General features: G+C 43.5%; 2 protein-coding genes across 2 annotated transcripts; both read right to left on the reverse strand.

Annotated features, from left to right (window-relative positions):
* Nucleotides 1–7,438: 7,438 nt before the first annotated feature.
* Nucleotides 7,439–13,644, reverse strand: LOC106594384 (acyl-coenzyme A diphosphatase NUDT19-like). The gene is made up of 3 exons (XM_045689782.2): nt 12,732–13,644; nt 12,078–12,285; nt 7,439–8,266 (listed from the first exon to the last, which is right to left on the reverse strand). The coding sequence occupies exons 1-3, from the start codon at nt 13,524–13,526 to the stop codon at nt 8,052–8,054; spliced, it is 1,218 nt and encodes a 405-aa protein (XP_045545738.1). The 5' UTR covers nt 13,527–13,644; the 3' UTR covers nt 7,439–8,051.
* A 3,560-nt stretch (nt 13,645–17,204) lies between these two features.
* LOC106592435 (b(0,+)-type amino acid transporter 1) lies at nt 17,205–45,970 on the reverse strand. The gene is made up of 10 exons (XM_045689780.2): nt 45,778–45,970; nt 42,729–42,971; nt 42,079–42,204; nt 39,156–39,255; nt 38,796–38,840; nt 29,436–29,559; nt 29,161–29,264; nt 28,816–28,912; nt 17,918–18,037; nt 17,205–17,398 (listed from the first exon to the last, which is right to left on the reverse strand). Exons 1-10 carry the CDS (start codon nt 45,968–45,970, stop codon nt 17,216–17,218), a joined length of 1,335 nt encoding a protein of 444 aa, XP_045545736.2. The 3' UTR covers nt 17,205–17,215.
* Nucleotides 45,971–72,089: the final 26,119 nt, after the last annotated feature.

Below are 72,089 nucleotides of genomic sequence, written 5' to 3' on the forward strand. Positions count from 1 at the left end.
GTTCATTCTCCTAACCTGCTGCGTGAATTCTCCTAACCTGCTGCGTGAATTCTCCTAACCTGCTGCGCGAATTCTCCTAACCTGCTGCGTGAATTCTCCTAACCTGCTGCGTTCATTCTCCTAACCTGCTGCGTGAATTCTCCTAACCTGCTGCGTGAATTCTCCTAACCTGCTGCGTGAATTCTCCTAACCTGCTACGTTAATTCTCCTAACCTGCTGCGTTCATTCTCCTAACCTGCTGCGTTCATTCTCCTAACCTGCTGCGTTTATTCTCCTAACCTGCTGCGTTCATTCTCCTAACCTGCTACGTTCATTCTCCTACCCTGCTCCGAAAGGTCAAATCTGCCATAAACTGTACTCTATCTTGTCAAAACCCCTGTGGCTTCAAAATGTCGAAGTTTCTGCAGCAACACTCTGATATCTAACCCACTCCGATGCTGAGGTGGTCTGTCTGTTAAACAGCAACACTCTGATATTTAACCCACTCCGATGCTGAGGTGGTCTGTCTGTTAATAAACAGCAACACTCTGATATCTAACCCACTCCGATGCTGAGGTGGTCTGTCTGTTAATAAACAGCAACACTCTGATATCTAACCCACTCCGATGCTGAGGTGGTCTGTCTGTTAAACTCTCTCCACTCCATAACCTTGGCCAACTAAACTCTGATTGGTTGCATGCAGCCTGGCAACGGTGATGCTGACATAAGAAGCCAACCAGATGCAGGCAGTTACATGGTTTGGACCCGGTGCTATCCGAAATTTATTTTTGAAACTGTCGCAAAGTTAACTAAAAAGCAGCATTCCCCAGGAGAGGATGGCTCTCACTTCAGCAGTGATGAATTCATGAACTTCTTTGAGGAAAAGATCATGATCATTAGAAAGCAAATTACGGACTCCTCTTTAAATCTGCGTATTCCTCCAATGCTCCATTGTCCTGAGTCTGCACAACCCTGCCAGGACCTAGGATCAAGGGAGACACTAAAGTGTTTTAGTACTATATCTCTTGACACAATGATGAAAATAATCACGGCCTCTAAACCTTCAAGCTGCATACTGGACCCTATTCCAACTAAACTACTGAAAGAGCTGCTTTCTGTGCTTGGCCCTCCTATGTTGAACATAATAAACGGCTCTCTATCCACCGGATGTGTACCAAACTCACTAAAAGTGGCAGTAATAAAGCCTCTCTTGAAAAAGCCAAATCTTGACCCAGAAATTATAAAAAACTATCGGCCTATATCGAATCTTCCATTCCTGTCAAAAAATTTTGAAAAAGCTGTTGCGCAGCAACTCACTGCCTTCCTGAAGACAAACAATGTACACGAAACGCTTCAGTCTGGTTTTAGACCCCATCATAGCACTGAGACTGCACTTGTGAAGGTGGTAAATGACCTTTTAATGACGTCAGACCGAGGTTCTGCGTCTGTCCTCGTGCTCCTAGATCTTAGTGCTGCTTTTGATACCATCGATCACCACATGCTTTTGGAGAGATTGGAAACCCAAATTGGTCTACATGGACAAGTTCTGGCCTGGTTTAGGTCTTATCTGTCAGAAAGATATCAGTTTGTCTCTGTGAATGGTTTGTCCTCTGACAAATCATCTGTAAATTTCGGTGTTCCTCAAGGTTCCGTTTTAGGACCACTATTGTTTTCACTATATATTTTACCTCTTGGGGATGTCATTCAAAAATATAATGTTAAATTTCACTGCTATGCAGATGACACACAGCTGTACATTTCAATGAAACATGGTGAAGCCCCAAAATTGCCCTCGCTAGAAGCCTGTGTCTCAGACATAAGGAAGTGGATGGCTGCAAACTTTCTACTCTTAAACTCGGACAAAACAGAGATGCTTGTTCTAGGTCCCAAGAAACAAAGAGATCTTCTGTTGAATCTGACAATTAATCTGGATGGTTGTACAGTCGTCTCAAATAAAACTGTGAAGGACCTCGGCGTTACTCTGAACCCTGATCTCTCTTTTGAAGAACATATCAAGACTGTTTCAAGGACAGCTTTTTTCCATCTACGTAACATTGCAAAAGTCAAACTTTCTGTCCAAAAATGACGCAGAAAAATGTATCCATGCCTTTGTTACTTCTAAGTTGGACTACTGCAATGCTCTACTTTCCGGCTACCTGGATAAAGCACTAAATAAACTTCAGTTCGTGCTAAATACGGCTGCTAGAATCCTGATTAGAACCAAAAATTTTTATCATATTACTCCAGTGCTAGCCTCCCTACACTGGCTTCCTGTTAAGGCAAGGGCTGATTTCAAGGTTTTACTGCTAACCTACAAAGCATGACATGGGCTTGCTCCTACCTATCTTTCCGATTTGGTCCTGCCGTACATACCTACACGTACGCTACGGTCACAAGATGCGGGCCTCCTAATTGTTCCTAGAATTTCTAAGCAAACAGCTGGAGGCAGGGCTTTCTCCTATAGAGCTCCATTTTTATGGAATAGTCTGCCTACCCATGTGAGAGACACAGACTCAGTCTCAACCTTTAAGTCTTTACTGAAGACATATCTCTTCAGTAGGTCCTATGATTAAGTGTAGTCTGGCCCAGGGGTGTGAAGGTGAACGGAAAGGCTGGAGCAACAAAACGCCCTTGCTGTCTCTGCCTGGCCGGTTTCCCCTCTTTCCACTGGGATTCTCTGCCTCTACCCCTATTACGGTGGCTGAGTCACTGGCTTGCTGGTGTTCTTCCATGCCGTCCCTGGGAGGGGTGCGTCACTTGAGTGGGTTGAGTCACTGACGTGGTCTTCCTGTCTGGGTTGGCGCCCCGCCTTGGGCTGTGCCGTGGCGGAGATCTTTGTGGGCTATACTCGGCCTTGTCCCGGGATGGTATGTTGGTGGTTGGAGATATCCCTCCAGTGGTGTGGAGGCTGTGCTTTGGCAAAGTGGGTCGGGTTATATCCTACCTGTTTGGCCCTGCCCGGGGGTTTCATCGGATGGGGCCACAGTGTCTCCTGACCGCTCCTGTCTCAGCATCCAGTATTTATGCTGCAGTATGTGTCGGGGGGCTAGGGTCAGTCTGTCACATCTGGAGTATTTCTCTTGTCTTTTCCGGTGTCCTGTGTGAATTTAAATATGCTCTCTAATTCTCTCTTTCTTTCTTTCTCTCTCTCGGAGGACCTGAGCCCTAGGACAATGCCTCAGGACTACCTGGCTTGATGACTCCTTGCTGTCCCCAGTTCACCTGGCCGTGCTGCTGCTCCAGTTCCAACTGTTCTGCCTGCAGCTATGGAACCCTGACCTGTTCACCGGACGTGCTACCTGTCCCAGACCTGTTGTCCCAGACCTGCTGGAACCCTGACCTATTCACCGGACATGCTACCTGTCCCAGACCTGCTGTTTTCAACTCTCTAGAGACAGCAGGAGCGGTAGAGATACTCTCAAAGATCGGCTATGAAAAAGCCAACTGACACTTACTCTTGTGTTACTGACTTGTTGCACCCTCGACAACTACTACGATTATTATTATTTGACAATGCTGGTCATTTATGAACATTTGAACATCTAGGCCATGTGCTGTTATAATCTCCACCCGGCACAGCCAGAAGAGGACTGGCCACCCCTCATAGCCTGGTTCCTCTCTAGGTTTCTTCCTAGGTTTTGGCCTTTCTAGGGAGTTTTTCCTAGCCACCGTGCTTCTACACCTGCATTGCTTGCTGTTTGGGGTTTTAGGCTGGGTTTCTGTACAGCACTTTGTGATATCAGCTGATGTAAGAAGGGCTATATAAATACATTTGATTTGATTTGCTTAGACCAGTCTCCTCCAGCTGCAGGCAGGTACCTGGTTTGGACCAGGTGCTTAGACCAGTCTCCTCCAGCTGCAGACAGTTACCTGGTTTGGACCAGGTGCTTAGACCAGTCTCTTCCATCTGTAGACAGTTACCTCCCTAGACTAGACTACAACAATACAATACAATGATCCTCCCTAGACTAGTCTACAACAATACAATGATCCTCCCTAGACTAGTCTACGACAATACAATACAATGATCCTCCCGAGACTAGTCTACAACAATACAATGATCCTCCCTAGACTAGTCTACAACAATACAATGATCCTCCCTAGACTAGTCTACGACAATACAATACAATGATCCTCCCGAGACTAGTCTACAACAATACAATGATCCTCCCTAGACTAGTCTACAACAATACAATGATCCTCCCTAGACTAGTCTACAACAATACAATGATCCTCCCTAGACTAGTCTACAACAATACAATGATCCTCCTTAGACTAGTCTACAACAATACAATGATCCTCCCTAGACTAGTCTACAACAATACAATGATCCTCCCTAGACTAGTCTACAACAATACAATGATCCTCCCTAGACTAGTCTACAACAATACAATACAATGATCCTCTCTAGACTAGTCTACAACAATACAATGATCCTCCCTAGTCTACAACAATACAATGATCCTCCCTAGACTAGTCTACAACAATACAATGATCCTCCCTAGACTAGTCTACAACAATACAATACAATGATCCTCCCTAGACTAGTCTTCAACAATACAATGATCCTCCCTAGACAGGGTCTATTGACTGACAGGGTCTATTTACCTTAAATGACAGTCTAAACTAAGTAGGTGAGAGGTGGAGGGTGAACTCTCCCTGCCTGTCCACCTATTGAGATGTGTCTCTTGTTGTCATGACTACCTGGAACACCTATTGAGATGTGTCTCATTGTCATCACTACCTGGAACACCTATTGAGATGTGTCTCTTGTTGTCATGACTACCTGGAACACCTATTGAGATGTCTCTTGTTGTCATGACTACCTGGAACACCTATTGAGATGTCTCTTGTTGTCGTGACTACCTGGAACACCTATTGAGATGTGTCTCTTGTTGTCATGACTACCTTGGAACACCTATTGAGATGTGTCTCATTGTTGTCATGACTACCTGGAACACCTATTGAGATGTGTCTCATTGTTGTCATGACTACCTGGAACACCTATTGAGATGTCTCTTGTTGTCATGACTACCTGGAACACCTATTGAGATGTCTCTTGTTGTCATGACTACCTAACACCTATTGAGATGTGTCTCTTGTTGTCATGACTAGCTGGACCACCTATTGAGATGTGTCTCTTGTTGTCATGACTACCTGGTGGTCGTGCAGCTTGGGTCTCCATGATCCACAGTATTTCTGAATCAATTGGCTGATATATTTTAATTGTACAACTCAAATACTGAATTTTTTAGCTAGACATACTGAGTGACAAAACATTAAGAACACCTTCCTAATATAGTTACACCACCCCCTTTTTCCCTCAGAACAGCCTCAACGCGTCGGAAGGGCCTCAGCGCGTCTGGAAGGGCCTCAGCGCGTCTGGAAGGGCCTCCGCGCGTCGGGAAGGGCCTCGGCGCGTCTGGAAGGGCTTCGACGCGTCGGGCAGGAACTGGAATTGTGTCAAAAGCGTTCCACAGGGATGCTGGGCCATGTAATCTCCAATGCTTCCCACAGTTATGTCAAGTTGGCTGGATGTCCTTTGGGTGGTGGGCAATTCTTGATACACACAGGAAACTGTTGAGTGTGAAAAACCCAGCAGCTTTGCAGTTCTTGACACTGGCACAAACTTCAATACCCTGTTCAAAGGCATTAAATATTTTGTCTTGCCCTCTGAATGGCACACATACAGAATTCATGTCTCAATTGTCTCAAGGCTTGAAAATCCTTCTTTAACCTGTCTCCTCCCCTTCATCGACACTGATTGAAGTGGATTTAACCTCTTAGGGCTAGGGGGCAGTATTTACACAGCCGGATAAAAAACGTACCCGATTTAATCTGGTTACTACTCCTACCCAGTAACTAGAATATGCATATACTTATTAGATATGGATAGAAAACACGCTAAAGTTTCTAAAACTGCTTGAATGGTGTCTGTGAGTATAACAGAACTCATATGGCAGGCAAAAACCTGAGAGATTCCTTTACAGGAAGTGGCCTGTCTGACCATTTATTGGCTTTCTTTGACATCTCTTTCCAAAACAAAGGATCTCTGCGGTAACGTGACACTTCCCACGGCTCCCATAGGCTCTCAGAGCCCGGGAAAAAGCTGAATGTTGTCATTCCAGCCCCAGGCTGAAACACATTATCGCCTTTGTCAAGTGGCCGATCAGGGGACAGTGGGCTTAGGCGCGTGCACTGGTCGCCCCCGTCTTTCTTTTTTTCCCTCTATTTACCGAAATGCAGATTCCCGGTCGGAATGTTATCGCTTTTTTACGAGATAAATGGCATAAAAATTGATTTTAAACAGTGGTTGACATGCTTCGAAGTACGGTAATGGAATATTTAGAATTTTTTTGTCACGAATTGCGCCATGCTCGTAACCCTGATTTACCATTTCGGATAGTGTCTACAACGCACGAACAAAACGCCGCTATTTGGATATAACGATGGATTATTTGGGACCAAACCAACATTTGTTATTGAAGTAGAAGTCCTGGGAGTGCATTCTGACGAAGAACACCAAAGGTAATAACATTTTTGTTATAGTAAATCTGACTTTGGTGAAGGCTAAACTTGCTGGGTGTCTAAATAGCTAGCCCGTGATGGCTGGGCTATGTACTTAGAATATTGCAAAATGTGCTTTCACCAAAAAGCTATTTTAAAATCGGACATCGAGTGCATAGAGGAGTTCTGTATCTATAATTTTTAAAATAATTGTTATGCTTTTTGTGAACGTTTATCGTGAGTAATTTAGTAAATTGTTAGTAAATTCCCCGGAAGTTTGCTAGTTCTGAACGTCACATGCTAATGTAAAAAGCTGTTTTTTGATATAAATATGAACTTGATTGAACAAAACATGCATGTATTGTATAACATAATGTCCTATGGTTGTCATCTGATGAAGATCATCAAAGGTTAGTGCTGCATTTAGCTGTGGTTTGGGTTTATGTGACATTATATGCTAGCTTGAAAAATGGGTGTCTGATTATTTCTGGCTTGGTACTCTGCTGACATAATCTAATGTTTTGCTTTCGTTGTAAAGCCTTTTTGAAATCGGACAGTGTGGTTAGATTAACGAGAGTCTTGTCTTTAAATAGCTGTAAAATAGTCATATGTTTGAGAAATTGAAGTAATAGCATTTCTAAGGTATTTGAAAATCGCGCCACAGGATTCAACTGGCTGTTACGTAGGTGGGACGATTTGGTGCAACCTAGCCCAGAGAGGTTAACAGGTGACATCAATAAGGGATCATAGCTTCACCTGGACTTACCTGGTCAGTCTGTCATGGAAAGAGCAGGTGTTCTTAATGTTTTGTAGACTCAGTGTATAATGGTGTGATAGTTCTAAAGAATGTTTCATACAAAACCCCACTGATGAAATAAATCTGTACAATTATTTACAAAAATAATACATTGAGAAGTATCTGAAAACAAGATCAATTTCCATTGTCCCAGAATGTAATACATTTATTTATTTAATCTTTGTTTAATCTAGGCTAGTCAGTTAATACAGCCTGGAATCGAACCAGGGTCTGTAGTGACGCCTCTAACACTGAGATGAACTGCCTTAGGCCGCTGCGCCACTCGGGAACCCTTTGGCAGGTAGTAGTAGGGAAACCAGCAGTGAGACCTTAGCAGCAGGCCTGTACAGTACAATACATGGGTTGAGTCACAAATGGCACCCTATTCCCTATATAGTGCACTACTTTAGACCAGAGCCCTATGGAACCCTATTCCCTATGTAGTGCACTACTTTAGACCAGAGCTCTATGGCACCCTATTCCCTATATAGTGCACTACTTTAGACCAGAGCCCTATGGCATCCTATTCCCTATATATAGTGCACTACTTTAGACCAGAGCCCTATGGCATCCTATTCCCTATATATAGTGCACTACTTTAGACCAGAGCCCTATGGAACCCTATTCCCCATATATAGTGCACTACTTTAGACCAGAGCCCTATGGAACCCTGTTCCCTATGTAGTGCACTAATGTTGACCAGATATTTGTGTATCTCTGCTGAAAAGTAATTGTAAATAGGGTTTCCATTTGAGTGTCAACCCATCTCTCAGAGCTGACTGCTGGTTCTCAGGATGGACCGTGTGAAGGGCAGCAGGTGGTTGTATTTGGGTGTGATGGTGACGACGGCAGCAGCGGTGTAGGGGTCCAAGGCTACGATACGGTGCAGTGCTGAGCAGCCCTGATGTATCTCATCAAGGCTCTGGTCTGTGTTCAGGGTCACATCCATCTGACACGACCCTTCCTCTGGGTAGAGCTCGTCACCTGGTAAGAGGAGGAGACACACACACACACACACACACACACACACACACACACACACACACACACACACACACACACACTAAACAGTAAAACGATCATCCGGCAGTAAACGTATCAAATCAGATTGACTTCACATGAGAAGAAAACCACCTAAATTCATCGGGAGAATAATATAACAAACAAAAAAAACTATTAAAAAATCTAAAGATCTCCTTTTCTCTCAACTGAGGAAGCCGGCTTGCTGGTAGCCCAAATCACCCTCCATGAAGTCAAAAGAGCACGAAGCGACGTGAATAAAGGGCGCTGGGCGACGTGAATAAAGGGCGCGGGGCGACGTGAATAAAGGGCACTGCATAAAAATGTTATATCCTTGTACTGCTACTGCTATATCATCAAATTAATTATCTAAGTCTGTCTCAGAAATGGCTAATATATTTACTGTACGTTATCTGATGTTAGCAAGTTATGGAGTTCATGAACCTTATTTCAGAAGATATAAATATATATATTAATATTAATTAATATGGCCTATTTTTAGCCCTTTCAAGGGTACCTTACAAAGAAACAAAAAACAATGGCCTGAAACTCATATCTTCATTTCTTTTCAAACAAATGGACATATGGGCAATTCATTATACATCTCCTTATTTTAAAACGTTTTCTCGAAATAAGCTTTGTTGTACAATTAAAAAAGATCAAATACACCGCAAACAGTCATCAATAACATAATGAATTCAGAGTTTGTGATATTATATGGAGGCTGAATATATTCCTTCCACAACCATCAGAACCACTAATAATTTAATTTGTTTATTAAAATAGTTGTACCTGCTTTTTTCCCCCCAATTATCACTGATCTCTTTCAGGTTTGACTATAAAAATAAAAAAACACCCTTTTACTAAGACATTTAACCAGAACCATGAATAACGCACATTCACTAATAATGTAGCAGGTGTTATAGAACATAACACTGGTCTCATCAACAATCTCTCAGGCCCACGTGCTAGTGAGTAGCCAGCTAATCTTTTATAGTCCAAGTTTAGCCAACTTGGATCAAGGTGTTCCCTGTGGCTCAGTTGGTAGAGCATGGTGTTTGCAACGCCAGGGTTGTGGGTTCGATTCCCACGGGGGCCCGCACAAATAAATAAGTCAAATAAAAAAACGAATGAAATGTATGCATTCACTACTGTAAGGATAAGCGTGTCTGCTAAATGACTAAAATGTAAATGTAAGGTATAATTTCACAAGTTCTGAACTCAGCTAACAAGGCAAAACAGTTGAATTGTTATGAACACAGCACACTGTCCGTCTCCAACTGTTTTAACAGCACGTTAGCCTGTTCACATGTTGAATGTAAATGGCCTACCTTATTTTTCTAAGAATGAGAACGAGTTGTCATTTTATAAAACATAGACTAAACAGCTAGTATAACAATCTTTATTTGACTAAAATGCTGCTAGCGATACGTGGAACCGTAATGCGAGTGCGACAAACTGAGCATTCATTTCCTAGAATGAACGTTTATTGGTACATCCGTTTTAGTACGGGTTTGTAAAATTCACTCTGGCTATCTACTCCGTTTTCAGAGCGTTCTCGTCTGAGTGTGCCAGAGCCAGAATAACTGACGAATTTACGAACGCTCAACACCCGTTGAATATGGCCGGTGTCAGTAAACGTTGGCAAGAAAATCGTAATTAATTTGTTGCTAGCAGCACAGTTGCAGTCACCAACACTCTGGATAACATGAAAACAGCCTAACCAGCTGTGCTTGGGCCAGTAAAATGGTCAGAGTGGTGTGTTCTCTCATTTGTGTCTGGAAGATGCTAGCAAGCTAGCCGAAGATAGCCAGTTAGCATAGCCAGTTAGCATAGCCAGTTAGCATAGCCAGTTAGCATAGCCAGTTAGCATAGCCAGTTAGCATAGCCAGTTAGCTTGGGTGCTTGACTGCTGTGAGGTCAGAACGCTCGGATCAACCCTACTCCTCGGCCAGAGTGTCCAGTGTGCGCTCTGAACGCTCAGAGAGCAGAAGGCCCTGAATTCACGAATGGACAATCTGACAACGCTCTGAATTAACCTGTTGGGGCTAGGGGGCAGTATTTGCACGGCTGGATAAAAAAATGTACCCGATTTAATCTGGTTACTAATCCTACCCAGTAACTAGAATATGCATATACTTATTATATATGGATAGAAAACACCCTAAATTTTCTAAAACTGTTTGAATGGTGTCTGTGAGTATAACAGAACTCATTTGGCAGGCAAAACCCTGAGACATTTTCTGACAGGAAGTGGATACCTGATGTGTTGTATTACCTTTAAACCTATGCCATTGAAAAACACAGGGGCTGAGGAATATTTTGGCACTTCCTATTGCTTCCACTAGATGTCACCAGCCTTTACAAAGTGTTTTGAGTCTTCTGGAGGGAGATCTGACCGAACAAGAGCCATGGAACGATGATGGCCCATTAGACACCTGGCGCGCGAGTTCATGTTGGGTACCCTCGTTCCAATACGTTATAAAAGAGAATGCATTCGTCCACCTTGAATATTATTCATTTTCTGGTTAAAAAAGGCCCTAATGATTTATGCTATACAACGTTTGACATGTTTGAACGAACGTAAATATATTTTTTCCCCTCGTTCATGAAGTGAAGTCCGGCGGGCTTAGATCATGTGCTAACAAGACGGAGATTTTTGGACATAAATGATGAGCTTTTTTGAACAAAACTACATTCGTTATGGACCTGTGATACCTGGAAGTGACATCTGATGAAGAGAATCAAAGGTAATGGATTATTTACATAGTATTTTCGATTTTAGATCTCCCCAACATGACGGCTGGTCTGTATCGCAACGCGTATTTTTCTGGGCGCAGTGCTCAGATTATTGCAAAGTGTGATTTCCCAGTAAGGTTATTTTTAAATCTGGCAAGTTGATTGCATTCAAGAGATGTAAATCTATAATTCTTTAAATGACAATATAATATTTTACCAATGTTTTCTAATTTTAATTATTTAATTTGTGATGCTGACTTGACTGCCGGTTATTGGAGGGAAACAATTTCCTCAACATCAATGCCATAGTAAAACGCTGTTTTTGGATATAAATATGAACTTGATAGAACTAAAAATGCATGCATTGTCTAACATAATGTCCTAGGAGTGTCATCTGATGGAGATTGTAAAAGGTTAGTGCATCATTTTAGCTGGTTTTATGGTTTTGGTGACCCTGTCTTTGAATTGACAAAACATTACACACAACTCTTGTAAATGTACTGTCCTAACATACTCTAAATTTATGCTTTCGCCGTAAAACCTTTTTGAAATCGTAAAACGTGGTTAGATTAAGGAGATGTTTATCTTTCAAAGGGTGTAAAATAGTTGTATGTTTGAAAAATTTGAATTTTGACATTTATTTGGATTCAAATTTGCCGCTCTTGAAATGCACCTGCTGTTGATGGAGTGCACCACGGGTGGGACGCTTGCGTCCCACCTAGCCCATAGAGGTTAAGTAAATGTAAACCTGGGAGGAGTGATATGTAGTAATCAGACCCTTCATGTAGACCCTAACCTGGGAGGAGGGATATGTAGTAATCAGACCCTTCATGTAGACCCTAACCTGGGAGGAGTGATATGTAGTAATCAGACCCTTCATGTAGACCCTAACCTGGGAGGAGGGATATGTAGTAATCAGACCCTTCATGTAAACCCTAACCTGGGAGGAGGGATATGTAGTAATCAGACCCTTCATGTAGACCCTAACCTGGGAGGAGGGATATGTAGTAATCAGACCCTTCATGTAGACCCTAACCTGGGAGGAGTGATATGTAGCAGCTGTCTGACACCATGCGGACAGGGAGCCACTGTTCACAGCCCTCTGAAGCTCTCTGTCTGGAGAAGCTGTGGAGGTCCTGCAGGGAGGGGAACCGGCACATACGGCTGAGATCATAGAACTGTGGAGGGGCTATCCACATCTCTCTGGCCTGGTAGCTGTGGAGGATCTCTGAGGGGGTGGACCACTGAGAGAGGAGAGGGAGAGAGGGAGATGAGGAGAGAGGGAGAGAGAGGGGGGAGGGGGAGAGGGGAGGAGAGAGAGGGGGGGAGGGGGGAGAGGGGAGGAGAGAGAGGGGGGGGAGGGAGAGAGCGAGGAGGAGAGAGAGGGAGAGGGGAGGAGAGGGAGAGAGAGAGAGAGAGAGAGGAGGAGAGGAGGGAGAGGGGAGGAGAGAGAGGGAGAGGGGAGGAGAGAGAGAGAGAGAGAGGGGAGGGGAGAGAGGAGAGGGGAGGAGGGAGAGGGGAGGAGGGAGAGAGAGAGATGAAGAGGGGGTTTATGTTCAACTAAGATAAAATGATCAGTTTACAACAATATTATGAACTGATGAATACATCATGAATGAATACAGAGTCGCTTAACACTTTGAAACACCACAATAAAATACACTTTCACCTTACTAAGCTATGGTATCACCTTAAAGTGCACAATTTCCTTCTGGTCTTGTAGGGTGTGAGATGGTGTTTCCTGCAAGCAGCAGATGTAGAAGGCCGTGTCGTACCTCCTCTGTTTCCCGTACACACCAGTAGGGGTCAGCCAGTTACCCCATTCATGCAGAGCCCAGATGTTAGGTAGACACTCCAGCTCCCTACACATCCTGATGAAGTTACAGGGGTTCTCGTTTACCAACACTCTCCATTTAGCCAATTCACTCTTGTCACAGAGATCGGTTATTCTGGTTAATTCAGACTGACTGTATCTGTTGTTCTCGATGTTGTTATTCAGTAAAATACTCTCTTCCTCTTTTGACACGACTAGAAGTACACCTGACTCCTCAAACGTTTCCCTCACTGCACAGATTCTCAATGCGACGTCTCCTGGAACGGGAGAACCCAGTTTCTTTCTGTCCGTGGAGAAGATAGGAGGTCTCGTCTCCGGAGGCTGTTTCACAAATCCCAGTCCAAAATTCAGTGAGCTCCGAAAAGATTTAAAAAGATCAAGCCATTGACTTGAGAAATCTGACGGATCCACCATACCGCCGGGAAAGACATAAGCATTCGGCATGAAACCACTCGTACCGCTTCGTTTCAACAACAACACTTCATAGTCGAAGTCGAACCTGTCAGGCAAGTTGGGATGTCCACTGATCGCAGGTGTAGAGGTGCCTTTATCGACACACCTTGTCAAACTATCTACAGTGAGTTTATGTCTCGTACCAGCAGCTAGTATGACCGTCGCGGCTTCCTTCCAGTGTCTCAGAGCCGTATTCATCCTTTTATTCTCTCATTTCCAATCATGTTATTCTGAAACAAAAAGTCCACATCAGCAAATTGTCAAACGTTATTGTTTTGATGTGTCGTCATACGAGCAGGAAGGTCAAGGGCGTAGAAGAAGAACCGTGTTTCCGGTGTGTTGTGTTACTACGCCACCTACTGGATGTGGATGACTGATCTCACCATAGCCTCTATCAATGCAGTTCATGATGGTGATTAAACTGGGGGTGAAGGTTAAAGTTCAGGAAAGTGATTGATGTTTGTGGTTAGTAAACAGATACTGTCAACTTTTTATAACAGGACAAAAATGAATTGATTTGTGGGATTGAATTACAATTGAAGGGAAAGCCATTTTATTCACAAACACAACAACTCACTATCTACTTTTCAAGTCCAAGATGAGAAGGGGTTTTGAAATGTTGAATTCAGTAGTATAAAATCTACATTCAGTTTAGAGTGACATCACACAGCAGGCAGTATAAGATTACCCGTGTCCCCAGGTTCAACTGGCCGCTGGTGGACGAGATAGAAGACAACAAGGGACAAATATGTCTTTTAACTTGTCAAATAACTATTAAAACCATAGATAATATAGAAGTGCTTGAACAGCGCAAACATGAGGGATTTTAAACAATGTCGAGGACAAGTAAAAAATAATGACATCATTTTGGTCTATTATGTTCTCTCTAGTCATGTACAAGAACAGCATATTGTCAGCGTCTCAAATGGCGCCCCGTTCCCTAGGGCATAGGGTGTGATTTGAGACGCAGGCGTTGACCTCCTGTATCCAGTCAATTAGTTTGGGATCCAGACCGTGTAGACGGCTGCTGCCAACCTGCCAAGCAGAGCCGCTGTGTCATTATGATACACTACCTTCATTATCAGCTGCTGCCAACCTGCCAAGCAGAGCCTCTGTCTCATTATTACATTTACATTACATTTAAGTCATTTAGCAGACGCTCTTATCCAGAGCGACTTACAAAATGGTGCATTCACCTTATGATATCCAGTGGAACAACCACTTTACAATAGTGCATCTAAATCTTTTAATGGGGGGGGGGGGGGGTTAGAAGGATTACTTTATCCTATCCTAGGTATTCCTTAAAGAGGTGGGGTTTCAGGTGTCTCCGGAAGGTGGTGATTGACTCCGCTGTCCTGGCGTCGTGAGGGAGCTTGTTCCACCATTGGGGTGCCAGAGCAGCGAACAGTTTTGACTGGGCTGAGCGGGAACTGTGCTTCCTCAGAGGTAGGGGGGCCAGCAGGCCAGTGGTGGATGAACGCAGTGCCCTTGTTTGGGTGTAGGGCCTGATCAGAGCCTGAAGGTATGGAGGTGCCGTTCCCTTCACAGCTCCGTAGGCAATCACCATGGTCTTGTAGCGGATGCGAGCTTCAACTGGAAGCCAGTGGAGAGAGCGGAGGAGCGGGGTGACGTGAGAGAACTTGGGAAGGTTGAACACCAGACGGGCTGCGGCGTTCTGGATGAGTTGTAGGGGTTTAATGGCACAGGCAGGGAGCCCAGCCAACAGCGAGTTGCAGTAATCCAGACGGGAGATGACAAGTGCCTGGATTAGGACCTGCGCCGCTTCCTGTGTGAGGCAGGGTCGTACTCTGCGAATGTTGTAGAGCATGAACCTACAGGATCGGGTCACCGCCTTGATGTTAGTGGAGAACGACAGGGTGATACACTACCTTCATTATCAGCTGCTACCAACCTGCCAAGCAGAGCCTCTGTCTCATTATGATACACTACCTTCATTATCAGCTGCTGCCAACCTGCCAAGCAGAGCCTCTGTCTTCAATATATATTATGGCAGTGTCCTAAAAGCAAATATGTCCTCCTAAGCAGAGTTTAAACACAGAGGGGCATTATATAGACCATCTATATTGGCAATAGTCTCATGGGAGAGAAACAGACAGGATTCTAGCATTTTTCCAGCATTATGACACAGTACCTTCATTATGTGACAGTACAGAACATTATGAGACATTACCTTCATTATGAGACAGTACAGAACATTATGAGACATTACCTTCATTATGAGACAGTACAGAACATTATGAGACATTACTTTCATTATGAGACAGTACATTACCTTCATTATGAGAGAGTACAGAACCTTCATTATGTGACAGTATAGTACCTTCATTATGTGACAGTACAGTACCTTCATTATGAGACAGTACAGAACATTATGTGGCAGTACCTTCATTATGAGACAGTACCTTCATTATGTGACAGTACAGTACCTTCATTATGAGACAGTACCTTCATTATGAGACAGTACAGTACCTTCAATATCAGACAGTACATTTTCTTCATTATGAGACAGTACATTATCTTCATTATGAGACAGTACATTACCTTCATTATGAGACAGTACAGTACCTTCATTATGTGACAGTACAGTACCTTCATTATGGGGCATCATCTTCATTATGAGACAGTACCTTCATTATGAGGCATTACCGTCATTATGAGACAGTACCTTCATTATTATTATTATTATTATTAGGTCGCAGTTGTAAATGAGAACTTGTTCTCAACTTATTATTCTTATTATTCAACTTGCCTACCTGGTTAAATAAAGGTGAAATAAAATGTAAAAAAATTATACAAAATAATGAGACAGTACCTTCATTATGAGACAGTACAGTACCTTCATTATGAGACAGTACAGTACCTTCATTATGAGACAGTACCTTCATTATGAGACAGTACAGTACCTTCATTATGAGACAGTACCTTCATTATGACACAGTACAGTACCTTCATTATGAGACAGTACAGAACATTATGTGACAGTACCTTCATTATGAGACAGTCTGTGTTTTCTAAATCTGCGTCTGAAATGGCACCCTATTCCCTATGTAGTGCACTGCTTTTGACTAGGGCATATGGGGTAGTGCACCACAGGGAATAGGGTACCATTTGGGATGCACAAAAATACATTTGTCCACATCAGCCAGTTTAGGCTGTTTATTATCTTCCTCTATTTGTTTTTCTCAGGAGGAACGACCTCCATCAGCAGCTGGAGGTACATGGTGATTGATCCTGCAGGGGAGGTGAAAGGTTAAAGTTCAGATTGGACCAATCAGGCTAATTAAAGGTTAATAATACATAACTTTAATAAAAAAAAGGTTACTAAAGGGGACATCAACCCAATCACAGCATGATCTATAGGCTCTGTGACCTTCTGAGTTGAACTCCACAATGACTGGAATTATCTAAAGGGGAAGAACTCCAGTACCCCTCACTGAGGAATAAAACATTTTGATTCATAAAAATGACCCAAGTTGCAGAAGATAATAGTGTTTGCTTCCCAAAGGGCACCCTATCCCCTATATTATAGTGCACTACCTTTCACCAGGGCCCATAGGGTAGTGCACTACACAGGGAATAGGGGACTATTTGGGACACAGTCAGTGTTGTCTTCTAGTGCAATACACAGGGAATAGGGGACTATTGGGACACAGACAGTGTTGTCTTCTAGTGCACTACAAAGGGAATAGGGGGTCATTTGGGACACACACAGTGTTGTCTTCTAGTGCACTACACAGGGAATAGGGGGCCATTTTGGGATAAAGGCAGTGTTGTCTTCTAGTGCACTACAAAGGGAATAGGGGGCCCATTTTGGGATAAAGTCTCTCTCCAACCCTCAAGCGTCAACAACTCTGAGCAGTGGGTCGTTACTCACTCATGACCCTGCGTGTCCAGCTGAACTTGCGGTGTACGAAGGGGAAGTAGAGCAGCAGACCGCTGAGGATGAAGATGGTACAGTACAGATACTCCAGCTCTGGCTTGTCTATGATAGGTGCTAGGACCAGGTAGCAGGACACTATCACCACCAGCACTGCTATGGGCATGGGACACTGTTGGGGGACAACCAGGACATAACCACCTGTCAGTCTCACAGGAGGGATCTCGGACAGTATTGCTCTAAAAACAGGTTAAGGGAATCTAGGATTCAGAAAAACATCAAAGCGGTTACCACCCCATTTGTTGTGGTAACCAGCTGAGGGATGTGGCTGGAGAAATGTAACCACTCTAAAATGTATAGACAGAGCTATGGATGTTAGGACTGACCATCCATGAGTTCAACCTGATAGTTATAACTATGTTCTTCCAATAGCCAAGAGATGAGGGGCTGCAGGTAGCCTACTGGTTAGAGCTTTGGGCCAGTAACTGAAAGGTTGCTAGATAGAATCCCCGAGCTGACAAGGTAAAAAAAAATTCATTCTGCCCCTGAACAAGGCAGTTAACCCACTGTTCCTAGGCCGTCATTGAAAATAAGAATTTGTTCTTAACTGACTTGCCCAGTTAAATAAAAGGTTAAATACAAAAATTAATATACAGGACTTGGATGTATGACAATGTGAGTCTAGTCTTACCTTGACGGGCCTCTTGAGTTCCTTCCTGGTGAAGCGCATGACGATGAGAGCGAGAGCTGTGAGACCGTTGATCAGGGTGTTGATGTCTGCTGGGATAATGTAGAATACGGCCAGAATACCCTACAACCACCACAACAACAGGGTAAACTGAAGCAGCACATTTAAGGAACTTGACAAGAAAAAAAACGTTATTTCTTGGTATTTCATTACTTTAAACAGAACTTTCCCTAAAAGTACAAACATAGTTACATTTCATTTCTGGTAATATTCTAGCAATGTTCTCCGACTGGTCTGACATTGGAAATGTTCTCAAATAGTTCAGAGAACATTAAAAAACAACGTTCTTCTATGGGAATTTCAGTTTCCTACAGGTTTCAGTGAACAGTTGGAGCCAATTTCATCTTAAAATGTTTCCTGTGAATGAACTTAAAAAATGTATAACTTGATAGTTTGGATTACAGGATGTCAAGGTCATATTTTTCCATATTCTGTTCCAGTTAAAAGGCTGTTCAGATTCATTTAGATCTGTGGACCATACTTTTTTAATGCTCAGAATATGAGCTTTCCAAGAGTTGTTCATATATAAAGATCAGTCCTTTCAGGAGCCCAGGAAATGTATTTATAAATCCCATCATAGGATGGTTCGGTAGTTGTATTTCCCAAGGGACTCCAGAGGCCAGCATGGCTGACCTAAGATGTAAATACAGAAAAAAGGATTTGCCTGGTAATGTATATGTGTCTTTGAGCCTGGTAATGGGTCTTTCAGAGCTTGGAATGTTCTCAAAACATTACGGTCCACAATATCTCTAAGGGTCCAGATTGGCATCTCTAAGGGTCCAGATTGGCATCTCTAAGGGTACAGACTCTACATTTGGACCACCCTCCAGATCGCAAGGCATTATTGTGAAATATAGGAGTATGGGTATGCCATTTTGATTCCCAGTTACATTTTCCACCAAATAGATACTGCTTGAGCAATAATAGGACCAAAGCGTAGTGTACATTTACTGAGAGATGGTCTATCAGTGGAGACCACCTCTTCCAGGGCAATAGGAGACACCATATTACATTATTTAAGGGATATACAGTTGAAGTCGGAAGTTTACATACACTTAGGTTGGAGTCATTAAAACTAGTTTTTTAACCACTCCACAAATTTCTTGTTAAAACCTGTTTGGGAAAGGGGGCAGTATTTTCACATCCGGATGAATGAGGAGCCCAAAGTAAACGAGCCAATGTAAACTGAGATTTTTGGATATAAATATGAACTTTATTGAACAAAACATACATGTATTGTGTAACATGAAGTCCTATGAGTGCCATCTGATGAAGATCAAAGGTTAGTGATTAACGTTCTCTATTTCTGTTTTTTGTGACTCCTCTCTTTGGCTGGAAAATTGCTGTTTTTTTGTGACAAGGCGCTGTCCTAACAATCGTATGGTGTGCTTTCGCTGTAAAACCTTTTTGAAATCGGACACGGTGATTGGATTAACAAGAAGTTTATCTTTAAAATGGTGTATAATACTTGTATGCTTGAGGAATTTTAATTATGATATTTTTGTTATTTGAATTTGGCGCCCTGCACTTTCACTGGCTGTTGTCAATCCATTAAACGGGATTTGAGCCCTAAGATTAAACAGCTTGGAAAGTTCCAGAAAATGATGTCATGGCTTTAGAGGCTTCTGATAGGCTAATTGACATCATTTGAGTCAATTGGAGGTGTACCTGTGGATGTATTTCAAGGTCTACCTTCAAACTCAGTGCCTCTTTGCTTGACATCATGGGAAAATCAAAAGAAAATCAGCCAAGACCTAAAAAAAATAAAAATAATTGTAGACTTCCACAAGTCTGGTTCATCCTTGGAAGCAATTTCCAAACGCCTGAAGGTATCACGTTCATCTGGACAAACAATACTATGCAAGTATAAACACCATGGGACCACGCAGCCGTCATACCGCTCAGGAAGGAGACGAGTTCTGTTGAGATGAACGTACTTTGGTGCGAAAAGTGCAAATCAATCCCAGAACAACCGCAAAGGACCTTGTGAAGATGCTGGAGGAAACAGGTACAAAAGTATCTATATCCACAGTAAAAGGAGTCCTATATCAACATAACCTGAAAGGACGCTCAGCAAGGAAGAAGCCACTGCTCACAAACTGCCATATAAAAGCCAGACTACGGTTTGCAGCTGCACATGGGGACAAAGATCGTACTTTTTGGAGAAATGTCCTCTGGTCTGATGAAACAAAAATAGAACTGTTTGGCCATAATGACCATCGTTATGTATGGAGGAATAAAGGGGAGGCTTGCAAGCTGAAGAACATCATCCCAACCGTGACGCACGGGGGTGGCAGCATCATGTTGTGGGGGTGCTTTGCTGCAGGAGGGACTGGTGCACTTCACAAAATAGATGGCATCATGAGGGAGGAAAATTATGTGGATATATTGAAGCAAAATCTCAAGACATCATTCAGGAAGTTAAAGCTTGGGTCGCAAATGGGTCTTCCAAATGGACAATGACCCCAAGCATACTTCCAAAGTTGTGGCAGAGTGGCTTAACCTGTTAGGGCTAGGGGGCAGCATTTGCACGTCTGGATAAAAAAAATGTACCCGATTTAATCTGGTTACTAATCCTACCCAGTAACTAGAATATGCATATACTTATTATATATGGATAGAAAACACTCTAAAGTTTCTAAAACTGTTTGAATGGTGTCTGTGAGTATAACAGAACTCATTTGGCAGGCAAAACCCTGAGACATTTTCTGACAGGAAGTGGATACCTGATGTGTTGTATTGACTTTAAACCTATCCCATTGAAAAACACAGGGGCTGAGGAATATTTTGGCACTTCCTATTGCTTCCACTAGATGTCACCAGCCTTTACAAAGTGTTTTGAGCCTTCTGGAGGGAGATCTGACCGAACAAGAGCCATGGAACGATGATGTCCCATTAGACACCTGGCGCGCGAGTTCATGTTGGGTACCCTCGTTCCAATACGTTATAAAAAAGAGTATGCATTCGTCCACCTTGAATATTATTCATGTTCTGGTTAAAAAAGGCCCTAATGATTTATGCTATACAACGTTTGACATGTTTGAACGAACGTAAATATATTTTTTCCCCTCGTTCATGACGAGAAGTCCGGCTGGCTTAGATCATGTGCTAACAAGACGGAGATTTTTGGACATAAATGATGAGCTTTTTTGAACAAAACTACATTCGTTATGGACCTGTGATACCTGGAAGTGACATCTGATGAAGAGAATCAAAGGTAATGGATTATTTACATAGTATTTTCGATTTTAGATCTCCCCAACATGACGTCTAGTCTGTATCGCAACGCGTATTTTTCTGGGCGCAGTGCTCAGATTATTGCAAAGTGTGATTTCCCAGTAAGGTTATTTTTAAATCTGGCAAGTTGATTGCGTTCAAGAGATGTAAATCTATAATTCTTTAAATGACAATATAATATTTTACCAATGTTTTCTAATTTTAATTATTTAATTTGTGACGCTGACTTGACTGCCGGTTGTTGGAGGGAAACGATTTCCTCAACATCAATGCCATAGTAAAACGCTGTTTTTGGATATAAATATGAACTTGATAGAACTAAAAATGCATGCATTGTCTAACATAATGTCCTAGGAGTGTCATCTGATGGAGATTGTAAAAGGTTAGTGCATCATTTTAGCTGGTTTTATGGTTTTGGTGACCCTGTCTTTGACTTGACAAAACATTACACACAACTCTTGTAAATGTACTGTCCTAACATACTCTAAATTTATGCTTTCGCCGTAAAACCTTTTTGAAATCGTAAAACGTGGTTAGATTAAGGAGATGTTTATCTTTCAAATGGTGTAAAATAGTTGTATTTTTGAAAAATTTGAATTTTGACATTTATTTGGATTCAAATTTGCCGCTCTTGAAATGCACCTGCTGTTGATGGAGTGCACCACGGGTGGCACGCTAGCGTCCCACCTAGCCCATAGAGGTTAAGGACAACAAAGTCAAGGTATTGGAGTGGCCATCACAAAGCCCTGACCTCAATCCTATAGAACATTTGTGGGTAGAACTGAAAAAGTGTGTGCGAGCAAGGAGGCCTACAAACCTGACTCAGTTACACCAACTCTGTCAGGAAGAATGGGCCAAAATTCACCCAACTTATTGTGGGAAGCTTGTGGAAGGTTACCTGAAACGTTTGACCCAAACCTCTTACATCTAGACGTTCCGCTAGCGGAACACCTGCTCCAATATCCAATGATAAAGGTGGCGCGAATTACAAATTCCTCAAAAATGCAAAAACTTCAATTTTTCAAACATATGACTATTTCACAGCATTTTAAAGACAAGACTCTCCTTTATCTAACCACACTGTCCGATTTCAAAAAGGCTTTACAATGAAAGCAAAACATTAGATTATGTCAGCAGAGTACCCAGCCAGAAATAATCAGACACCCATTTTTCAAGCTAGCATATAATGTCACATAAATCCAAACCACAGCTAAATGCAGCACTAACCTTTGATGATCTTCATCAGATGACACCCCTAGGACATTATGTTATACAATACATGCATGTTTTGTTCAATCAAGTTCATATTTATATCAAAAACCAGCTTTTTACATTAGCATGTGACGTTCAGAACTAGCAAACTTCCGGTGAATTTACTAAATTACTCACGATAAACGTTCACAAAAAACATAATTATTTTAAGAATTATAGATACTGAACTCCTCTATGCACTCGCTATGTCCAATTTTAAAATAGCTTTTCGGTGAAAGCACATTTTGCAATATTCTGAGTAGATAGCCCGGCCATCACGGGCTAGCTATTTTGACACCCACCAAGTTTGGTACTCACCAAACTCAGATTTACTATAAGAAAAATTGGATTACCTTTGCTGTTCTTCGTCAGAATGCACTCCCAGGACTTCTAATTCAATAACAAATGTTGGTTTGGTTCCAAATAAGCAATAGTTATATCCAAATAGTGGCGTTTTGTTGTGCGTTCAAGACACTATCCGAAGGGTAACGAAGGGTGACGCGCCCGGCGCGTTTCGTAACCAAAAATTTCAAAATATTCCATTACCGTACTTCGAAGCATGTCAAACGCTGTTTAAAATCAATTTTTATGCGATTTTTCTCGTAAAAAAAGTGATAATATTCCGACCGGGAGTCGTTGTTTTCGTTCAAAGACTGAAAATGTAAACATGGAGTCGTCTCGTGCACCAGTCTCATTGTTCTCAGATCGACCACTTACCAAATGCGCTACTGTTTTTCAGCCATGGCCTGCAAAGTCATCATTCAACGTTCTGGCGCCTTCTGAGAGCCTATGGGAGCGTTAGAAAATGTCACGTTACAGCAGAGATCCCCTGTTTTGGATAGAGATGATCAAGAAGGCCAAGAAATGGTCAGAGAGGGCGCTTCCTGTTTGGAATCTTCTCAGGTTTTGGCCTGCCAAATGAGTTCTGTTATACTCACAGACACCATTCAAACAGTTTTAGAAACTTTGGAGTGTTTTCTATCCAAAGCTAATAATTATATGCATATTCTAGTTTCTGGGCAGGAGTAATAATCAGATTAAATCGGGTACGTTTTTTATCCGGCCGTGAAAATACTGCCCCCTATCCATAACAAGTTAAGGGACCACCTCTTCCAGGACAATAGGAGACATCATATTACATTGTTTAAGGGATATATCACTGGAGACCACCTCTTCCAGGGCAATAGGAGACACCATATTACATTGTTTAAGGGACCACCTCTTCCAGGACAATAGGAGACACCATATTTCTCTCTATTATCATCCAGGGGTGGAAGAATAATGTCTAAAGTTTGGTACGGATAGTCCCTCTTTGCAAGTTTTTTTTTTCCATGTGTATTTTTTCGTAATTTACCAATTTTTTCCCCCCAATTTCGTGATATTACGATTTTGTCTCATCGCTGCAACTCCCCAATGGGCTCGGGAGAGGCGAAGGTCGAGTCATGACCCGCCAAACTGCGCTTGCATCTGGACCAAAGCGGGTTTGGTAAAAAACAACATTCCTCAGAACCTCCATCTATTATATATCTTACATGGTTCCTCTGAAACTAAAAGCAGACTTTTTCTACACGAGAAGATCCGGACAACAAAATCTTAATGAAATCGCCTGTAGAACCCGCACCGTGTGAGCTACAAAATAATATGTCACCAGTATCGTCTGTCTGGCTGCCAGATGGCGATGCGTGATTGGCGATGCGTGATTCATCACTCTAGAGAACTCATTTCCACTGCTCCAGAGTCCAATGGCGGTGAGCTTTACACCCCTCCACCCGATGCTTGGCATTGCGTATGGTGATCTAAGGCTTGTGTGCGGCTGCTCGGCCATGGAAACCCATTTCATTAAGCTTTCAGAAATACACTTATGGTGCTGACGTTGCTTCCAGGGGCAGTTTGTAACTCAGTAGTGGAGTGTTGCAATTGAGGATAGATGATTTTTACTCACAATGCGCTTCAGCACTCGGTGGTCCCGTTCTGTTAGCTTGTGTGGCCTACTACTTCGCGGCTGAGACATTGTTGCTCCTAGACATTTCCACTTCACAATAACAGCACTTACAGTTGACCGGGGCAGCTCTAGCAGGGCAGAAATTAGACAAACTGACCTGTTGGAAAAGTGGCATCCTATGACGGTGTCAGGTTGAAAGTCCCTGAGCTCTTCAGTAAGGCCATTCTACTGCCAATGTTTGTCTATGGAGATTTCATGGCTGTGTGCTGGATTGTATACACCTGTCAGCAACGGGTGTGGCAAAAACCCAAAATGTGCACCCCTTGGGATCCCGAGGACCGAGTTTGGGAATCTCTGCCTTAATATGACATTTAGTATTGACAAGTTTTAGGAAATAAGTCTGTTGATTCATAGTCATTTGCAAAAGAAAGCCACGAAAAGGCCTGTATGCATGCAATGGACAGTAATGTATAAAGTGATGGGTCAGGTCATAGGTTAGGCCACTGTGGGGCAGTAATGTATAAAGTGATGGGTCAGGTTACAGGTTAGGCCACTGGGGGGCAGTAATGTATAAAGTGATGGGTCAGGTTACAGGCACATTATTCTTTTTTAAATTCTGCAAGCTCTGTCAAGTTGGTTGTTGATCATTGCTATAATATATAATATGCCATTCAGCAGACACTTTTATTCCAAGCGACTTAGTCATTCATGCAGACATTTTAATGTGTGTTGTCCTGGGAATTAAACCTATTATCTTGGCATTACAAGCACCATGCTCTACCAACCGAGGTACAGAGATTTTCAACACGATTTAAGTCAAAACTAACTTTGCCACTCAGGAACATTCAAAGTCTTCTTGTTAACAAACTCTTAAGGGTCCGCCCCTTTTTAATTATTATTTTTTTTAAACTTTTGTCTATAATTACATACCCAAATCTAACTGCCTGTAACTCAGGCCTAGAAGCAAGGATATGCATATTCTTGGTACCATTTGAAAGGAAACACTTGAAAGTTTATGGAAATGTGAAAGGAATGTAGGAGAATATAACACAATAGATCTGGTAAAAGATAATACAAAGAAAAAAATACCCGTTCTTTTGTATTTTTTTGTACCATCATCTTTGGAATGCAAGAGAAAGGCCATCATGTATTATTCCAGCCCAGCTGCAATTTAGATTTTGGCCACTAGATGGCAGCAGTGTATGTGCAAAGTCTTAGACTGATCAAATGAACCGTTGCATTTCTGTTCAAAAGTTGTCCTGGGAAATTCTCTTGTTACTTACAACCTCATGCTAATTGTATTAGCCTACGTTAGCTCAACCGTCCCGTGGAAGGGTAACCGATCCCGAAGAAGTTAACATGATGCAGCCACCACCATGCTTGAAAATATAAAGAGTGGTGCTCAGTCATGTTATGTTTTCGATTTGCCCCAAACATAACGCTTTGTATTCAGGACATAAAGTTCAGTTCTTAGCCACATTTTTGGGAGTTTTACTTTAGTGCCTTATTGCAAACAGGATGCATGTTTAGGATTATTTTTTCTGTACAGGCTTCCTTGTTTTCAATGTAATTTAGGTTAGTATTGTAGAGTAACTGAAATGTTGTTGTTAAACTCTAACTGTTTTAAAGTCACCATTGGCCTCCTTGTGAAATCCTTGAGCGGTTTCATTCCTCTCCGGCAACTGAGTTAGGAAGGACGCCTGTATCTTTGTAGTGACTGTGTGTATTGATACACCATCCAAAGTGTAATTAATAACTTCACCATGCTCAAAGGGATGTCAATGTCTGCTTTTTTACCCATCTACCAATAGGGGTCCTTCTTTGCGAGGCATTGCAAAACCTCCCAGGGCTTTGTGGGTGAATCTGTGTTTGAAATTCACTGCTCGACTGAGGGACCTAACATACATGAAATTTGGGGTGTTACAATTGGCAATTGCCATCGGAAAATTGCCATATGATTGGCCCGGAGATGGACCGCTTTCGGTGGTATTTACAATCGTGTGTATGATTCGTGCTATGCCAATATGTTCCCATGTTATTTTGTCCAAATTAGGGGGGGTTTTCCCTTACATACAATACACCCAGTATGTGGATGATGATGTAGTCATTAAAAAAATCATGTTAACTGAAACACGACCCTGCCAACCCGCACTGCTTCTTGCCACACTGCTCGCTTAACCCGGAAGCCAAGGTGTCGGAGGAAACACTGTCCAGCTGGCGACTGAAGTCAGCTTGAAGGTGCCCGGCCCGCCACAAGGAGTCGCTAGAGCGCGATGGGAGAAGGATAATCCCGGCCTGCCAAACCCTCCCATAACCCGGTCGATGCTGGGCCAATTGTGCGCCGCCTCATGGGACTTCCGGTGACGGCCAGCTGTAACACAGCCTGGGATCGAACCCAGGTCTGTAGTAACGCCTCAAGCACTGCTATGCAGTGCCTGAAACAGCTGAGAGCTCGGGAGGCCGCTCTCAGTGTTAATAAATCTTCCTAGGAAAACTTTCAGGGCACCATAATAAAACATTCTCAGAACCTCCCTGGAACCAGAGTAAAACATTCTCAGAACCTCCCTTCAACCTAAAAATGTACGTTCCCAGAACAGGTATAATTTTCACCTCCGTTCTCAGAACCTTGAAAAACATTCAGTTTTACTTGTCAAGAAATGCACGGCTTCGTTCCCAGAATAAATGGGGAAACCAAAAACATATGTTCTGACAACTTCCAAGGAACCAAAATGCTAGCTGGGGTGGATCTGAAAACGAACAAACTAAGCTGAATTTCACATACAAATCTTTAAACTAATAGAAATAAAAACTAATCTAAAAACATAAAACTATAATATCCTTATTAACACACACAGGACTCAACATTCAGTCATGTCATGGTCATATTGGGCTATTAGAGTAGACTGAGTTGAGTTGGAGTGCGATGAGCTGGGTAGAGTTGAGTTGGAGTGCAATGAGCTGGGTAGAGTTGAGTTGGAGTGCAATGAGCTGGGTAGAGTTGAGTTGGAGTGCAATGAGCTGAGTAGAGTTGAGTTGGAGTGCAATGAGCTGGGTAGAGTTGAGGTGAGGAGATCAACATAGAGACATCATGTAATAAAGTGGCTTGTGAGTATTCACCCCCATTGGCATTTTTCAATTTATTTTTGCCTTACAACCTGGAATTAAAATCAATATTTGTGGGGTTTGTATCATTTGATTTACACAACATGCCCACCACTTTGAAGATGCAAAATATTTATTTTTGTGAAACAAACAAGAAATAAGACAAAAAAAACTGAAAACTTGTGTGCATAACTTTTCACCCCCCCCCCCAAAGTCAATACTTTATAGAGCCACCTTTTGCAGGAATTACAGCTGCAAGTCTCTTGGGGTATGTCTCTATAAGCTTGGCACATCTAGCCACTGGGATTTTTGACCATTCTTCAAAGGCAAAACTTCTCCAGCTCCTTCAAGTTGGATGGGTTCTGGCAGTGTACAGCAATCTTTAAGCCATACCAAAGATTCTCAATTGGATTGAGGTCTGGCCTTTGACTAGGACATTCCAAGACATTTAAATGTTTCCCCTTAAAACACTCAAGTATTGCTTTAGCAGTATGCTTTGGGTCATTGTCCTGTTGGAAGGTGAACCTTCATCCCAGTCTCAAATCTCTGAAAGACTGAAAAAGGATTCCCTCAAGAATTTCCCTGTATTTAGCGCCATGCATCATTCCTTCAATTCTGTTGCCTCTCTGATTAATGCCCTCCTTGCCTGGTCTGTGAGTTTTGGTGAGCGGCCCTCTCTTGGCTGGTTGGTTGTGGTGCCATATTCTTTCCATTTTTTAATAATGGATTTAATGGTGCTCTGTGGGATGTTCAAGTTTAGGATATTTTTTTATAACCCAACCCTGATCTGTACTTCTCCACAACTTTATCCCTTACCTGTTTGGAGAGCTCCTTGGTCTTCATGGTGCCCCTTGCTTGGTGGTGCCCCTTGCTTAGTGGTGTTGCAGACTCCATGGCCTTTCAGAACAGGTATATATATATATATATATATATATATATATATATATATATATATATATATATACACACACACTGAGATCTTGTGACACTAAGATTGCACACAGGTGGACTTTATTTAACTAATTATGTGACTTCTGAAGGTAACTGGTTGCACCAGATCTTATTTAGGGGCTTCATAGTAAAGAGGGTGAATACATATGCACACACCAGTTATCTGTTTTTAATTTTTTTAATTTTTTGAAAGAAGTTATTTAATTTCACTTCACCAAACTGGAATATTTTGTGTTTATGTCCATTACATGAAATACAAATAAAAATCCATTTAAATTACAGGTCGTAATGCAACAAAATAGGAAAAAAACACCAAGTGGGATGAATACTTTTGCAAGGCACTGTATCTCTGACTTACATTGAAGATGATGGCAGGGGAAGGAGTGTAACGCTTCAGACTGATATAGGACAAGATCTTTACCATGTGACCCTCTCTTCCTGCCACATAGGTCAACCTGAGGTGGGATAGAGCACAAACATGTTAGTTTAACATAATATTGGCAATATGTTGAACCTGAATTTTGTTTGCTTTCTTTTCACCATTTTTAACCTCTGCTTGTGCTCTGTTATTTTAGAAAAGCAGATTAGATCTGTTAAACAATTTGTGACAACTGCTGATATAAAAAGGGCTTTATAAAATACATTTGCTTGATTCAATTTTATTAGCAAAAACAAAAATGTCTTCCTGAAGTTGTCCATTTACCTGCCGGCAGTGAAGCAGCTCCCATTGGCCGCTCCGAAAGTGGAGAAGACGACAAACACAGGGACTACCCACGACAGGGGGTACAGCACTCTGTCACCAAAAGTCTAAGGGTCACAAACAAGTCCCTCCCAGGAGATGGGGAGAAAATAAATAAAATGTAATTGTTTGTTGTTGAAAAGAATGCATCTTGTTCTTGCTAAGGGAGATATGATATGAGCCAAACCAATGGCTTCCTCTGTCTCCGTCCCTCTCTGTCTCCATGATGACCCTCTTACCACAGCGACAGCGGGAGACTGCAGTAGTTCTGTAGGGGTCATGGCGCTGAAGTAGGCAATGTTGACCAGCACATAGCACACAGACACCAAGGGAATACCAATGATAATGGCCAGGGGAAGGTTTCTGTTAGAGAGAGAGAGTGTTAGTGTGAGAGAGAGACTACAACCAACACATAGTACACAGTGTCATGACGTTGCCCTCTGGGTTTTCTATGCACCATCCCCCGACCTCTATACTTCTGACACAAGGCTGTGTGAAGGCGGTCGTAAATTCCAAATGTAATGTCCTGCCTCATGGCCCCAGTATAAAGAGACAGAGTGGTTTCATGGAGAGAAGAAAGGATTCTTCCACCTCACAGAATTGGAGAACCAAACGACATTTATGTTCCGGAGAAGGTATAAAAGATCGGTGAAGAATCCAGCTACGAACTGGTCCACGTGGTACAATTTTGTGAGGCTCATTAGAGACAATATGGCCATATTACCATACTAAGGTTTATATACTAGCCTCAGCGATGTGACTTACATCTAATGTTTGTATAAAATGATTTAACCTGTTAGGGCTAGGGGGCAGCATTGACACGGCTGGATAAAAAACATACCCGATTTAATCTGGTTACCACTCCTACTCAGTAACTAGAATATGCATATACTTATTACATATGGATAGAAAACACCCTAAATTTTCTAAAACTGTTTGAATGGTGTCTGTGAGTATAACAGAACTCAAATGGCAGGTCAAAACCTGAGAGATTCCTTTACAGGAAGTGGCCTGTCTGACCATTTGTTGAACTTGTTTTCCATCTCTATCATTTACTAAGGATCTCTGCTCTAACGTGACACTTCCCACGTCTTCCATAGGCTCTCAGAGCCCGGGAAAAAACAGAATGTCGTCATTCCAGCCCCAGGCTGAAACACATTATCGCCTTTCTCAAGTGGCCCATCAAGAGACACTAGCTTATGCGCGTGACCCCGACCGCCCCCGCCTTTGGGATTTTTTCCTCTGTTTGCCGAAAAGGAGATTCCCTGTCGGAATATTATCACTTTTCTACGAGAAAAATGACGTAAAAATTGATTTTAAACAGCGGTTGACATGCTTCGACGTACGGTAATGGAATACTTTGAATTTTATTGTCAGGAATTGCGCCAAGCACGCGACACTTCTTTACTATTTCGGATAGTGTCTGGAACGCACGAACAAAACGCCGCTATTCGGATATAACGATGGATTATTTTGGACCAAACCAACATTTGTTATTGAAGTAGCTGTCCTGGGTGTGTATTCTGACGAAGACAACAAAAGGTAATGACATTTTTATAATAGTAAATATGATTATGGTGAGTGCTAAACTTGCCGGGTGTCTAAATAGCGAGCCCGTGATGCCTGGGCTATGTACTTAGAATATTGCAAAATGTGCTTTCACCAAAAAGCTATTTTAAAATCGGACATATCGAGTGCATAGAGGAGGTCTGTATCTATAATTCTTAAAATAATTGTTATGCTTTTTGTGAACGTTTATCGTGAGTAATTTAGTAAAATGTTAGCGAATTCCCCGGAAGTTTGCGGGGGGTATGCTAGTTCTGAACGTCACATGCTAATGTAAAAAGCTGGTTTTTGATATAAATATGAACTTGATTGAACAAAACATGCATGTATTGTATAACATAATGTCCTAGGGTTGTCATCTGATGAAGATCATCAAAGGTGAGTGCTGCATTTAGCTGTCTTCTGGGTTTTGGTGACATTATATGCTGGCTTGAAAAATGGGTGTCTGATTATTTCTGGCTTGGTACTCTGCTGACATAATCTAATGTTTTGCTTTCGTTGTAAAGCCTTTTTGAAATCGGACAGTGTGGTTAGATTAACGAGAGTCTTATCTTTAAATGGCTGTAAAATAGTCATATGTTTGAGAAATTGAAGTAATAGGATTTTTAAGGTTTTGAAAATCGCGCCACAGGCTGGCAGTGGCTGTTACGTAGGTGGGACGAATTCGTCCCGCCGGTCCCATAGAGGTTAACCTCTCTAGGGTAGGGGGCAGTATTTGCACGGCCGGATAAAAAACGTACCCGATTTAATCTGGTTATTACTACTGCCCAGAAACTAGAATATGCATATAATTGTTTAGGATAGAAAACACACTAAAGTTTCTAAAACTGTTTGAATGGTATCTGTGAGTATAACAGAACTCATATGGCAGGCAAAAACCTGAGAAGATTCCTTACAGGAAGTGCCCTCTGACCATTTCTTGGCCTTCTACACTCTCTTTATTGAAAACTGAGGATCTCTGCTGTAACGTGACACTTCCTACGGCTCCCATAGGCTCTCAGAGGGCGCCAGAACATTGAGTGATGACTTTGCAGGTCATGGCTGAAAAACAGTAGCGCATTTGGATAGTGGTCGATCTGAGAACAATGAGACTGGGGGCGCGTGCAGGAGACGACTCCATGTTTTTATTTTTTCGTCTTTGAACGAAAACAGGGTTTCCCGGTCAGAATATTGTCGCTTTTTTACGAGAAAAATCGCATAAAAATTGATTTTAAAAAGCGGCTGACATGCTTTGAAGTACGGTAATGGAATATTTCAATTTTTTTTGTCACGAAACACGTCGGGCGCGTCACCCTTCGGATAGTGTCTTGAACGCACGAACAAAACGCCGCTATTTGGATATAACAATGGATTATTTGGGACCAAACCAACATTTCTTATTGAAGTAGAAGGCCTGGGAGTGCATTCTGACGAAGAACAGCAAAGGTAATAACATTTTTCTTATAGTAAATCTGACTTTGGTGAGTGCTAAACTTGCTGGGTGTCTAAATAGCTAGCCCTGTGATGCCGGGCTATGTACTTAGAATATTGCAAAATGTGCTTTCACCGAAAAGCTATTTTAAAATCGGACATCGAGTGCATAGAGGAGTTCTGTATCTATAATTTTTAAAATAATTGTTATGTTTTTTGTGAACGTTTATCGTGAGTAATTTACTAAATTCACCGGCAGTGTTCGGTGGGAATGCTAGTCACATGCTAGTCACATGCTAATGTAAAAAGCTGGTTTTTGATATAAATATGAACTTGATTGAACAATACATGCATGTATTGTATAACATAATGTCCTAGGGTTGTCATCTGATGAAGATCAAAGGTTAGTGCTGCATTTAGCTGTGGTTTGGATTGTGACATTATATGCTAGCTTGAAAAATGGGTGTCTGATTATTTCTGGCTGGGTACTCTGCTGACATAATCTAATGTTTTGCTTTCGCTGTGAAGCCTTTTTGAAATCGGACAGTGTGGTTAGATAAAGGAGAGTCTTGTCTTTAAAATGGTGTAAAATAGTCATATGTTTGAAAAATTGAAGTTTTTGCATTTGAGGTATTTGAATATCGCGCCACGGGATTACACTGGCTGTTGAGTAGGTGGGACGCAAGCGTCCCACCTAGCCCAGAGAGGTTAACTCAGTCATCGGCACGCCCCCAGGGACACAGACAGGACAAGGCGTCATGTGACAGCCTTTTCTATGTTCAGTATAAAACCCCCACCCAGAATTACTTTCTTTAGACCAGCTTATCTCAGAAGAGAGAGCCAAGGTTTGACCATGCATTCCTCGACTGAACTTTAACCATACCACGTGGTTAAACTTTTAGACTATCGATACCGACAGAATAATAACAAGTCTTTGATATTAATTGCTAGTCTGCAGCTAGAAATTCGGTATCATTGAACGCGAAACTGACGAAACATACATTCTATAACGACATGAACGAATGTCGTTTTGAAAGATCCATTCTAACCGAGAGAAAGAGAACGCGGACATAAACTCTCCAACAGGACAAAAACTCTCCAACAAGGATCCCGATGACACACTGAGCGTGTGGCTCAGTTGGTAGAGCATGGTGTTGGCAATGCCAGGGTTGTGGGTTCAATTCCCACGGGGGACCAGTACTGTATGAAATGTATGCACTCACTACTGTAAGTCGCTCTGGATAAGAGCGTCTGCTAAATTACTAAAATGTAAATGTAAAAAAATGTAAATATATATTGATTGCAATTGTTCCCGAATGAGTGAGCGTTCATGTGCAAAGGCTTAGCATGTTAATATTTATCAACTCTGTTGTGCCTTCTCCGCTGCCCCCAACCCCCTTGTTTGTTTAACAAGTCGCCATGCCGGTTTAGCCCACTAGGGAACATTCCTCCACCATTTCTTTGTAACGATAACCACTGTTTGTATGCTTTCTGTGAATTACTTAGTTTAGTAAATAAATGATTTTAAGACAATTGATGTATGGATGACTTAGTGAAGACTGGGTTCGTGCAGATAACAATTTACGACGTTTGGAATGAGACTGGACGCGAGGTAAAATACACCATTTAAACCAGAAGATAATCGGTCAGATACTATAATATATAATGTTATAATATAGGAAAGTTATATTAGGAAAATTATAACTTTGTAATCTGAATATTTTCCTTGGTGCCCCGATCTTCTAGTTAACCTCTATGGGCTAGGTGGGACGCTTGCGTAACAGCCACTGCCAGCCTGTGGCGCGATTTTCAAAACCTTAAAAATCCTATTACTTCAATTTCTCAAACATATGACTATTTTACAGCCATTTAAAGACAAGACTCTCGTTAATCTAACCACACTGTCCGATTTCAAAAAGGCTTTACAACGAAAGCAAAACATTAGATTATGTCAGCAGAGTACCAAGCCAGAAATAATCAGACACCCATTTTTCAAGCCAGCATATAATGTCACCAAAACCCAGAAGACAGCTAAATGCAGCACTCACCTTTGATGATCTTCATCAGATGACAACCCTAGGACATTATGTTATACAATACATGCATGTTTTGTTCAATCAAGTTCATATTTATATCAAAAACCAGCTTTTTACATTAGCATGTGACGTTCAGAACTAGCATACCCCCCGCAAACTTCCGGGGAATTCGCTAACATTTTACTAAATTACTCACGATAAACGTTCACAAAAAGCATAACAATTATTTTAAGAATTATAGATACAGACCTCCTCTATGCACTCGATATGTCCGATTTTAAAATAGCTTTTTGGTGAAAGCACATTTTGCAATATTCTAAGTACATAGCCCAGGCATCACGGGCTCGCTATTTAGACACCCGGCAAGTTTATCACTCACCATAATCATATTTACTATTATAAAAGTTTGATTACCTTTTGTTGTCTTCGTCAGAATGCACACCCAGGACTGCTACTTCAATAACAAATGTTGGTTTGGTCCAAAATAATCCATCGTTATATCCGAATAGCGGCGTTTTGTTCGTGCGTTCCAGACACTATCCGAAATAGTAAAGAAGTGTCGCGCGCATGGCGCAATTCGTGACAATAAAATTCTAAATATTCCATTACCGTACTTCGAAGCATGTCAACCGCTGTTTAAAATCAATTTTTACGACATTTTTCTCGTAGAAAAGCGATAATATTCCGACAGGGAATCTCCTTTTCGGCAAACAGAGGAAAAAATCCCAAAGGCGGGGGCGGTCGGGGTCACGCGCATAAGCCCAGTGTCTCTTGATGGGCCACTTGAGAAAGGCGATAATGTGTTTCAGCCTGGGGCTGGAATGACGACATTCTGTTTTTTCCCGGGCTCTGAGCGCCTATGGACGACGTGGGAAGTGTCACGTTAGAGCAGAGATCCTTAGTAAATGATAGAGATGGAAAAGAAGTTCAAGAAATGGTCAGACAGGCCACTTCCTGTAAAGGAATCTCTCAGGTTTTGACCTGCCATTTGAGTTCTGTTATACTCACAGACACCATTCAAACAGTTTTAGAAAATTTAGGGTGTTTTCTATCCATATGTAATAAGTATATGCATATTCTAGTTACTGGGTAGGAGTGGTAACCAGATTAAATCGGGTATGTTTTTTATCCAGCCGTGTCAATACTGCCCCCTAGCCCTAACAGGTTAATTACAGTTAAACGACTAATCAGTTTAATCGCGTAATAATAATTCATTACAGGGAGTTATTTGATAAACATGTCTTCAGTTTAATGGTGCCCAAAGACACAACAGACACCAAGGGAATACCAATGATAATGGCCAGGGGAAGGTTTCTGTTAGAGAGAGATAGAGAGAGAGTTAGTGTGAGATAGAGACTACAACCAGCACATAGCACACAGACACCAGTGTTAGAGGATCATGTAGCACACAGATGGAGACAGAGACAGAGAGTTGAGAAATCTCGTTGTCGTCCTACCAGTAAAGGCAGTGGCGCGTATTCATGGCGCGTGAATGCCAAGAGAAGCCAGGCTTCCCCGAAAATCAGACCAATAAAACAAATACAATTATTAAACAATGTATCTTTTGTCTCTGTTTTCATAGATCTAACCACTTGAGAATTAAAGGAAAATGATCTCATCTGAGAAATCAAATTAGCGAGGGAAACAGAGCCCCTCTGTCTCAGTATGTGTAGCAGATGTATCTGATGCTGTCTGGCCAAAATGAGTATGACATGTTGCCGCCGCAGCATATGATTTTACTTCACCTTTATTTAACCAGGTCGGCTAGTTGAGAACAAGTTCTCATTTGCAACTGCGACCCGGCCAAGATAAAGCATAGCGATTCAACACATACAACAACACAGAGTTACACATGGAATAAACAAAACATAGTCAATAATACAGTAGAAAAAAATAAAACAAAAAGTCTATATACAGTGAGTGCAAATGAGGTAAGATAAGGGATTAAAGGCAATAAATAGGCCATGGTGGCGAAGTAATTACAATATAGCAATTAAAGACTGGAATGGTAGATGTGCAGAAGATGAATGTGCAAGTAGAGATACTGGGGTGCAAAGGAGCAAGATAAATAAATAAATACAGTTTGGGGATGAGGTAGATACATGGGCTGTTTACAGATGGGCTATGTACAGGTGCAGTGATCTGTGAGCTGCTCTGACAGCTGGTGCTTAAAGCTAGTGAGGGAGATATGAGTCTCCAGACTCATGACTGATTGACAGACGCCAGCGAGCATTTGACCTCACTTGATATTTAAAAAAAATTAAAATAATTAGCCAATCAGGATTGAGATGAGCTCAACTGTGGACAGTTCTGGTGCAGCAAAACCACCCCACAAGGGAAGCCACTTTGGATTTGGCTTCACACCAATCAAATCACATCCTAGGCAAAAACGTCATCATTGTCAGAAAGAACTTGTCTGTTTCTGGTCTGCTTGTGTTGATGCAGTAGCTAGCTAGCTAAATTGGCCCTTCCTATAAGCCATGGACACGGAGATTTGGACTTGTGGTTTTTCCTTAATTCTCTGTACAGGCCAATGATTATAACAGCGATTCTGATCTAGCCATAAATTCACACGTTGTGCCACTGGCCTGAGACGATTGATGTTCAATATGTAGCCTAGATATAGTAGGCTCACGTTAACTAGCTAAATAACTTAGCTGGTTCATTGTTGCCCAGCGAGGAAGCTAGTCTAGTATGTATTTTAGCCAGGTAACCACAAAAACTAAAAGGGTGTACTTCTCTCTGACAGAGTCGTAGACCATGTTGTGAACATGAAAGAGAGGAGGATGGTACTGGTGTTCAACTACCGTAAATTCCGGACTATAAGCCGCAACTTTTTTCCCACGCTTTGAACCCCGCGGCTTAATATATGGATTTTTCACGCTTTCAAAAAAAAAAAAAAAAAAAAAAAAAAAAAACACATTCTGTGACGTGCTCAGTTTTTTGGCGGCATGAAGCTTTCATTAGACCAATGAAATTGCCGAACGGGTTAAGGTCAAACAACTTTTTTGTTTATTGTTTAGATTAAATCGAGCGCTCTCAAACTTCCCATCATTCAGATTACGGTAGTCATTTTGTCACCCTCATCATGGCAAAGACACGGAGAAATGCATATGATGCAGCTTTCAAGTTGAAGGCGATTGATCTTGCTGTTGGAAAAGGAAATAGAGCTGCTGCACGGGAGCTTGGTCTTAATGAGTTAATGATAAGATGTTGGAAACAGCAGCGTGAGGAATTGACTCAGTGCAAAAAGACAACTAAAGCTTACTGCAAATTATTTATTTTTTGTTACAAGCCGTGTTTCGTTAAAGCCTATTTATTTTTGTTACAAGCCGTGTTTCATTAAAGCCTGTGTAAAGTTAATTTGTTTCAATGTACCGGTAGGCACCTGCGGCTTATAGACATGTGCGGCTAATTTATGTTCAAAATAATACATTTTTTTTAATTCAGTGGGTGCGGCTTATATTCAGGTGCGCTTAATAGTCCGGAAATTACGGTAGTCTACAAATAGGGTGAGTCAACACACACACACACACACACACCCATCAGTACCATGGACAGCCACATGATATTTATCTATGTTGATTGGACTAAGTTGTTTATGTTCTGGTTAGGTTTGTTAGACTAAGCTGATTATAGCCCAGGTGATTTGATGATGTTTAAATGGTACAGGAATAGTGCAGGCAGTGCTCCTGTTGTCTTTGTGTTGACTTGCTGTAACTCTGTGGTTCCTAAAATCACTAGTTTAGTAAACTGTTCGGAAACATTAACTTGCTTGAACGTGCTGAAGGTCATGTAACTGTTTGTTACGTGAAATATTTGCTTTAATTGTGGACTTGTGGTTCATACGAAATGTATTCCTCCACTGTGTGACTTGTCTTTTTGTTGTCACGGGCCTTACTGTATATCACGGCGGTGTATAAACTAATGGGTTATAGAGCAAACAACGCAATTATCACACAGGTTGTAATATGGCTTTTTAACTGGATTGGCTTCCTCAGTGACACTACCCACGCGCGCACGGCTTCCTCAGTGACACTACCCACGCGCGCACGGCTTCCTCAGTGACACTACCCACGCGCGCACGGCTTCCTCAGTGACACTACCCACGCGCGCACGGCTTCCTCAGTGACACTACCCACGCGCGCACGGCTTCCTCAGTGACACTACCCACGCGCGCACGGCTTCCTCAGTGACACTACCCACGCGCGCACGGCTTCCTCAGTGATATTACCCACGCTTGGCTTCCTCAGTGATATTACCCACGCTTGGCTTCCTCAGTGATATTACCCACGCTTGGCTTCCTCAGTGATATTACCCACGCTTGGCTTCCTCAGTGATATTACCCACGCTTGGCTTCCTCAGTGATATTACCCACGCACTGCTACTAGTGAGCAGTATATGAGGCACTCACTGCACTGGTAGCCACTTTGGACAGGATGAATGACAGTGGAAATCCAGGCTCAGTAAGGCTGCGTCCCAAATGGCACCCTGTTCCTTACATAGTGCACTACGGTTGACCAGGGCCCATCAGGGAAGAGGGCGCCATTTTGGACGCACCCTAAAAATCGTTGTATGGACACTCACCTGTATGGGTTTTCCAGCTCCTCTGTTATAAAGTTCAGCTGATTCCTGAGAGACAACACGTGTTTACAGAACCACGTTTAAACAGGTTTTATTGAGGAAGTGATAAGAACAGAGAGATAGGATGCATCCCCAATGGTACCTGATCCCCTACTTAGTGGACTACTTTAGACTAGAAAGCCACGGGCCCCCCCCGACCAGAGCGCCACGGGCCCCCCCCGACCAGAGCGCCACGGCCCCCCCCCCGACCAGAGCGCTACGGGCCACCCTGACTAGAGCGCTATTGGCCCCCCTGACTAGAGCACAAAAGTAGTGACCTATATAGGAAGTAGGGTGCCATTTGGGATGCAGGTGTAGTCTTACCACCCATCGTAGGCCCAGAGCCCGTTGTAAAACGCCAGTCCAATGGATCCAAAGGAGGTTGAGGCTCCTTCAAATGGGTTGGACAGATTCTCAGTGTTTCCTGGACACAAACGTGACAGTATATACATTTTAATATTCATACTTCTGACCAGGGCCCATAGGGTGTACCCAAAAGTACTACGGTATAGAGTGATATTTGAAACTTCCGCATGATAATACAGGGTGGGTACTGGAATAAATGGCAAAGATTTCATCTCAAATGGTACCCTATTCTATACAGAAGTGCCCTACTTTTGACCAGGATCCATAGGGCTCTGGGGGATCCGTTGGGCTCTGGGGGATCTACAGGGCTCTGTAGTGCTCTGATGGCTCTGGAGGATCCATTCTGCTCTGGGGGACCTATATAGGGCTCTGGGGAATGTATAGGGCTTTGAGGGCCTCTGAGGGATCCTTAGGGCTCCTTAGGGCTCTATTGTACAATCCATGTGTGCATAGCTTTTACAGACTTACCCATTAAGACTCACAGCTTTAATTGATGCCAAAGTTGATTCTAAAATGTATTGACTCAGGGGAGAGAATACTGATGGAAATTAGACAATGTGTGTCTTTTTTTAGATTTTCAATAAATTTGCAAAAATGTCTAAAAACATGTTGTTTTCACGTTGTCATTATGGGTTAGTGTGTAGATGTGAAACATTTTTTTAAATCAATTTTGAATTTAGGCTGTAACAAGAAAACGTGGAATAAGTCAAGGGGTTTGAATACTTTCTGAAGGCACTGTATGAACAGAGGATTATACACATGTAATGTTTTAGTTTTTATAAAGTAGCACTTCTATATTTAACCTGGTGGAACCAGTCTTCTGTCTACAGACCAGTAGCCCGGTGGGACCGGTCTCCTGTCTACAGACCAGTAGCCCTGTGGGACCGGTCTCCTGTCTACAGACCAGTAGCCCGGTGGGACCGGTCTCCTGTCTACAGACCAGTAGCCCGGTGGGACCGGTCTCCTGTCTACAGACCAGTAGCCCGGTGGGACCGGTTTCCTGTCTACAGACCAGTAGCCCGGTGGGACCGGTTTCCTGTCTACAGACCAGTAGCCTGTTCTATAGTGTTCTACCCTATTCCCTATTTAGTGGTCTACACTATTCGCTATATAGTGTTCTACTTTTGATGCAGGCCATAGGGCTCTGGTCTAAAGTAGTGCTCTATGTATGGAATGAGGTGCCATAGGGCTCTGGTCTAAAGTAGTGCCTTATACAGGGAATTGGGTGCCATTGGGCTCTGGTCTAAAGTAGTGCACTATATAGGGAATAGGGAGCCATAGGGCTCTGGTCTAAAGAAGTGTAAAGTCGTGGCCAAAGGTTTTGAGAATGACACAAATATTAATTTTTACAAATTTGGCAATTTTCATATACTCCAGAATGTTATGAAGAGTGATCAGATGAAGTCCGTCTTTACCATGCAAATTAACTGAATCCCCAAAAAACATTTCCATTGCATTTCAGCCCTGCCACAAAAGGACCAGCTGACATCATGTCAGCGATTCTCTTATTAACACAGGTGTGAGTGTTGATGAGGAAAAGGCTGGAGATCACTCTGTCATGCTGATTGAGTTTGAAAAACAGCCTGGAAGCTTCAAAAGGAGAGTGGTGCTTGGAATCATTGTTCATCCTCTGTCATCCATGGTTGCCTGCAAGGAAACACGTGCCGTCATCAATGCTTTGCACAAAAAGGGCTTCACGGGCAAGGATATTGCTGCCAGTAAGATTGCACCTAAATCAACCATTTATCGGATCATCAAGAACTTCAAGGAGAGCGGTTCAATTGTTGTGAAGAAGGCTTCAGGGCACCCAAAAAAGTCCAGCAAGCGCCAGGACCGTCTCCTAAAGTTGATTCAGCTGCGGGATCGGGGCACCACCAGTATAGAGCTTGCTCAGGAATGGCAGCAGGCAGGTGTGAGTGCATCTGCACGCACAGTGAGGCGAAGACTGAGGATGGCCTGGTGTCAAGAAGGGCGGCAAAGAAACCACTTCTCTCCAGGAAAAACATCAGGGACAGACTGATATTCTGCAAAAGGTACAGGGATTGGACTGCTGAGGACTGGGGTAAAGTCATTTTCTCTGATGAATCCCCTTTCCGATTGTTTGGGGCATCCGGAAAAAAGCTTGTCCGGAGAAGACTAGGTGAGCGCTACCATCAGTCCTGTGTCATGCCAACAGTAAAGCATCCTGAGACCATTCATGTGTGGGGTTGCTTCTCAGCCAAGGGAGTGGGCTCACTCATAATTTTGCCAAAGAACACAGCCATGAATAATGAATGGCACCAACACATCCTCCGAGAGCAACTTCTCCCAACCATCCAGGAATAGTTTGGTGACGAACAATGCCTTTTCCAGCATGATGGAGCACCTAACACAAAAGTGATAACTAAGTGGCTCGGGGAACAAAACATCAATATTTTTGGTCCATTGCCAGGAAACTCCCCAGACCTTAATCCCATTGAGAACTTGTGGTCAATCCTCAAGAGGCGGGTGGACAAACAAAAACCCACAAATTCTGACAAACTCCAAGCATTTATTATGCAAGAATGGGCTGCCATCAGTCAGGATGTGGCCCAGAAGTTAATTGACAGCATGCCAGGGCGGATTGCAGAGGTCTTGAAAAAAGAAGTGTCAACACTGCAAATATTGACTCTTTGCATCAACTTCATGTAATTGTCAATAAAAGCCTTTGACACTTATGAAATGCTTGTAATTATACTTCAGTATTCCATAGTAACATCTGACAAAAATATCTAAAGACACTGAAGCAGCAAACTTTGTGAAAATTAATATTTATGTCATTCTCACATCTTTTGGCCACGACTATACTATAAAGGGAATAGGGTGCCATTTGGCAGACAGACAGAATGTGTAAAGTACCAACCTTGTGCCAAGAGGACGATTCCTGCCACTACGATGACCAGGATGATGAGAAGCTTGGCTGCAGTGAAGAAGTTCTGGACATAGCTGGCTAGCTTCACACTGAGACAGTTCACCAACACTATCAGAACTGAAGAAGGAGGAATGTATTATTAATCCATACGAGACAGAATTTGGTCTTCCGCTGTAGTCAACCCCTCCGATACGCACACACGCACGAGGCTGGAACAATGAGCAGCTACTAGTGTACTGCTAGTGTAGTGCCTGGTGAGCAGTTCAGGGGTTAAGAGCCTTGCTCAACTGAAGAACAACAGTTGATTGTATCTAGGATACTAGAGGAGCAGGAGGCGGGAGCAGGAGGCGGGAGGAAGAGAAGGAGGAGGAGAAAAGGGGAAGAGGAGAACACAAGCAGGAAGAGGACGGTGGAGGTCAAGTCTTTAAATTAATCTTTACTCGATCCCAGGCATCCTCTCTTCTCAAAAGGTATTGGAGAAGGTCAGAGGGGAGGGACCTTGGATCTTCTTCTCCAATATGATTGGATGCAAGGAAAGACAATTTAGAAAGAGCCATGGTTTTAATTCAGTCCATTCAGGAAGTGCATGCCAATTGTTTTCTACTAGGATTTTTCATAATTCTAGAAGTATTCACACTCACGTATGCACGCTGCAGCCAGGCACTTGGTGACCACAATGGGAGGAGTGCATCCTGGGTAGAACGGCGTGGAGGCGTACTCTGCAAAGCTTAGGGCGATGATGGCAAAGGAGGAGGGCTTTAGGACCATGATGGTGCTCCATGAGTAGAGGTAGGCAATCACTGACCCAAAGGCTTCCATTAAGTACGGGTATTCCCCTCCAGACTTAGTGATCATGGTGCCCAGCTCCGCGTAGCACAGCGCCCCTGCAGGCAGACAGACAGGCTCAGAGACAGACAGTTGACACTAGTTCTACTGCTGCTTCAGGGGATTTCCTTTCAATTTGTCCAATTAAGACCAAGACAACCAGGTAAGTTCCTAACGAATCAATTAAGACCTAGACAACCAGGTGAGTTCCTAACTAGTCAATTAAGCTCTAGACAACCAGGTGAGTTCCTAACTAGTCAATTAAGACCTAGACAACCAGGTGAGTTCCTAACTAGTCAATTAAGACCTAGACAACCAGGTGAGTTCCTAACTAGTCAATTAAGACCAAGAAAATTGACCAGTTAGAAACTCACCTGGTTGTCTAGGTCTTAATTGATTAGTTAAGATCTCACCTGGTAGTCTAGGTCTTAATTGATTCATTAGGAACTTACCTGGTTGTCTAGATCTTAATTGATCAATCAAATGTTATTAGTCGCATGCGCTGAATACAACAGGTGTAGACCTTACAGTGAAATCCTTACTTACAAGCCCCTCACCGACAGTGCAGTTTAAAAAAATATGGATAAGAATAAGAGATAAAAGCAACAAGTAATTAAAGAGGAGCAGTAAAAAAATAACAATATATACCGGGGGGTGCTGGTACAGAGTCAATGTGCCGGGGCACCGGTTAGTTGAGGTAGTATGTACATGTTATTAAAGTGACTATGCATAGATGCCAACAGAGAGTTGCAGTAGAGTGGAAAGGGGGGGGGGGGGGGCAATGCAAATAGTCTGGGTAGCCATTTGACTAGATGTTCAGGATTCTTATGGCTTGGGGGTAAAAGCTGTTTAGAAGCCTCTTGACCTGATCAACTGCAGCCCCGTAGATGAGAATGGGGGCGTGCTCGGTCCTCTTTTTCCTGTAGTCCACAATCATCTCCATCTCCTTGATCACGTTGAGGGAGAGGTTGTTGTCCTGGCACCACACGGCCAGGTCTCTGACCTCCTCCCTATAGGCTGTCTCGTTGTTGTAGGTGATCAGGCCTACCACTGTTGTGTCATCGGAAAATTTAATGATGGTGTTGGAGTTGTGCCTGGCCATGCAGTCATGAGTGAACAGGGACTACAGGAAGAACTGAGCACGCACCCCTGAGGCACCCTTGTGTTGAGGATCTCAGCTGTGCTTCCCTTTGTAGTCTGTAATGGTCTGCAGGCCCTGCCACATCAGACGAACATCAGACTCGATCTTAGTCCTGTATTGACGGTTTGATGGTTCGTTGGAGGGTTTCTTATAAGCTTCCGGGTTAGAGTCCCGCTCCTTGAAAGCGGCAGCTCTAGCCTTTAGCTCAGTGCGGATGCTGCCTATAATTCTTGGTTTCTGGTATGTACGTACTGTCACTGTGGGGATGACGTCATCAATGTACTTATTGATGAAGCTAATTGCACATTTAACATGTTGATAGAAATTAGTTAAAATCTGTTTAAGTTTCCCTGCATTAAAGTCCCTGGGTACTAGGAGCACCGCCTCTGGGTGAGCATTTTCTTGTTTACTTATGGCAGAATACAGATCATTCAATGCTGTCTTGGTGCCAGCCTCTGACTGTGGTGGTATGTAAACAGCTACAAAGAATATAGACTTAAACTCTCTCGGTAGGTAATGTAGTCTGCAGCTTATCATGAGAAACTCTACCTCAGGTGAGCAATGGCTGGAGACTTCCTTAGATATCGTGCACCAGCTGTCGTTTGCAAAAATGCATAGTCCGCCGCCCCTTGTCTTACCAGACGCCGCTGTTTTATCCTGCCGGGTACATCGTATAACCAGCCAGCTGTATGTTGATATTATTGTCGTTCAGCCACGACTCCGTGAAGCATAAGATGTTACAGTTTTTAATGTCCCGTTGGTAGTTTAATCTTCCCAATAACTCGTCTATTTTATTGTCCAAAGATTGCATGTTTGCGAGCAGAATTGAGGGAAGTGGGGGTTTATTCGATCGCCTCCTACTCCTCAGAAGGCAGCCCACCCTCCGGCCTCTCTTTCTCCGCCTCCTCTTCACGCAGATCACCGGGGTCGGGGCCTGTTCCCGAGGGAGCCGTATATCCTCCGCCTCGTCAGATTCGTGAAAGAAGAAAAAGGATTCTGCCAGTCCGTGGTGAGTAATCTCAGTCCTGATGTCCAGAAGTTATTTTCGGTCATAAGAGACAGTAGCGGCAACATTATGTACAAAAATAAGTTACAAACAACGCAGATAAACAAACAAAAAAAGCTATCGGTTTGGGGCACGTAAAACATCTGCCTTCCGTTCCGGCGCCATTTTTGGCGCAGAGAAAGAGTGAAAACCCGTAGACACTGCGGTCTGGGAATTGGGTATAACAGCCCTGCACTAGTGACAGACGTTAACCAGTAGCTGGTCAGAAATTTGTTTCTGGATGCTGAGATTAGCTGACCCAGACTGGGAGAGGAATTCCCTCCTAGCCTCTTAATAAATCAGCAGGGTTCATGTTAGGTACATCTATGTCCATGTTCCTGTTTACTGGTGTGGGGGGATTGAACACACTGACACAATCCTTCTCACAGTCAGTATGCCTCCCAAATGGAACCCTATTCCCTTTATAGTGCACTACATTAGACCAGAGCCCTATGGGGTAGTAGGACCAGGCCCATAGGATTAGGGTGCCATCTGGGATGCATCTCCAGCCCTTCTCACACGGGGCCCTTCTCACACGTCGCCCTTCTCACACGGGACCTCAGCACTTTGGTCACTCCTGATTTAGGAGATTCCTATCATTCTTTCCCACCACTAGTGTCTGGTTAGAGATTACCCAGGACAGGTCAGGTAATGTCTGTCTGTCTGTCTGTGTCCTCACCCAGTGTAGCCAGCACCCCGCAGGCGGCCCAGACACACAGACATGGTCCTACGGCTCCCGTTTCCAGCAGCACTGCCTTAGGGGAGATGAAGATGCCGGAGCCGATCATTGTTCCTACGATCAGACAAATCCCACTCAAAAGGCCCACCTGCAGAGAGAGACAGGAAGTGGTTGTGAATGTTTTACCACTCATCCACGTCTCTTAATGTGAATGTTTTACCACTCATCCACGTCTCTTAATGTGAACGTTTTGTTTTGACATGTAATACCCCTGTCTACGTTAAGGTTATGTAGTCTGTTTATTTCCATTATTGCATTTTGTATTATTGTTTTAATCAATGAGTGACTGGCCTGTTTATAAACACAGCGTAGTGTGAGTTAGTGAGTAGTTAACCCAATGAGTGACTGGCCTATGATAATGTTTATAAAACACAGTGTAGTGTGTGTGTGTGTGAGTGAGTAGTTAACTCAATGAGTCGGCGTAATTTAGGACTTTTAACCCCTTTTAAACATGGTGTGTTTCTTCTGCGTCCGTAGATACCAACCATTTGTCTGTGTGGTTAACGGGGAAGGAGCTAGAGCGGGGTTTGTAAGACAAGCACAGATCCCCAAAGGGCTAAGGGGTCTTATTTTTTTACAGAATCATCTGTAGAGTCAAAATGACACACACAAGCGACAAAAAAGGGGAAAATGTGACAATTAATCTACATAATCACTGGAAAATTCAATAGTTCTATTAAGAGGTACCGACCCTGGGTTCCTGAGAGCCTCACGGTGTAAACTACACAATGAAGCAGTAGTTCTATTGAGAGGTACCGACCCTGGTTTCCTGAGAGCCTCACGGTGTGAACTACAGAATGAAGCAGTAGTTCTATTGAGCTGTACCGACCCATAAACAGCTTCCTAACATTCCTCAGTCAGTCAGCTACTGGTGCCAGAGTCACTCAGTAACCCTGTGCTCTGTTTTTTTGGTAAAGAACCCAGATTGCTGTTCTGAGAGGAATAATTTTGACGGCGAGAGCCAGTGAGACTTATGAAATGGCACCCTATTTTCTATACAGGGATAAGGGTATCGTTTGGGACATACTGGGATCAGTGAGTTCAGTGAGTGTGGAACAGACTACAGCAGGGTTAATACAGGGGGGGGGGGGGGGGGGGGGGGGAATAGAGTTTGATACCGGCTGACACTGTAGTAAAAGCTTTCTGCTCTGGGCGGGCGGGCTGGCGTATTACATTAATGATCGTGAGAGCCACTGGAGATCCTATTCTCTCTCTCTCTCTGACACACACATTAAAGGGGTAACCACATAAAAAATAAATTACAATGTTGAAGCTCATTTACTGCATTTCTATACAATTTAAAAAATCTCAAAAAATGCTATTTGGAGAACAGCAAAACAAGCCAAAATGCCCCCCAGCCATCATCACCTTGACTGCTGTAGGTTCATCACCTCAGTCCATCTACAAAACACACAGCCTGTTAGTTATACAATAACCCCCAGCCATTATTACCTCAGTCCATCTATAAACACACAGCCTGTTAGTTATACAATAACCCCCAGCCATTATTACCTCAGTCCATCTATAAACACACAGCCTGTTAGTTATACAATAACCCCCAGCCATTATGGCTGCTGTAGGTTCATTCACATAGCCTATTAGTTATATACAGTGCATTCGGAAAGTGTTCAGACCCCTTTGACTTTTGACATTTTGTTAGGTTACATCCTTATTTTAAAAATGGATTAAATAAAAAAAACAATTTCCTCATCAATCTGTCGTAGTCACTTCCTTACACTGGTCAACACAGCTGGTAATCAGTGGTGTTTATACTTTAGTTTGAAAAACCTAAAAAGATGGACATGTGATATTATAAAAACAAAAAAACAGGACATCGTGCTCTCTTGATCTTTGCTAGACGTTGCTTGAGCAGGAAGTGATGTCACTGTGTTGCTCTTCAAATATAACCCCCCCCGATAAATTCACAGCAACACCTCTGCACAGACGCCGTGTATATTTTTAAAGACGTGGGCTTTTTCTCTACCGTGTTAAATGTCACTAAAGCCTGGTTTACAAACCACTGTGGGACTCTGGGGGGAAAAAAACTGTCTCTAAACAACTTGACTTTATTTATTTTGTTCTCCGTCATGTCTTGGGAAAAAAACATTTAGATTTTGTTTGTCGTTCAGGGATATTAAAACAAGTGTGTGACTGTGGTCCAGATTGATCTAGTCTGGTTTATTATTATCTGATGTGGTAAAGGTCCCAGAATGATCTAGTCTGGTTTATTATTATTATTATTATTATTATTATTATTATTATTATTATTATTATTATTATTATTATTATTATTATTGTGGAAAAGGTCCCAGACTGATCTAGTCTGGTTATTATTATCTGATGTGGTAAAGGTCCCAGATACAGTGGTTGCATTTTAATGTAGGTCTATAGGGAAGATGGGTCCTGGTGAGATGTTCATATTGAAACATAAGCATAATTCTTTCCCCCCTAACTTGTTTGATGAGATTAGTACAGATTCTCCCAGGGGACACCACATGGGGCCCGACCCCAAGTTTGGGAACCACTGTACTAACCTCTCGCTCTGTCTCCCTCAGCCTCCCCACTGTACTAACCTCTCTACTTCCTCTCTCGGTCTCCTCTTTTCCTCCTACATTAATGTCTCCCTCAGCCTCCACAATGTTCTAACCTCTCTCTCCTCTGCTTCCTTCTATATTAGTCTCCCTCAGCCTCCCCACTGAGCACCACATCACTGTCTGTCTCAGTAGACTACTTTATGTATAGTCATTGATTTAAAGTACTTAAGTAGTACTTTAAAGTATTTTTAATTCAGTGTTTTTTTTGGGGGTATCTGTAATTTTTGACTACTTTTACTTCACTACATTCCTAAAGGAAATAATGTACTTTTTACTCCGCACATTTTCCCTGACACCCAAAAGTACTCGTTACATTTTGAATGCTTAGCAGGACAGGAAAATGGTCAAATTCACACACTTATCAGGAGAACATCCCTGGTCATCCCTACTGCCTCTGATCTGGAGGACTCACTAAACAGAGAACATCCCTGGTCATCCCTACTGCCTCTGATCTGGCGGACTCACTAAACACAAATATTTAGTTTGTAAATAATGTCTGAGTGTTGGCGTGTGCCCCTGGCTATCCGCATAAAAAATATATATTACAACAACAAAAAATGATGCACTCTCATTTGTAAAAGTTTCATATATAAAATATGGAATTATTTATACTTTGACTTTTGATCCTTAAGTATATTTTAGCAGTTACATTTACTTTTGATACTTAAGTACATTTAAAACTAAATACTTTTAGACTTTTATTCAAGTAGTATTTTACTGTGGTGACTTTTACTTGAGCCATTATGTATGGAAGTTATCTTTACTTTGTATGACATTCGGGTACTTTTTAGTAACGTATGTTTTTGCTGCTGCTGAGGTAGACTCTGTTTAACGTTAGCTTCTTCCTTCATCCTTCTAGCTGGCTCTGTAATACCGGCCAGAACCCTTCAACGTTACTGCACTAGAAGTCTCTGCCGGCAGCAAGCCACCTGACTGACTGACATATCTGAAGGAGGCTATTTACCAGTTATGCAGCATCCTCCGAGAGTCGCTCGGCATTACACACACACACACAGGGAGAGAGAGAGAGACAGACAGCCTAACACACATACTGTCCTCTACATTACTCACATCCTTCTGTAGCACGGTAGCCTTCACGTCCTCCTAAGCAGGCTTGGAGTGGGAGGCAGACATATTGGAGGTTGGGCCGGGGGCGGGGCCTCCATTAAACATGTCCTTCCTCTTCCTCACACTGCCCTCGTCCATGTCACTCTGCTCACACACACACACGTAAGAGGACAATGTAAAAAGGACAGACTCAGTTCTCATCAACTCATCTTCATTCAAAGACTCAATCATAGACACTCTTCCTGACAGTTATGGCTGCTTCACGTGATGTATTGTTGTCTCTACCTTCTTGCCCTTTGTGCTGTTGTCTGTGCCCAACTATGTTTGTACCATGTTGTGCTGCTGCCATGTTGTGCTGCTGCCATGTTGTGCTGCTGCCATGTTGTGCTGCTGCCATGTTGTGCTGCTGTCTCAGGTCTCTCTTTATGTAGTGTGATGTACAGTACCAGTCAAAAGTTTGGACACAGCAACTTATTCAATTATTTTTTTTTTTTTACCATTTTCTACAATTTAGAATAATAGTGAAAACATCAAAACTATAAAATAACACATATGGAATCATGTAGTAACCAACAACAACAACAAAAAAAGTGTTAAACAAGTCAAAGTATATTTTATATTTGAGATTCTTTGCCTTGACAGCTATGCACATTCTGGGCATTCTCTCAACCAGCTTCACTTAGAATGTTTTTCCAACAGTTTTGAAGGAATTCCCACATATGCTGAGCACTTGTTGGCGGCTTTTCCTTCACTCAATTGGGTTGAGGTCGGGTGATTGTGGAGGCCAGGTCATCTGATGCAGCACTCCATCACTCTTCTTCTTGGTGAAATAGCCCTTACACAGCCTGGAGGTGTATTGGGTCATCGTCCTGTTGAAAAACACCAATAAGCACAAACCAGATGGGATGGCGTATTGCTGCAGAATGCTGTGGTAGACATGCTGGTTAAATGTGCCTTGAATTCTAAATAAATCACTGACAGTGTCACCAGCAAAGCACCCCACACCATCACACCTCCATGCTTCACGGTGGGAACCACACATGTGGAGATCATCCGTTCACCTACTCTGCGTCTCACAAAGACATGGCGGTGGAAACAAATCGCACATTTTGACTCATCAGACCAAAGGACAGATTTCCACCAGTCTAATGTCCATTGCTCGTGTTTCTTGGCCCAAGCAAGTCTCTTCTTATTATTGGTGTCCTTTAGTAGTGGTCTCTTCGCAGCAATTCGACCATGAAGGCCTGATTCACAAAGTCTCCTCTGAACAGTTGATGTTGAGATGTGTCTGTTATTTGAACTCTGTGAAGCATTTATATGGACATCAATTTCTGAGGCTGGTTACTCTAATGAACTTATCCTCTGCAGCAGAGGTAACTCTGGGTCTTCCTTTCCTGTGGCGGTCCTCATGAGAGCCAGTTTCATCATAGCGCTTGATGGTTTTTGCGACTGCACTTGAAGAAACTTGAAAAGTTCTTGAAATGTTCCGGATTGACTGACCTTCATGTCTTAAAGTAGTGATGGACTGTTGTTTCTCTTTGCTTATTTGAGCTGTTCTTGCCATAATATGGACTTGGTCTTTTACCAAACAGGGCTATCTTCTGTATACCACCCCTACCTTGTCATAACACAACCGATTGGCTCAAACGCATTAAGGAAAGAAATTACACAAATTAACTTTTAACAAGGCACACCTGTTAATTGAAATGCATTCCAGGTGACTACCTCATGAAGCTGGTTGAGAGGATCAGGATGTCACCCTACCATCTGTCTGTCTCTCTATCTGACTGTCTGATGTCACCCTACTATCTGTCCTGGTAACCGTAGCCACAACTGAGAGTCTGTATCCCAACAGACACCCTATTCCCTATGGGCCCTGGTCTAAAGACTGAGGGTCTGTATCCTAACAGGCACCCTATCCCCTATGGGCCCTGGTCTAAAGACTGAGGGTCTGTATCCTAACAGACACCCTATTCCCTATGGGCCCTGGTCTAAAGACTGAGGGTCTGTATCCTAACAGACACCGTATTCCCTATGGGCCCTGGTCTAAAGACTGAGGGTCTGTATCCTAACAGACCCTATTCCCTATGGGCCCTGGTCTAAAGACTGAGGGTCTGTATCCTGAACAGTGTTCAGACTCATTAAGTCATCCTGTTTTAGTATATTGATTATGTGGCTGTGGGTTAGCAACAGGCAGGCTGGCGCCAGTAAACACAGTCCTGCGTACTAAATGGAACCCTATTCACTACACAGTGCACTACTTTTGACCAGGGCCCTATGGAACCAGGTCAACATTAGTGCACTACATAGGGAATAGGGTGCTATTCATGACTCTGCCACAGTAAATACAGTACTGAGTGTGTGTCAATGAGTCACTCGTCCTCTTGTCTGTCTGTATGTCCGTCCGTCCGTCTCTCAGCAGATTACATCCCTATGATTTAAGTGATATAATTAAAAGATTTACAGGATAAAATTCATTCCTGGTTCAAAATGTTTCAGTTCCCAGTGCATCTGTCAGCGGGAGTCCAAACTGATCCAAATTAAGCATCGTTCATAAAAACCGATTCCAATGTTACAAATCCCTTCGACTCATATGGGGCGGCAGGGTAGCCTAGCGGTTAGAGTGTAGAGGCGGCAGGGTAGCCTAGCGGTTAGAGTGTAGAGGCGGCAGGGTAGCCTAGCGGTTAGAGTGTAGAGGCGGCAGGGTAGCCTGGCGGTTAGAGTGGAGCAGCGGCAGGGTAGCCTGGTGGTTAGAGTGGAGGGGCGGCAGGGTAGACTAGTGGTTAGAGTGTAGAGGCGGAAGGGTAGACTAGTGGTCAGAATGTAGGGTCTGCAGGGTAGCCTAGTGGTTAGAGTGTAGAGGTGGCAGGGTAGCCTAGTGGTTAGAGTGTAGAGGCGGCAGGGTAGCCTAGTGGTTAGAGCGTTGGACTAGTAATCGAAAGGTTGGAAGTTCGAATCCCCGAGCTGACGAGGTACAAATCCGTCGTTCTGCCCCCTGAACAAGGCAGTTTAACCCACTGTTCCTAGGCCGTCATTGTAAAATAAGAATTTGTTCTTAACTGACCTGCCTAGTTAAATAAAAGGTCAAATAAAAATATGGTTTTATTCCTAAAATACCTGTTATCTGTAGTGACTGATGTGATGTGGCCTCTCCTATCAAACTGTTCTGTACCTGGATATGACGGTCAGATAACAGCTGTGTGAACAGTGTGGGAGACAGCTGTTCTAGCCAATGAGAGGCAGCAGGTAGACCTATCCATATTCTAACAGGCTGTGTGTGGCACCTTCAACCTTCAGATGCTTGTTAAATTGCTTTCCCATTGTCACATTTTTGGCTTTATTAGTTGAGTGACAACCGATAAATTTGTTTTGGCAATTGTTACCAAAAGCTAATGGTGATTTCAGATTAAGAGTTGGGGGGGACAAATTGCCCCCACCCCTAATCTGATAGTGGGGTGGTAGATGTCTGTACAATGGCTCAGCTTAGGTGCCCACACACACACACACACACACACACACACACACACACACTACTCAATTTAGAGAAGCGATCTCAAACAGATACAGCTCAGAGGAGGGCCCCAGCTCAGAGGAGGGCCCCAGCTCAGAGGAGGGCCCCAGCTCAGAGGAGAGGCCCCAGCTCAGAGGAGAGGCCCCAGCTCAGAGGAGAGGCCCCAGCTCAGAGGAGAGGCCCAGCTCAGAGGAGAGGCCCAGCTCAGAGGAGAGGCCCAGCTCATGAGTTCCAAATCAGCAGCAGATATTCATGTTAAAATGGAAAATGTGTGTACATGCAACAACAACAACAAAAAATGTTGTTCATCGTATCGAGACTAACCGAATCACATCGATTTGTTCCTCTAACAAATCGAGATGCGTATAAAATCGCCTTGAAAGGGAAATATGAACATTCCTATTTAACCACATATCACTCAAATCACATAAGTCCGGTTCTGATGAGGTATGCTCTGGAAAACAACTCACAGGCTGCATCCCAAAATGGCTCCCTATTCTCTATATAGGGCACTACTGTTGACCAGAGTCAAATGGCACCCTGTTCCCTATATAGTGCACTACTGTTGACCAGAGCCAAATGGCACCCTATTCTCTATATAGCGCACTACTTAAGACCAGGGACATCCCAAATGGCACCCTATTCCCTACATAGCTTTTCTTCATGATACACTATTGCTAAAAGTATGTGGACGCCCCTTCAAATTAGTGGATTCAGCTTTTTCAGCCACACCCATTGCTGACAGGTGTATAAAAATTGGGCACACAGCCATACAATCTCCATAGACAAACATTGGCAGTAGAATGGCCAGAACTGAAAAACTCAGCGACTTTCAACGTGGCACCGTTTCAGGATGCCACCTTTCCAACAAGTCAGTTCGTCAAATTTCTGCCCTGCTAGAACTGCCCCCGGTCAACTGCATGTGCTGTTACTGTGAAGTGAAAATGTCTAGGAGGAATAATGGCTCAGCCATGCAGTGGTAGTCCACACAAGCTCACTGAATGGCACCGCCCAGTGCTGAAGTGTGTAAAAATGAATTGGAACGCCGACTGCGAACCAGGCCTAATCGCTCAACCTCACTAATGCTCATGTGGCTGAATGGAAGAAAGTCCCCGCAGCAATGTACCAACATCTAGTGGAAAGCCTTCCCAGAAGAGTGGAGGCTGTTATAGCAGCAAAGTGGGGGACCAACTCTATATTAAATGCTGATGATTTTGTAATGAAATGTTGGAGGAGCAGGTGTCCCACATACTTTTGATCATTTAGTGTAATTGTTTAGTGACGTGTTCAGGCAGGGTTAATCTGGAAAAGAGACTGTGGTCTCAGCATGACTCCCTGGCTAAATAAAATGTTCAATATATTGTGACAAATTAAACGGGAGACAGTCACCAAAACCACCCCAGAATGAGAGTTCTTTCAAACAGGACAGTACCTGCATGTTGGTTTCTCTGTCCTGGTCTGCACAGGCCGCAGGCGTGGTCAATGTTAGCAGGGTTCGGTACACGAAGCGCTTCCAGGTCCAAATGCCAATAGGTAAGTCCAAACAGTCCAGGTCATACACGGTAAATCCAACCGATATATATTGTCACTTCCTCTATGGTTCACAGATCCCCCAGCCCCTTCCTCTCTCTCTTCCTGATTTGTCTTGACCCCTTATCTGTGGGTCAGCCCCACCTTCTGAGCGTTCCCCTTGCTTCTGGAGATTGGAGTTTTTGGTGGTCGGCCATTTTGTGATCTGTAGTTCTGGTCAGGGGGGGGGGGGGGGGGGGGGGGGGGCGTTTTAGTGATAGGGCAGAGCCCGTTTATTAGTTCTGCCCTCACATATCTACCATTTATCACTCGGCCCCCTTCTTTTGCCACACATCTCCCCCCTAGCTTCGACCCCCGAGGTCGGGCTATGGCAGAAAAATAGTTATGCAGGCGTGATAACCCATCCACATTTCCCATTTCATCAAAGTAAAACGGTTGGAGACTCAAAAACCACCGCATCACCCAAGCGTTCTTCTCTTTTGCCCTATGCGTCCAGGTGAGTGGGGCTTGGTCACTGATGAAGGTGAGGTGGCGCCCTAGCAGGTAGTATTTCATGCTTTCTAGAGCCCACTTTACCGCCAGCGAATCTTTCTCAACGACTGAGTAGTTGGCGTCCCGTGGTTCCAGTTTCTTAAACAGGATGGAGAGTTCCACCCCTTCAACCTCTTGGGAGAGCACGGCTCCCAAGCCGACCTCTGAGGCATCCGTCTGAACAACGAACTCTCGCTCAAAGTCTGGTATTACCAGCACTGGATTACAGCAGAGAGCCTCCTGTAATGTTATAAATGCTTTGGTGTCCCTTTCATCGCATTTTACCATGTGTGGCCCTCTGGCTCTAGTCATGTCAGTGAGTGGGGCAGCCACTGTGGCATAATTTGGGATGAACTTCCGGTCGTAACCGGTCAACCCTAGGAAGGCTCGAACCTGCTTCTTATTTACTGGTCTCGGCCATCCTCTAATTGCCTCAACCTTCTTCAGTTGGGATTTGATTAACCCTATTCCCACGGTGTATCCCAGATACTTGGTTTCCTCTAACCCCACGTAACACTTGGCAGGGTTCGCCGTGAGCTCTGCCTTTCTAAGGCCGTCTAGCGCTGCCTGTACCCTGGGGTAAGTGAGATTCCCAATCTGGGCTGTAGATCCCCACATCATCTGAGCATAAGTTCTGTGCGGTTTTAGGACTTGGTCCATTAGCCGTTGAAAGGTGGGTCCCTGCGTAAGCCGAATGGCATGACGGTGTAATGAAACAAACCGTCAGGGGTTGCAAAGGCTGTCTTTTCTTTGGCTCTGGGGGTCAGGGGAATTTGCCAGTAACCTTTGGCTAGGTCCAGGGTCGTAATGTAACGAGCGTTACCAGTTTTCTCCAGCAGTTCATCTACTCGGGGCATGGGGTAGGTATCACACTTGGAGATTTAATTTACCTTCTGAAAATCATTTCATAACCGCAAAGACCCATCAGGCTTGGAGACCATCACAATTGGGCTAGACCACTCCCTATGTGACTCTTCAACCACTCCATCTGTCAACATTTTTCTCTGCTCTAATCGCGGGCTCGTCGAGCCTCGGGTACCCGATACGGCCTCATGCTTAATTTTCTCCCTGGTAGGGAAACAATGTCATGAGCCGTAACCTCAGTTCGGCCTGGTATCCCTGAAACACATCTTTGTTTTTATGAACCAGGGTCTTTACTTCCTGTACTTGTGCTGGGGACAGAGTAGGTGAAACATGACCTTCGGCTGCCTCCTGAGTGGGTATGTGGTACGTGACAATGTGTTTCTCTCTTTCGCCATGCTTTTAACTGGTTAATATGATAGATCTGTTCCGGGGGCCGACGACCTGGTTGTCAGATCCGATAATGAACTTCTATTCTCTCCAGCACTTGATACGGTCCTTTCCATGTGGCTAGTAGTTTACACTCTGATGTGGGGACCAGCACTAACAGCTTATCTCCCGGTTTAAATTCCCTCAGGGTAGCCTACTGGTTATAAGTGTGCCGGTGGTGCTCTTGTGCTTGCCTCATGTGCTCGCTGACGATGGGCGTGACTGTGGCTATCCTGTCTTGCACTGCCGTGATGTGCTCTATAACAGTAGTATAAGAGGTGGATTGGTGCTCCCAGGTTTCTCGGGCGATGTCTAAGATTCCCCGTGGGTGCCTCCCATATACCAGCTCAAAGGGTGAAAACCCCAGCGAGGCTTGGGGAACCTGTCTAATGGCAAACATCAGATACGGCAACATGCAATCCCAGTTCATTCCATCCTTACCAATTACCTTCATGAGCATTGACTTCAGGGTGAGGTTGAATCTCTCAATTATTCCGTCCGTCTGCGGATGGTAAACCGATGTCCTCAACTGTTTCACCTGCCACATCTTACAAAGGTCCGCCATAAGGTGGGACATAAACGGGGTCCCCTGGTCAGTAAGGCTCTCCTTTGGAATCCCAGGAGCACTAATTCCTTGGCAATATTTTTGGAAGCCATCGTCCGCAGGGGAATGCGTTCCGGGTAGCGAGTGGCATAATTTAGGATGACCAGAATGTATTGGTGCCCTATTGCGGATTTGGGTAGCGGACCCACTATATCCTTCGCTATCCTCTCAAATGGCATTTTGATTATGGGGAGTGGCACTAACAGGCTTCTAACAGCTGGTCGGGGAGCTGTTAACTGGCACTCGGGGCACTCTCCACAATGTCGAGCCACCTTAGCCTGAATTCCTAGGCAGTAAAACCTCCTCACAATCCAGTCTCGGGTTTTATCGATACCAAGGTGTCCCCCCCAGAATATGCCCATGAGCTAGGCCCAGTACTGTTCTCCGGTTCCGGGTGGGGACCAACAACTGTTCCACCACATCAACCCTTATGTTTGAGACTCTGTACCCCAAACACTTTTTCATGATGGAGTGGGGGACACTATTAGGCATCGTCCTATCATACATGGGGGTACCATCTACGACTTGCACATCTGCTCTGACTTGCTGCTGGGTTGGATCCTGGGTCTTGGCCGTCCCTGGCAGAGACCCTGCCAGGTCTATTGGTTCTAGATTGTCGCCCTCTGGATCTAGATGGACCCCGGCCCCACTAGTACCGGGCTGCCCGTTATTGACGTGGTCTGACCCTTCTTCCTCATCCTCCCCCACTAGCACCTGTGAGGTTGGTCCATGGGAGACCTTCTCTTTTCTTGGCTTTGGTTGAGGGCTACATTCTACTTCCTGCTTGGTCAGGGGTGTTGGGCTTCTCAAATATGCTGTTCTTTTGGCCTAACCTCGCAAAGTTAGGAAAGTATCTACCCAGTATTATATCATACGCCATCTTCTGGACCATGCCGACCTCATAATCCAGCAGCCCGTCCTCAGTTTGTATGCTCACTAAGACTGTGGGGTACGGGCAGGTATCCTGACTTGCATCTAGTTTATGAGTCGTCACTAGGTTTGCAACGACCAAGGTTGACATACTGCCGGAATCAAGCAGGGCTGCAACCTCTTTCCCTTCAACTTTCACCATGCACATACGTTAGTTTCTTGGTCTTTCAAGTACAGCAGTTACCACAGGACATGCATACAATATATCAGTTTCTTCTTTTTCACTGAGGTTACATTGCATTGGCTCTTCTTTAACCTGTTAGGGCTAGGGGGCAGCATTTGCACGTCTGGATAAAAATGTTTTACCCGATTTAATCTGGTTACTAATCCTACCCAGTAACTAGAATATGCATATACTTATTATATATGGATAGAAAACACTCTAAAGTTTCTAAAACTGTTTGAATGGTGTCTGTGAGTATAACAGAACTCATTTGGCAGGCAAAACCCTGAGACATTTTCTGACAGGAAGTGGATACCTGATGTGTTGTATTGACTTTAAACCTATCCCATTGAAAAACACAGGGGCTGAGGAATATTTTGGCACTTCCTATTGCTTCCACTAGATGTCACCAGCCTTTACAAAGTGTTTTGAGCCTTCTGGAGGGAGATCTGACCGAACAAGAGCCATGGAACGATGATGTCCCATTAGACACCTGGCGCGCGAGTTCATGTTGGGTACCCTCGTTCCAATACGTTATAAAAGAGTATGCATTCGTCCACCTTGAATATTATTCATGTTCTGGTTAAAAAAGGCCCTAATGATTTATGCTATACAACGTTTGACATGTTTGAACGAACGTAAATATATTTTTTCCCCTCGTTCATGACGAGAAGTCCGGCTGGCTTAGATCATGTGCTAACAAGACGGAGATTTTTGGACATAAATGATGAGCTTTTTTGAACAAAACTACATTCGTTATGGACCTGTGATACCTGGAAGTGACATCTGATGAAGAGAATCAAAGGTAATGGATTATTTACATAGTATTTTCGATTTTAGATCTCCCCAACATGACGTCTAGTCTGTATCGCAACGCGTATTTTTCTGGGCGCAGTGCTCAGATTATTGCAAAGTGTGATTTCCCAGTAAGGTTATTTTTAAATCTGGCAAGTTGATTGCGTTCAAGAGATGTAAATCTATAATTCTTTAACTGACAATATAATATTTTACCAATGTTTTCTAATTTTAATTATTTAATTTGTGACGCTGACTTGACTGCCGGTTATTGGAGGGAAACGATTTCCTCAACATCAATGCCATAGTAAAATGCTGTTTTTGGATATAAATATGAACTTGATAGAACTAAAAATGCATGCATTGTCTAACATAATGTCCTAGGAGTGTCATCTGATGGAGATTGTAAAAGGTTAGTGCATCATTTTAGCTGGTTTTATGGTTTTGATGACCCTGTCTTTGACTTGACAAAACATTACACACAACTCTTGTAAATGTACTGTCCTAACATACTCTAAATTTATGCTTTCGCCGTAAAACCTTTTTGAAATCGTAAAACGTGGTTAGATTAAGGAGATGTTTATCTTTCAAAGGGTGTAAAATAGTTGTATGTTTGAAAAATTTGAATTTTGACATTTATTTGGATTCAAATTTGCCGCTCTTGAAATGCACCTGCTGTTGATGGAGTGCACCACGGGTGGCACGCTAGCGTCCCACCTAGCCCATAGAGGTTAACCTCCCTGGGCAAGGTGGGACGCTTGCGACCCACCTAGTCAACAGCCAGTGGAATCGCGTGGCGCGAAATACAAATACCTCATAAATGCTATAACTTCAATTTCTCAAACATATGACTATTTTACACAATTTTAAAGACAAGACTCTCGTTAACCTCTTGGCGTTCCCCTAGGATAGGGGGCGCTAAAGCGATTTTTGAAAAAATTTCGTGCCCATTTTAAACGGCCTCCTACTCAAACTCAGAAGCTAGGATATGCATATAATTAATACTTGTGGATAGAAAACACCCTAACGTTTCTAAAACTGTTTGAATGGTGTCTGTGAGTATAACAGAACTCATATGGCAGTCAAAACCCCGAGACAGATGGAAACAGGAAGTGGAATTCTGAATTGCGAACTCAACTTCATCACGTTGCCTATTAATCACACCGTGAGCTATGGTTCATTGAGCACTTCCTATTGCTTCCACTAGATGTCCCCAGTCTTCACAAATTGGTTTGAGCCTTCTACTGTTAAAATTGAATGAATGAGACGCTGTGGAACGTGGTCACACGGAGAGGGCCATCACCATTATGACGCCGGCGCCCCTGGTTACCCTCCCCTTTCGAAACGTTTTGAAACACAATGCAATCGTCCCCCTCGAATCTTATTGGCTCTCTTGTTGAAACAGGCCCTGAAGATTTATGTTATACAACGTTTGACATGTTTGAACGAACCTAAATGGGAAAAAAATGCTTTTTGTCGAAATGGCTGTCCCGTGGCCGAAGGAGGATTTGGATCAGCCTTCAGACGCGCTAACAAGAACAAGCTAATGGAACATAATGGATGAACTTTTTCGAACGAAAATACATTTGTTGTGGACCTGGGATTCCTGGAAGTGCTTTCTGATGAAGACAACCAAAGGTAAGGGATTATTGACAATAGTATACAAGACTAGATGTGATATGCGATTGTTCCAAGATGGCGCTGACATGTAACGTTAGCCTATTTTTCAGAGTATCGCATCCCCTTTCATCGCAAAGTATACTCCTCTAACATAATCTAATGATTTGCTTTTGCTGTAAAGCATTTTTGAAATCGGACAACGTGGTTCGATTCAGGAGAGGTGTATCTATAAAACGATATAATATTTTTATTTAATTTTTTTATTTATTATTAAATTTTGTTATGCTAATGGAGATATGATTTTCCGCATACGGGACGGAGGCCGCACAGGGGTTAACCTGTTTGGGATAGGGGGCAGTATTTGCACGGCCGGATAAAAAACGTACCCGATTTAATCTGGTTACTACTCCTGCCCAGAAACTAGAATATGCATATAATTAGTAGATTTGGATAGAAAACACTCTAAAGTTTCTAAAACTGTTTGAATGGTGTCTGTGAGTATAACAGAACTCATATGGCAGGCCAAAACCTGAGAAGATTCTATACAGGAAGTGCCCTGTCTGACAATTTGTTCTCCTTCTAGGGCATCTCTATCAAAAATACAGCATCTCTGCTGTAACATGACATTTTCTAAGGTTTCCATTGGCTCTAGGAAGGCGCCAGAAAGTGGAATGAGAGCTCTCAGTCTCTGGGTGAAAAACAGCAGGGGTTTTTGTGAGTGGTCCTTCTGAGAACAATGACACTGAGGCATTGTAAAGCCTTTTTGAAATCGAACAATGTGGTTAGATAAAGGAGAGTATTGTCTTTAAAATGGTGTAAAATACTCATATGTTTGAGAAATTGAAGTTTTTGCATTTTTGAGGTATTTGTAATTCGCGCCACTCTATACCATTGGATATTGGTGAGGCCCTAACAGTTAACCTATTAGGGCAAGGGGGCAGTATTGACACGGCCGGATAAAAAACGTACCCGATTTAATCTGGTTACTACTCCTGCCCAGTAACTAGAATATGCATATAATTATTGGCTTTGGATAGAAAACACCCTAAAGTTTCTAAAACTGTTTGAATGGTGTCTGTGAGTATAACAGAACTCAAATGGCAGGCCAAAACCTGAGAAGATTCCATGCAGGAAGTGGCCTGTCTGACAAGTTGTGTTTCATCTTGGCTTTTTTTATTGAAGACTGAGGATCTTTGCTTTAACGTGACACTTCCTATGGCTCCCATAGGCTCTCAGAGCCCAGGAAAAAGCTGAACGATATCGAGGCAGCCTCTGGCTGAAACACATTATCGCTTTTGGCAAGTGGCCGATCAGAGTACTATGGGCTTAGGCGCGTGCCCGAGTCGACCGAATGCTTTATTTTCTTTCGTCTGTTTACCTAAACACAGATTCCCGGTCGGAATATTATTGCTTTTTTATGAGAAAAATGGCATAAAAATTGATTTTAAACAGCGGTTGACATGCTTCGAAGTACGGTAATGGAATATTTCGATTTTTTTTTGTCACGAATTGCGCCATGCTCATCACCCTTATTTACCCTTTCGGATAGTGTCTTGAACGCACGAACAAAACGCCGCTGTTTGGATATAACGATGGATTATTTTTGACCAAACCAACATTTGTTATTGAAGTAGAAGTCCTGGGAGTGCATTCTGACGAAGACAGCAAAGGTAATAACATTTTTCTTATAGTAAATCTGACTTTGGTGAGTGCTAAACTTGCTGGGTGTCTAAATAGCTAGCCCTGTGATGCCTGGGCTATCTACTGAGAATATTGCAAAATGTGCTTTCACCGAAAAGCTATTTTAAAATCGGACATATCGAGTGCATAGAGGAGTTCTGTATCTATAATTCTTAAAAGAATTGTTATGCTTTTTGTGAACGTTTATCGTGAGTAATTTAGTAAATTCACCGGCAGTGTTCGGTGGGAATGCTAGTCACATGCTAGTCACATGCTAATGTAAAAAAAGCTGTTTTTTTATATAAATATGAACTTGATTGAACAAAACATGCATCTATTGTATAACAATAATGTCCTAGGGTTGTCATCTGATGAAGATCATCAAAGGTTAGTGCTGCATTTATCTGTGGTTTGGGTTTATGTGACATTATATGCTAGCTTGAAAAATGGGTGTCTGATTATTTCTGGCTGGGTACTCTGCTGACATAATCTAATGTTTTGCTTTCGTTGTAAAGCCTTTTTGAAATCGGACAGTGTGGTTCAACAACAAATTTTGTTTTGGTTCCAAATAATCCATAGTTATATTGAAATAGCTCCGTTTTGTTCGTGCGTTCAGGTCACAATCCGAAGGGTGACGCGCGAGCGCATTTCGTGACAAAAAAATTCAAAATGCGAATGCATCATGACACGTTACAGGTCCAGCACCGCACCAAGCAGCTGCTCAGAGAGGAGCAAGAGAGAAACACCCGGGAGTTAAGAGAAGGCTTAAAGGGGCTAGCGGACCAAATTTGGTGCTCAGTTACGAGCTGCAAATACCCAGAGGCGGGCCAATCATTTTCTTCAAAAACTGACAAAGCAGGATGATGTGGAAGCCTCACCACCTTCGAAAGGACAGCAGAGCACGAGAGAGAAGTGGCCGAAAAAAGAATGGGCAGGGCTTCTGGCACCATACCTGGCAGGAGACGTTAACCTGTTAGGGCTAGGGGGCAGTATTGACACGGCTGGATAAAAAACATACCCGATTTAATCTGGTTACCACTCCTACCCAGTAACTAGAATATGCATATACGTATTACATATGGATAGAAAACACCCTAAATTTTCTAAAACTGTTTGAATGGTGTCTGTGAGTTTAACAGAACTCAAATGGCAGGTCAAAACCTGAGAGATTCCTTTACAGGAAGTGGCCTGTCTGACCATTTCTTGAACTTCTTTTCCATCTCTATCATTTACTAAGGATCTCTGCTCTAACGTGACACTTCCCACGTCGTCCATAGGCGCTCAGAGCCCGGGAAAAAACAGAATGTCGTCATTCCAGCCCCAGGCTGAAACACATTATCGCCTTTCTCAAGTGGCCGATCAAGGGACACTGGGCTTATGCGCGTGACCCCGACCACCCCCGCCTTTGGGATTTTTTCCTCTGTTTGCCGAAAAGGAGATTCCCACCTAGCGTCCCACCTAGCCCATAGAGGTTAAAAAAGCGTATTTTGATCTGGAGTTCAAAGATGCACAGGATTACGATAAACTAAAGGGAGAGATTCTGACTTGGAGTGACCGATACCGTGAGGGACCATCGCTTTCACCAGGGGACCTACAGACCTGGACAACCCCCCCCCCCCCCCCCCCGAACACAGATGTTTGACTTGATTCACCTGGCACGGGAAATGGTTGCGACCAGAGACCCGTTCATCCGCCGAGATCGTTGAGACCATCGTACTCGACCAGTTTCAGCGAGGTCTACCCCGAGAAGTTTGACGATGGGGTTGGCCGGAACAAGGTACTTGCCGCCGACCATCTAGTGACCCTGGTTGAATGATATTGTATGGCAGGAACAGCTGATCAGGCACAGGAGGAAAAATCCCAAGGCCTGGGCAAACCCGAGGACAAGGTAAGATTGTTGCAGCATTGGGAGGGGGAAGAGAGCTGCGTGGGGCCGTGAGGAAAGAATCAGACTGGGGGCGAGACACAACAGGGACCAGGGGTTGTGGGGTCCCCCCCAAAACCCTATTATCTGTTACAATTGTAATAGACCGGGACATATTGTGGCATACTGCCCTATTAACCTGTTGGGGCTAGGGGGCAGTATTTGCACGGCCGGATAAAAAATGTACCCGATTTAAACTGGTTACTACTCTTGCCCAGAAATGAGAATATGCATATAATTGTTTAATTTGGATAGAAAACACTCTAAAATTTCTAAAACTGTTTGAATGGTGTCTGTGAGTATAACAGAACTCAAATGGCAGGCCAAAACCTGAGAATATTCCATACAGGAAGTGCCCTGTCTGACAATTTATTGTCCTTCTGTAGCCTCTCTATCGAAAGTACAGCATCTGTGCTGTAACGTGACATTTTCTAAGGCTTCCATTGGCTCTCAGAAGGCGCCAGAAAGTGTAATGGGGTGTCTGCAGTCTCTGGGCTAAGTACAGCAGCTCTGTTTGTTACTGGCCTGCCACGAGAAGTCGCCATGTTTTTCTTTCAGCCTTTGAATGAATACAACATTGCCCGGTTGGAATATTATTGCTATTTTATGAGAAAAATCGCATAAAAATGTATTTTAAACAGCGTTTGACATGCTTCAAAGTACGGTAATGGAATATTTTCTGATGAGCTATTTATTAAGCTCTAGTTGCCTCTTGTTGGGCTGCTGCTGCTTGTAACAGCGCCTGTATGGCTCCCTCCATACTCATTTTCCCTGAGCAAACTGTACGAAACAAACAAAGCTACAACAAAAAAACCTGACTCCTCTTTGGAGTGCTAACAATATATCGTATATATATATATTTAAATATAGTGCGGTACTAGGGGCGTCCAAAATGGCACCCAATTCCCTATATAGTGCACTAGGTGTTAGCCTGGTCAGTCTGTTTGTCTGTCCTCTATATGGTGTTAGCCTGGTCAGTCTGTCTGTCTGTCCTCTATATGGTGTTAGCCTGGTCTGTCTGTCTGTCTGTCTGTCTGTCTGTCTGTCTGTCTGTCTGTCTGTCTGTCTGTCTGTCTGTCTGTCTGTCTGTCTGTCTGTCTGTCTGTCTGTCTGTCTGTCTGTCTGTCTGTCTGTCTGTCTGTCTGTCTGTCTGTCCTCTATATGGTGTTAGAAAATAAAGGAAAGCCGCACACTCTAAGAGCTCAGATGCAAAAATTTTAATCACCAACGTTTCGACAGCGAAGCAGTCTTCATCAGGGTATCATCAAACACTGCGAGATGAGTCATTTATATAGTGTCAAGAGACACACAGGTGTTTGTAATCATGGCCAAGTATGGCCTAATATCATTGGTTAACTCAAATATTTAAAAAAATGGCATACAAAGAACATACAAAAAGACAAACAAATGGATAGTATACGATCATAGCATTTGTAGTCTAAAATGTATCTAACAAACAATTACAATGGCAAAATCACAATTATCACAAGAATGGCTTCAGATCAAAGTCTATGTTGAGACCGAAGGGAGCAAGGGTCTTTAAATTAAAGATCCAGGCAGCCTCTCGTTTCAACAATAAATTATCAAGGTCACCCCCTCTCCTCGGGAGGGTGACATGTTCGATACCAATATAACGCAGAGACGAAATCGGATGGTTTGCTTCCAAAAAGTGGGCCGCAACTGGGTAAGTTAAGTTTTTGCACCTAATGGTGCTACGATGCTCTGAGATACGTACTTTTAATTCACGCTTTGTTTTACCCACATAATTTTTACCACAAGGACAAGTTATAAGATAAATAACTGCCTTAGTGGAACACGTAATAACACCTTTAATTGGGATAGATTTCCCTGTTTGGGGGTGTTTGAAGGATCTACATTTATAAGTGCCATTGCATTGAGCGCAGCCATTACACTTGTAATTTCCATCCAGTATGGGCGCAAATAGACGTTGTTCAGGAATATCTTGGGGTAGTAAATCAGAGTGTACCAATTGGTCTCTGAGATTTCTTCCCCGCGAGAATACGACCAGGGGAAGATCAGAAAACACATTAACGAGACTATCATCATATTTCAGAATGTGCCAATGTTTGTGAACGATTCCTTTAATTTGTTCAGAGCACTTTGAATAGCGGGTAGTGAGAACGCAAGAATGCGTCTTTTTGCGAGACTGACCTTGAAAAAGGTCATGTCTCGTTTTGTTTTGAATTTTCTCAATGGCAGTATTAATCTGATCATTGTTGTACCCCCTCTCCTTGAACTTATCCTGAGTCTCAGCCATATTTCTGTCGAAATCTGATTGTTTAATACAAATTCTTTTGATTCGACAGAATTGGCTGTAGGGCAAACTATTTTTCAAGGGCAGTGGGTGACAACTATCAGCCCTCAACAAACTGTTACGATCAGTAGGTTTCCTGTAAAGATCAGTGTATAAAACATTATCTTCACACACGATCAGAAGATCAAGAAAACTGATTTGACGTGTATCAGATTGCATAGTAAATCTCAAATGTTCAGAACAGGAGTTAAGAAAAGCATAAAACACCTGGAGCAGTTCTGCATCACCCCTCCATAGAACAAAAATATCGTCAATATACCGTTTCCAAATAATGATGTTAGGCAAGAAAACATTTTTGAGAGGGTTGAAAATGGATTGTTTCTCCATGTAACCCACATACAAATTAGCATAGTTAGGAGCCATGGGGGATCCCATAGCAGTACCCTTCGTGTGAATAAAGAAATCATTTAGAAACATGAAGTAGTTATGTGTGAGTACTATTTCAGCCAATGTTACAATGCAGGCACTGGAAGGTAGCTCATTAGGGTCACGTTGCAGAAGAAAATGTTCCATGGCTTCAATACCGCCCTCATGTGGAATATTTGTGTATAACGACTCAACATCAAAAGTAACTAACAAGGTGTTCTCAGGCAGAGGATCAAGAGATTCAATAATAGAGATCATACTGCTGGTGTCCTTTACAAAGGAGGGGAGATGTTCTGCAAGTGGTCTAATAAAAAAATCCACAAAAGTAGATAGAGGGGCCGTTACTGCATCAATGCCCGCTACAATAGGGCGCCCTGGAGGGTTTGTAACATTCTTGTGTAATTTCGGCAAAGTATAGAAAGTGGCAATTTTAGGGTGTTGAATGGCCAGAAAGTCATATTCTTTTTTAGTTATCTGACCAGAATTTAAATAACCATCTAGGACAGTAAAGATAGTATTCTGAAATTGGGAAGTAGGGTCACTTCTGAGTTTCTTGTAAAAGGTGTTGTCAAGCAGTTGTCTATGACACTCATTTACATAAGCTGTCCTATCCATGAGTACAACCGACCCACCCTTATCAGCAGGACGAATAAGGACTGACGTATCGGATTGTAAATCAAGCAAAGCTTGTTTTTCATCCTTAGGTAAATTATGGAAAGATTTGAAGTCCTGTTTATTCTTAAGGAGATGAGCAACATCTTTTTCAACAAGTCTGCAATATGTCTCGATAGAGTGATTGCGATTGGCTGGAGGTACAAAATAACTCTTGCTTCTAAAAGGAGTCGGAGTACGTACAGGTAAGTAACCTACTGGTTCAATAGAAGTGTCAGGATTAGGGGAGCTAAAGTATTCCCTTAAACGGATGTTTCTAAAAAACTTGAACATTTACATTTACATTTAAGTCATTTAGCAGACGCTCTTATCCAGAGCGACTTACAAAATGGTGCATTCACCTTATGATATCCAGTGGAACAACCACTTTACAATAGTGCATCTAAATATTTTAAGGGGGGGGGGGGGGGTTAGAAGGATTACTTTATCCTATCCTAGGTATTCCTTAAAGAGGTGGGGTTTCAGGTGTCTCCGGAAGGTGGTGATTGACTCCGCTGTCCTGGCGTCGTGAGGGAGCTTGTTCCACCATTGGGGTGCCAGAGCAGCGAACAGTTTTGACTGGGCTGAGCGGGAACTGTGCTTCCTCAGAGGTAGGGGGGCCAGCAGGCCAGTGGTGGATGAACGCAGTGCCCTTGTTTGGGTGTAGGGCCTGATCAGAGCCTGAAGGTATGGAGGTGCCGTTCCCTTCACAGCTCCGTAGGCAATCACCATGGTCTTGTAGCGGATGCGAGCTTCAACTGGAAGCCAGTGGAGAGAGCGGAGGAGCGGGGTGACGTGAGAGAACTTGGGAAGGTTGAACACCAGACGGGCTGCGGCGTTCTGGATGAGTTGTAGGGGTTTAATGGCACAGGCAGGGAGCCCAGCCAACAGCGAGTTGCAGTAATCCAGACGGGAGATGACAAGTGCCTGGATTAGGACCTGCGCCGCTTCCTGTGTGAGGCAGGGTCGTACTCTGCGAATGTTGTAGAGCATGAACCTACAGGATCGGGTCACCGCCTTGATGTTAGTGGAGAACGACAGGGTGTTGTCCAGGATCACGCCAAGGTTCTTAGCACTCTGGGAGGAGGACACAAGGGAGTTGTCAACCATGATGGCGAGATCATGGAACGGGCAGTCCTTCCCCGGGAGGAAGAGCAGCTCCGTCTTGCCGAGGTTCAGCTTGAGCTGGTGATCCGTCATCCACACTGATATGTCTGACAGACATGCAGAGATGCGATTCGCCGCCTGGTTATCAGAAGGGGGAAAGGAGAAGATTAATTGTGTGTCGTCTGCATAGCAATGATAGGAGAGACCATGTGAGGATATGACAGAGCCAAGTGACTTGGTGTATAGCGAGAATAGGAGAGGGCCTAGAACAGAGCCCTGGGGGACACCAGTGGTGAGAGCGCATGGTGCGGAGACAGATTCTCGCCACGCCACCTGGTAGGAGCGACCTGTCAGGTAGGACGCAATCCAAGCGTGGGCCGCGCCGGAGATGCCCAACTCGGAGAGGGTGGAGAGGAGGATCTGATAGTTCACAGTATCAAAGGCACCAGATAGGTCTAGAAGTATGAGAGCAGAGGAGAGAGAGTTAGCTTTAGCAGTGCGGAGAGCCTCCGTGACACAGAGAAGAGCAGTCTCAGTTGAATGCCCAGTCTTGAAACCTGACTGATTAGGATCAAGAAGGTCATTCTGAGAGAGATAGCAGGAGAGCTGGCCAAGGACGGCACGTTCAAGAGTTTTGGAGAGAAAAGAAAGAAGGGATACTGGTCTGTAGTTGTTGACATCGGAGGGATCGAGTGTAGGTTTTTTCAGAAGGGGTGCAACTCTCGCTCTCTTGAAGACGGAAGGGACGTAGCCAGCGGTCAAGGATGAGTTGATGAGCGAGGTGAGGAAGGGGAGAAGGTCTCCGGAAATGGTCTGGAGAAGAGAGGAGGGGATAGGGTCAAGTGGGCAGGTTGTTGGGCGGCCGGCCGTCACAAGACGCGAGATTTCATCTGGAGAGAGAGGGGAGAAAGAGGTCAAAGCACAGGGTAGGGCAGTGTGAGCAGGACCAGCGGTGTCGTTTGACTTAGCAAACGAGGATCGGATATCGTCAACCTTCTTTTCAAAATGGTTGACGAAGTCATCCGCAGAGAGGGGGGAGGGGGAGGAGGATTCAGGAGGGAGGAGAAGGTAGCAAAGAGCTTCCTAGGGTTAGAGGCAGATGCTTGGAATTTAGAGTGGTAGAAAGTGGCTTTAGCAGCAGAGACAGAAGAGGAGAATGTAGAGAGGAGTGAGTGAAAGGATGCCAGGTCCGCAGGGAGGCGAGTTTTCCTCCATTTCCGCTCGGCTGCCCGGAGCCCTGTTCTGTGAGCTCGTAGTGAGTCGTCGAGCCACGGAGCAGGAGGGGAGGACCGAGCCGGCCTGGAGGATAGGGGACAGAGAAAATCAAAGGATGCAGAAAGGGAGGAGAGGAGGGTTGAGGAGGCAGAATCAGGAGATAGGTTGGAGAAGGTTTGAGCAGAGGGAAGAGATGATAGGATGGAAGAGGAGAGAGTAGCGGGAGAGAGAGAGCGAAGGTTGGGACGGCGCAATACCATCCGAGTAGGGGCAGAGTGAGAAATGTTGGATGAGAGCAAGAGGTTAAAGGATACAAGGTAGTGGTCGGAGATTTGGAGGGGAGTTGCAATGAGATTAGTGGAAGAACAGCATCTAGTAAAGATGAGGTCAAGCGTATTGCCTGCCTTGTGAGTAGGGGGGGAAGGTGAGAGGGTGAGGTCAAAAGAGGAGAGGAGTGGAAAGAAGGAGGCAGAGAGGAATGAGTCAAAGGTAGACGTGGGGAGGTTAAAGTCACCCAGAACTGTGAGAGGTGAGCCATCCTCAGGAAAGGAACTTATCAAGGCGTCAAGCTCATTGATGAACTCTCCAAGGGAACCTGGAGGGCGATAAATGATAAGGATGTTAAGCTTGAAAGGGCTGGTAACTGTGACAGCATGGAATTCAAATGAGGAGATAGACAGATGGGTCAGGGGAGAAAGAGAGAATGTCTGAACATGTCTACCTTAACGTCAAAATCGTTACACTGTGTTGTAGGCACAAAAGATAACCCTTTATTAAGCAAAGAGACATGGGCAGGGCTCAATATCTTGCTTGATAAGTTAAAGACACTCAGTCCCGTGGGTTCTGGGACCGTGTGAACGGTCTCCTCTGCCTCTGATAGTCGTTTCTTCTTACCCCGTCGGGTGCGGCATCTCGTCGATGCGCGTGCCTGCGGCCACCTGCGCCCTTCCGTTGGCCCAGTCTCTCGTTGAATAAAAAACTGCCACTGGAAGCCGATGAGGCGCTGGTTGTAGAGTGTTGGTCAGACGGGTGTGGATCAAAGTAAGTGTCATCCCTCCTGCGTCTGCCATGGAGAGGAGCAGGGCGTCCTTTGTCAGGGTTTCTCCAAAAGTAGACTTTATCCTCGGCCTTATGGCCTTTTGCTTTCCTAACTGCCCGTTTATATTGGTTCCTAACTTCCCTGAAAAGTTGCATATCACGGGGTCTATTCGATACTAATGCAGTACGCCACAGGATGTTTTTGTGCTGGTCAAGGGTAGTCAAGTCTGGAGTGAACCAAGGGCCATATCTGTTCTTAGTTCTACATTTTTTTATTGGGGCATGCTTTTTTAAGATGGTGAGCAAGGCAGTTTTAAAGAATAACCAGCTATCCTCTACTGATGGAATGAGGTCAATATCCTTCCAGGATACCTGGGCCTGCTCGCTGAAATGTTTTAGGGAGCGTTTGACAGTGATGAGGGGTGTTCGTTTGACCGCGGACCCATTACGGACGCAGGCAATGAGGCCTTGATCGCTGAGTCCCTGGTTGAAGACAGCAGAGGTGTATTTAGAGGGCAGGTTGGTCAGGATGATATCTATGAGGGTGCCCGTGTTTACGGATTTAGGGTTGTACCTGGTAGGTTCCTTGATAATTTGTGTGAGATTGAGGGAATCTAGCTTAGATTGTAGGACAGCTGGGGTGATAAGCATATCCAAGTTTAGGTCACCTAACAGTACAAACTCTGAAGATAAATAGGGGGCAATTAATCCACATATGGTGTCCAGGGCACAGCTGGCGGTAAAGGGGGGTCTATAGCAAGTGGCAACAGTGAGAGACTTATTTCTGGGAAGGTGGATTTTTAAAAGTAGAAGCTCGAACTGTTGCTTTACGGAAGAGTGGCCAGAAAAAAGCCATTGCTTAAAGACAAAAATAAGCAAACACGTTTGGGGTTCGCCAAAAGATATGTGGGAGACTCCCCAAACATATGGAAGAAGGTACTCTGGTCAGATGAGACTAAAATGTAGCTTTTTGGCCATCAAGGAAAGCGCTATGTCTGGTGCAAACCCAACACCTCTCATCACCCCGAGAACACCATCCTACCAGATAAGCATGCTGGTGGCAGCATCATGCTGTGGGGATGTTTTTCAACAGCAGGGACTGGGAAACTGGTAAGAATTTAAGGAATGAGGTTCACCTTCCAGCAGGACAATGACCCTAAGCATACTGCTACAGCAACACTCGAGTGGTTTAAGGGGAAACATTTAAACGTCTTGGAATGGCCTAGTCAAAGCACTGACCTCAATCCAATTCAGAATATGTGGTATTACTTAAAATTGCTGTACATCAGCGGAACCCATC

The sequence above is a fragment of the Salmo salar genome, chromosome 11 (assembly GCF_965601325.2).
Source record: "Salmo salar chromosome 11, fSalSal1, whole genome shotgun sequence".
In the NCBI taxonomy this organism is placed as follows: Eukaryota; Metazoa; Chordata; class Actinopteri; order Salmoniformes; family Salmonidae; genus Salmo; species Salmo salar.

What these genes read in the sequence shown, in the direction of transcription:
- LOC106594384 (XM_045689782.2), bottom strand. Translation starts at nt 13,526, where the DNA reads ATGAATACGGCTCTGAGACACTGGAAGGAAGCCGCGACGGTCATACTA. An exon ending in AGGAAATTGTGCACTTTAAG is followed by an intron (nt 12,286 to 12,731) that starts GTGATACCATAG and finishes CTCCTCTCTCAG; the next exon opens with TGGTCCACCCCCTCAGAGAT. An exon ending in CTACATATCACTCCTCCCAG is followed by an intron (nt 8,267 to 12,077) that starts GTTAGGGTCTAC and finishes TCCTCTTACCAG; the next exon opens with GTGACGAGCTCTACCCAGAG.
- LOC106592435 (XM_045689780.2), bottom strand. Translation starts at nt 45,970, where the DNA reads ATGAGTGGTAAAACATTCACAACCACTTCCTGTCTCTCTCTGCAGGTG. An exon ending in AATCGTCCTCTTGGCACAAG is followed by an intron (nt 39,256 to 42,078) that starts GTTGGTACTTTA and finishes GTTTGTGTCCAG; the next exon opens with GAAACACTGAGAATCTGTCC. An exon ending in AACTCAAGAGGCCCGTCAAG is followed by an intron (nt 17,399 to 17,917) that starts GTAAGACTAGAC and finishes GTCCCCCAACAG; the next exon opens with TGTCCCATGCCCATAGCAGT.